Genomic DNA, 72,089 nt, shown 5'->3' on the forward strand with positions numbered 1-72,089 from the left:
TTCCCATAGAGTTTAATGGGAAATTATAAAATTAAACTATAACTCCTTCCAATTTTCCCCAAAATTCCCCAAATTTTCCCTGCCATTTAAACCCCGAATCCTCCATCTAACCATACTTTAAAATTTTAAAAATACCCCAATTTTCCTATCCGCCGCACACTATCCCCTCTAACACCCCTCCAAAACTACCCAAATTTGTAAAACCCATCTCAAAAATTAATATACCCCTTCCTTAATCTACCCTGTCGAATTTAAGAATTTAACCCTTTATTAACCCCTTCAAACTAGCACCCCTCCAAAAAAACCCCTAAAAATATTTAAATTCAAAAAACTAATCTGATAGAAAAATCAAGAAAAATCCCCTGATCATGAATCTAAAAACCAAGGTAAAATTATGTATCATACCTGATAATTTTCTTTCCATTAATCATAGCTGATCAATCCATAGACTGGTGGGTTGTGTCCATCTACCAGCAGGTGGAGATAGAGAGCAATCCTTTTGCCTCCCTATATGTGGTCATGTGCTGCCGGAAACTCCTCAGTATGTTGATATCCAAGCTCCATCCGCAGGACTCAGCACTTAGAGAATTACACCCACAAAGGGACACTCTGCCCAGCTCACCACCGCCGAAACGGGGGAGGGGAATCCGTCCAGCTCATCCCCGCGGAGCGGGGGAGGGACACCACACCCGCCGATGCGGGGGGATCTGGCTTATCCTGCAACCGCAACCGCGGGAGGAGCTGACTGACCCTAACACCGCTGAAGCGGGAGGGGTACAAAGCTGCCCTACTGCCGCACGAAGCGGGAGGGAGCGCCGGCAGAATTTAAGTCTCAATCCAGCCCCGTAAAACGGAGGGGAGAGGAATGCAGCAGCTCACTGTAACACAAATTCGTCTCAACTCTTGAAGAATACATTGAAAAACTTGAACACGAAGTCCTCCTGAACAGGAACTGAAGACTAAACTTGAACCTGAAATGCAACCAGAATATAAACAATACAGATATCTGGGAGGGGCTATGGATTGATCAGCTATGATTAATGGAAAGAAAATTATCAGGTATGATACATAATTTTACCTTCCATATCATCATGCTGATCAATCCATAGACTGGTGGGATGTACCGAAGCAGTACTCTCCCAGGGCGGGACATAGAAATCCCTGACCGCAACACTGAAGCTCCAAACCGGGCCTCCGCCCGAGCAGCCACAGTCAAGCGGTAATGCCTGGAGAAGGTATGGGCCGATGCCCAAGTTGCCGCCTTGCAAATCTCCTCCAAGGAGACGGACCCGGCCTCTGCCATCGAGGCCGCCTGAGCTCTAGTGGAGTGAGCCTTCAGCTGGATAGGCGGCACCTTCCCCGCGGCCACATAAGCCGCTGCAATGGCTTCCTTGACCCATCTTGCCACTGTAGGCTTAGCAGCCTGCAGACCCTTACGAGGACCTGCAAACAGGACAAACAGATGATCCGACTTGCGGAAATCATTGGTCACTTCCAAGTATCTGATGATGACTCGTCTCACATCCAGATATTTGAGAGCAGAGTATTCCTCTGGGTAGTCCTCCCTACGAAAGGAAGGGAGACAGAGCTGCTGATTCACATGGAAGCGAGAAACAACCTTGGGCAGGAAGGAAGGCACTGTGCGAATAGACACTCCTGCCTCAGTGAACTGCAGAAAGGGCTCTCGACATGAGAGTGCCTGGAGCTTGGAAACTCTTCTGGCTGAAGTGATAGCCACCAAAAAGACTGCTTTCAACGTCAGGTCTTTCAGAGATGCCCTTGACAAGGGTTCAAAAGGCGGCTTCTGCAAGGCTCTTAGCACCAGGTTGAGATTCCACGCAGGCACCACTGAGTGCAGAGGAGGGCGCAGGTGATTAACTCCCTTGAGAAAGCGCACCACATCTGGCTGCGAAGCCAGGGAAGCACCCTTCAGGCGGCCCCTGAAGCAAGCCAGAGCCGCTACCTGGACTTTAAGGGAACTGAGCGACAGGCCTTTCTCCAGACCTTCTTGCAGGAACGCCAACACTGAAGAAATTGGAGCAGTGAAGGGAGAAAGTGAGCCTGCTTCACACCATGCTGCAAAGGTACGCCAAACCCTGGCGTAAGCAGTAGAAGTAGAGCGCTTCCTCGCTCTTAGCATAGTGGCGATGAACTTGTCTGAGAAGCCCTTCTTTCTCAGACGCTGCCGCTCAATAGCCAGGCCGTCAGACCAAAGGGGGAGGGATCCTCCATCACCACGGGACCCTGATGCAACAGGCCCTGCTCCACTGGCAGCCGCAGAGGATTGTCCACTGAGAGCCTGATCAAGTCTGCATACCAGGGACGTCTGGGCCAGTCCGGACCCACCAGGATTATCCAGCCCGGATGCTTTGCCACCCGGTCTAGCACCCTGCCCAACATGGGCCAGGGCGGGAACACATAGAGAAGCTCCTGTGTCGGCCACTGTTGGAGAAGAGCATCTACTCCCAGGGATCGTGGGTCCCGTCCTCTGCTGAAAAAGCGCGGCACTTGGCAATTGGCCGATGACGCCATCAGATCTAGGTTCGGCTGGCCCCAGCGCTTCGTGATGTCCAAGAACGCCTGAGCAGATAGCTGCCACTCTCCGGGATCCAAGGTATGGCGACTGAGAAAGTCCGCCTTGACATTCATGACTCCGGCAATGTGGGCCGCTGACAGCTGTTCCAGGTTCGCTTCCGCCCACTGGCATAGATTCATGGCCTCCTTGGCTAGAGGGGCGCTCTTGGTACCTCCCTGGCGGTTGACATAGGCCACAGCCGTGGCATTGTCCGACAGGACCCGTACTGGCTTCAACGCCAGTACCGGGAGGAACTCCAAAAGCGCCAACCGAATGGCTCTGAGTTCCAGGAGGTTGATAGACCACTTTGCCTCTGCAGGAGACCAGAGCCCCTGCGCTGTCCTTCCCAAGCAGTGGGCTCCCCAGCCCGTCAAAGAGGCGTCCGTCGTGACGACAATCCACTCCGGGGTCACAAGAGGCATCCCTGCAGACAACTTGTCTGTCTGCAGCCACCAGCTCAGCGCCTTGCGCACTGCTGGGTCCAAGGGAAGGCGCACAACATAATCCTCCGACACCGGAGTCCAGCGCTGCAGCAGAGAGTGTTGTAGTGGTCTCATATGAGCCCTGGCCCAGGGCACTACTTCCATCGTGGCCGTCAAAGAGCCCAACAGCTGCACATAGTCCCAAGCCCGGAGCGGAGAGGCTACTAGGAACTGGTCCACCTGAGCCTGAAGTTTGACAATCCGATTGTCCGGCAGGAACACTCTGCCTAATTGGGTGTCGAATCGAACTCCCAGATACTCCAGGGACTGAGTCGGGCGCAGCTGGCTTTTCTCCCAGTTGATGATCCACCCCAGGGAGCTCAAAAGAGCAATCACCCGGTCCACAGCTTTGCCGCACTCTGCATAAGAGGGGGCTCGGATCAACCAGTCGTCCAGATAAGGATGGACTTGTACTCCTTCCTTTCTCAGGAAGGCCGCGATGACCACCATTACTTTGGAGAAGGTCCGCGAAGCAGTAGCCAACCCGAACGGGAGGGCTCTGAACTGGAAGTGTCGGCCCAGGACTGCAAAACGCAGAAAGCGTTGATGAGGAGGCCAGATGGGAATATGCAAGTACGCTTCCTTGATGTCCAAGGATGCCAGGAACTCCCCTGCCTTCACTGCCGCTATAACAGAGCGGAGGGTCTCCATGCGAAAGTGCCGAACTTTCAAGGCCCGATTGACCCCTTTGAGGTCGAGGATAGGCCGTACAGAACCTCCTTTCTTTGGTACCACAAAGTAAATGGAGTAACGTCCCTTGCCAAGCTGATTTTCTGGCACCGGAACGACCGCACCCAGGCGGATCAGATTGTCCAAGGTCTGCTGCACTGCCACAGCTTTGACCGGAGACTTGCAGGGAGAGAGTACAAACCCGTCTCTTAAGGGTCGGCAGAACTCTAGCTTGTAGCTGTCTCTGATGACTTCCAGCACCCAAGCGTCTGAAGTTACCCTGGTCCACTCGCCCAGAAACGAGGACAGGCGTCCTCCAATTTGCAGTGGGCCATGGACCAGGACCCCGTCATTGGGTACAAGACCCTGGGGGAGGATCGGAGGGCGCACCTCCGGGACGGCGGTCTCTGCGAAAGGAATGCTGCTTGGGGGAGAAGTTCCTCTTGAAGGAAGAGGGGGCAGAGGAGCCCGACTTGCCCGGGCGGTACCGACGGGCTTCCTGAAACCGTCCTCTGGAGATACCGGGGCGAGCACTGGCCCGAGCCCTGGCCCGAGCCCTGACCTCTGGTAACCTCTTGCCCTTAGACGTGCCGAGATCGGTCACAATTTTGTCCAGCTCGACCCCAAAGAGCAGCTTGCCTTTAAAAAGCAACTTAGCCAGGCAGGACTTAGAGGCGTGGTCCGCAGACCAATGTTTCAGCCAAAGCCACCGCCGCGCAGAGACTGTCTGAGCCATACCTTTAGCTGAGGCTCTCAAGACATCATACAGCAAGTCTGCCAAATAAGCCAAGCCCGATTCCAGGGCCGGCCAATCAGCCCTCAAGGAAGGATCCGAGGGGGAAGCCCGCTGCACAATCGTCAGGCACGCCCTGGCCACGTAGGAGCCACAAACTGAGGCCTGCAAACTTAAGGCAGCCGCCTCGAAGGTCGACCTTAAGGCCGCCTCCAATCTTCTGTCTTGGGCGTCCTTTAGGGCCGTGCCACCTTCCACCGGCAACGCCGTTTTCTTAGTCACCGCAGTGATTAAAGAATCCACGGTAGGCCAAAGAAAGGCCTCACGTTCACTTTCAGGCAAAGGATAGAGGCGGGACATAGCCCTAGCCACTTTGAGGCTCGCTTCCGGGACATCCCATTGAGCCGAAATTAAGGTGTGCATGGCATCATGCACGTGGAAGGTTCTAGGCGGGCGCTTCGTCCCCAGCATAATGGCGGAGCCAACAGGGGCTGAGGGAGAGACGTCCTCCGGAGAGGAAATCTTTAAAATGCTCATGGCCTGCATTAACAGGTTGGGCAAATCCTCTGAGCGAAAGATCCGTGCTGCAGAGGGGTCATCCGCTCCATCCGAGCGGGGATCCGTCTCCTCCAAGGAATCCCCAAAGGACCGTTGGGAGAACTCAGATACGCTGCCCTCATCTACATCAGAGGAAACAGCGTCCTCTAAGGCCTGGGAATCCACCCGAGGGCGTTTACTTCCGGGGGCCTCAACCCCTTTATCGGACAAGGGAGAAGGGGCAGCGTTCTGCATAAGGAAGGCCTGATGCAGCAGCAAAATAAACTCAGGGGAGAAACCCCCCAGACTGTGCACTTCAGCAGCCTGGGCCACAGCCCTAGACGCACCCTCAACCGGCGCTCGTAAGAGCGGGGGAGAAACATGCTGCGCATCCAAGATGGCGTCCGGCACGACACTCCGCGAAGGAGCCGCGCGGGAAGAACGGCGCTTAACTTTAGCCGCTTTTTTGCCGTCGCCCAAATCAAGGACGGCCATGGCATGAACGTCTCCCAGCTCAAGGGCGGTCCAAGAAGAAGCCGTCCGAGCAGAGTGGCCGGCCAAGATGGCGGAGGCGAGCAGCGGGGGATGGGCATTTATGGCGGGAAAAACCGCCGCACCGGAGGAAGACCCGGGACACTGACCGGCCTCCGAACTGATACCCAACAAGGGCGAATCAGACTTTAATACCCCCGCATCCCCGCTAGGAGCGCACACGCGGTCCGGGGAGCGATTCTTCGCGCCCTCGCCCTCCGACGCCATAGACCACGTGGAGATCAATCGGGGAACCCCCTGCCCGCTATAATAAAGGTAAAAATTACCTGCTTCTCGCTCCGAGCTGTAACGACCTGGTGTCCCAGTGAGTAGCTGCAATAAACGTTTAAATAAACGTCGAAATAAACGCCTTTAAGGACGTCCAAATTTTTTTTTATTTTTTTTTTAACGGAGCCAGCGGGAGGGGGGAGAAAAGGAGGGACCTGGCGCCACCAGGTTTGCACTTGCTCAAGAAGAGCCCTCAACCCCAGGCACTCAACAAAACCTAAAAATTAGGCTTGGAGGCCTAGCCAGAGCTGCTGCTGTGTGTGACCACCACCTGCTGAGATAGAGAACATACTGAGGAGTTTCCGGCAGCACATGACCACATATAGGGAGGCAAAAGGATTGCTCTCTATCTCCACCTGCTGGTAGATGGACACAACCCACCAGTCTATGGATTGATCAGCATGATGATATGGAAATTTAAATTAAAGCAATCCCTGATTTTAAAAAATAAAAACCCGAATTTACACAATTTAAAAATAAATAAATAGAAATTTTAGGTTAAAAAACCCCTTACCTTATTGTAGAATTTCTCCTCACTCGATGCCTGACCTCGGTTCCGGTCCCGCACGTCCTGGCCCGAAAACGGATTCCAAAATAAAAAAGCACCGAAGCCGGCCCCAAAATTTAGGCCCCGGCTTCGGCCTAGACGCGAAGACGCACGTCCGCGATATGTGCAAGAGGCGCGCCGTTTTTCCCGTCGGCCATCTTCTTTAGCGCGATCCAGGCCCTCTCCCCCATCGCTGCCCTCTGCAGCGCTCTTCCGGCCATTTCAGCTGGCCCAACAACTACCGCCGACTCTCCTCTTCACCCCTGGGGAACAGACAAGAAGAAGTAGGCAAGTAGACATCTTGTAGTCCGAGACAGCACGCTGCAGTTCCCCTTGAGAAAGCCAGAAGGGCGAAACAGGCTCCTGTTGGGGTGTGCTTGTCTGACGGCATTTATATATACAAGATAAGTGTCTGTTCATATACTTAATGTGGTAGTAGCTAGCAATAAGTAAAAATGAAAAAAAGAAAAAATTGTTAATTGATAAAAAGTGGTTAGCTACTAGAGAAGACCAGCGGAAGGATGGTGGGTTCAAGTCTATGATTATAAAACCACAGCAGTAACATGAAAAGTAGCTGCGATGTCGAAATGAGACTGAGCCCTTAAACCTCCGATACACTGGTACTCCCAGTAGTTCTCTACTATGTTTGTGAGTGTTGACATTAGTACAAGTAGAGTACAGCTGCATTTGTTGGCAGTACTCTATAAATAAGCAGTGGATTTTCCCCAACTCCATTTTAATAATGGTCTATGGACTTTTCCTTTAAGAAGCCATCCAAACCTTTTTAAAGCCCGCTAAGCTAACAGGCATTAAACCGACCTCTGTCACTCTCACTGTATTGCTGAGACCTCTCCTCACATTCATAGACTCTGATCCCACCTCTCACTCTCACTGTGCCACTGAAACACCCCTGTCATATTCACAGGTGTTAACCTACCTCTGTCACTCTCACTGTGTCAGAGAACCCTCCTCATATTCAACGGCTTTAAACTGACCTCTATAAGTCTTACGTTCTCACTGAGCCAAGTCCTACCGTTCACAAACTCTCATTGTCACTTACACCCTCCCTCACATTCACTGGCTCTAATCCCACCTTTCCAGCTGCTAATGAAATGTCATTCATTTTTTTGAGTATTCTAAAATTATTTTATTGTCATTATGAATTTTTTCCCCACTTATTGTTTCAACAGTACATTTTCTTTACAAGGTTAGTCTAAGTTTGGAAAATCAGATCACAGATTGTATATAGTGAACCTGAACAGCACAGCTCACAAGTAACACTCTCTGATTCTCCTTATCCAGATCTGAAAAATCAACTCCCAGATTATATATCAGACCCCTGAGTCCATCTCACTCATTCCCAGTCTGGCACTGGGCGGATTCTCAGAGCCCCCGCATTTGTACCTGCTTTATTGAGACCAGGACTGAAGAAAGGCCGGAGTTTCTCAGTGAAGGTGTTGGTGAAGGTGAAGAGATGAGATTTATTATATGCATTGTAAAATGAGACCTTTCCTGCCTCATAGTCCAGGAAAATCCCCACTGCCTGGGGTCTCACACTCAGGGAGAGCAGGGTGCCAGGGGTGGTGCAGGCCCAGTATTTATCTCCCTCCATCAGTGTCACTGTCCAGTATCCATTACTAGGTGTAGATATGATAGCCCCCTTCCTGTTCACAGAATCTTTACAAACCCCCAATGTCCAAGCAGTCTTGTCTCCCACCTCCACCTCCCAGTAATGTCTCCACGAGGTGAAGCTCTCACACCCCAGGACATTGACAACAAAATCAAATCTCTGGGGATTGTCCGGCAGCTTCTGTCTCGTGTCTCCGTGTCTGACACTTTTCAAATCCTCAGTCAGGATGAGATTGAGATGAGCAGTTTCAGGATCCAGAGTCACATTCACTGCAGGGAAGGGAGGAGAAACATTAATAAACATGTGCAGATATTTCTCATTGGCTCTTCACATACCCACCTCTGCTCTCATTGGTAGGTTCACGTATTCAATGAGAGACACTCTGTTATTGGTTATCATTCACTGACAAACTTACAGAAAAACAATGTTATTGGTTAGCATCTGTAATTTTACCCCATGGAGCTCCTCTACTGAGCAAATGAATGAAATAAAGATTCTAATTGGCTGACTCACTGACAGGCTGCATAAAACAAGTCTCCTTATTGGTCCCTCACGTTCCCATAGCACAGTGCGGTAGTTCAGTTCAAGCTCACTCAAGACTCAACTCTCACTGATCCCTATAGGCTGCAGACAGGTTGCCAATTGGGCAGTTTTCCGCGACCCGCTGCGGGAAATTTTTGCCCGCTGCGGGTCGCGGTTTTTTGGGCTGGTTTTTGTTTTTTTTTGTGTGGTTTTTGTGCGGTTTTTCGGGCCGTTTTGGGCGGGGCTACTGATGTTTTGGGCAGGGCCAATGACGGAGGAGGCGGGGTCGATGACGGCGGATGCGGAGTTGATGACAGCGGGGGCGGGGTTGATGACGGCGGGGGTGGGGTGTGAACTTTTTGGGCGGGTTTCAGGGCCAAGTACCTGGCAACACTGGCTGCAGTTCTGGTCTTAGAGCTCCTATAACTGATGAATAATTAGTATAGAATCTACTGTGGGATTTATTAGCTGGGTTTGCTCCCCAGTTTTTTCCGTTTTAACTATTTCCCCATGTCAGATATGTTTTGAACAGTTATTTGTATTCCTGAAGCCCCTCAAAGATTAAAAAAAAAAAGAATCACATTATTACATGATAAATTATTCCACACTCAGGATGTGTCTTTTTGGAGCAATGATGCCAATCAATTATGAAAGTTTAAGATTTTCCAAAGTAAGGATTATACAAACTATTATAAAAACACATTCTTGGTTTTATCGGCCATGTTTCTGTGCAGTAGCTTTCTACAGAAAAAGAAATTAACCCAATTTTACATGTAAATTACAACACAAATATATGCGCCTGAGCTGAAACTGCTGATCCTGTAAAATTTCTTCTGTCATTTATTTTCAAAGGGGGCGTAGTCATGGGCGGGCCTGGACGGGCCCAGGCCCAGCCAGTTTCCCTCCAGGCCCGCCCAGCCAACGTCCGTCCCGTCCCGGGTGTCAGCAGGTGGGGAGGGGGGTGCTCTGCTGGCACTGCAGTCCCCACCTGCCTACCAGCTCCATGATCGACAAGCAGACGACCCTCGTCTTCCATCCGGCACCGAGCCTTAAAAAAAAAAAGGGAGAAACGCCTCGCATCTGCTGTGCGCTGCTGTAAAGCAAGCAGCAAATTGCTTCGTCACATTGGCACTTCCTCCACTGTGTCCCACCCTCTGATGTAACTTCCTATTTCGGCGAGGGCGGGACACAGTGAAGGAAGGGCCGACGTGACGAGGCGATTTGCTGCTTGCTTTACAGCAGCGCACAGCAGACGCAAGGTGTTTCTCCGGGTTTTTTTAAAGGCTCGGTGCCGGGTGGAAGACGAGGGTCGTCTGCTCGTCGATCATGGAGCTGGTAGGCAGGTGGGGACTGGGTCGTGCAGGGGGGCTCAGATGGGATGTCGGGGTCGGGTGGGGTTCAGATTTATAGTATTTAACTTTTAAAGTTCATGATGGTGGTGGAGAAGGAAAGAGGAAATGCATGCCCACCCAACCTACCCACTGACCCACCCAAAAATTACATTCTGGCTACGCCACTGGCGCACACTAATTCCATAAGAGCAAACTAAATGTGCACTAAGCTTTAATGAAAAGACCTCAGTCTGGTGGAGTCCTCAACAAACTCATTAGTGTTTAGACTTAACTTTCAAGGACGTGCATGTGACAAATTGGACTCCGATCCTTCAAAGACCATGGCTTATGTTTAAATCATTTTTATTAGACAGCAGAAATAGACTCATACATTTATACAGTTATTTAGTGACTAGTAAAAGAGGCCCATTTCAGAGCAAATGAAACGGGCGCTAGCAAGGTTTTCGTCACCAACACCCCCCCCCCTCCCTCCCTGGCCAACCCCTTCGTTGTTCTGCCATTGCTCCGCCCCCAATGTCATGACGTTTGACGCGAGGGCGGGGCCCGGAGCGATTCCCCCCCCCCGCCTCCCTCCCTGCCAACCCCTTTGTTGTTCTGCCATTGCTCCGCCCTCGAGGGCGGGGCCTGGAGCGATTTTGGTGGCTTCACCACCACGAACCTTAAAACCTTTTTGAAGGAAGTCAGGGCTTGGCTTCGCTGACGTCAGTGTCCTCAGAACGTTGAGGGTGAGTTTTATTATAGTAGATAACAACCAAGTCATATATCAGATGGAGTCTAATCGAAAACCAGATATAACATGAGGAACTTTCTCTTAACACCCCTACCCCCAACCCTCCCCTTCCCCACCCTGGCACAATTAAAAGTTCAAAATATAACCTCTCCCTCTGGAAGGCAAGGAGAGCCATAGTGGCTCCCACATGTCTCGGAATCGAGAACCCGGTACACTGTCTAGTTTCACCACCCCACACTTATGCAACTAAGGTCTTGTGACCAGCAGGAGGCCAAGTGTGTATAATCTAATTCTGAAGTTGTGTCTTTCAACTGCTGGTGATGACATTTTAATGACACCGATTGTTGTGCACCTAAAGAATATGCTTCCGAAGTCACATCTTCGGTCAGATCTGTCCATTTCAGGGATGATAAGATGTAGTGTTGCAACTGCAAATATGCAAATTGGTGTCCCAATGGAATACCATATTTGAGCTGTAGGTAGTCGTAAGGTCTAATATGTCCCTCCTCATCAACAACCTGAGCTAAATAAATAATCCCTTTTCCCATTGACTAAATATACTACTCCCTTATCCCGGGGGAAACTCTGGATTATTACATATAGAAAGCAAAGGTGTGATCTTGGCAGAGAGGTGATGTCTCCTACACAGCCAGCGCCAGGTAGCCTGAGAGAGTGTAATAATGGGTGCTGCTGAAAAGCATGCGCCGGCAATCTACCCCAGTGTGCAAAAGTTGGCTGAAATGAATGTCTAGAAATAAAATGGTCTCTAACGTTGTTAGTGAAAATTCCGTGGTCCCCAGGAACCAGTCATTTATGTGTCTCACTGCGCATGCATTTGTTAGATATTGTAGGGGGTTACTGAGAGGACGGTCACAAGGAAAGCGAGAGCAACCCAAGAAAGCGCGGAGGAGGCAAGCACATGTCCCGTATGAGCAGGGAACTCGCCCCCTGGTGGGTAAAAGAGTGGGGGAAGGAAGGGATAAGGCTAGGAACTAATGGCCCCATAATGCATCTGACCCAAAACAGTACGGGCAAGCAGTGGGGGAGGAGGAGCAGGATTGGGAGATGAGTTCCAATCAGGGTGATGATGAACAGCTGGGGGAGCCTGAGTGGGAGGAGGCGGTGATGGAATGGGATAAAGTGGAAGGGGAGAGGGAGGAGGAAGGAATGGAGATGTCTGCTTGGGCTCAGTCTAGAGGAGCCAAGGTGAGAAGATTGCTGGCCACTGTCTTTCCTAAACTAAGTGGTATTGGAAGAGATGAATTGAGGCAGCTGGGGAAGAGGCTGTGGCAGGAGTGGAGGAGTGGCCTAGTGGTTAGAGTAGTGGACTTTGGTCCTGGGGAACTGGGTTCGATTCCCACTCTGGGCAAGTCACTTAACCCTCCATTGCCCCAGGTACAAATAAGTACCTGTATATCATATGTAAGCTACACTGAACCTGCTATGAGTGGGAAAGCACGGTGTACAAATGTAACAAAAAAAAAACAACCCAGAGATTGAGGCAGAAGAGAGAGTGAAACTGCTGGCTGAGTGGAGAAAGTAAGATAATACTGAATTGCTGTGAGTTATTTGCAGTAGGCTAGGAGGGGAACCCGCCTGGCTCACTGGGAACATTAAGAAAGGGTTAATGATTGAAATGTGAACTTTATGCTGCAATTCAGAGAAGGAATCCTTGTGTAACCCTGTGAATATTAACAAGGGTTAATGTTGAAGGAGGAAATAGCATCATGTATTGCAAGAAAGATGAACTGTGTTGTGTGAAAATAAAAGAGGAATTCTTTTAAGATATGACTGAAGTCTTTGGTCATCCTTCGGGAAAATACTATTCATAAAACCACCGTGAGGGATGCCTTAATGAAAGGAGGATACGGAGGTGCACGTCAGAACAGAGAGTTGCCCGAGGCAGACGGTGCAGGAGTCAGTGTTGGAACAACCTGGCTAAACAGGGTCAGCCATGGCCCAGGAGTGGAAGGGTGACCTGCTGACAATATCTGCATGCCCCCATATTCCCTGGGGTTGAAATCATCACCAACAGCAGCCTAGGCCTCTACCCCTGCAGAAGTATTCCCAATGCCCTCTCCTCCCTCTTTTTTAGGAATAAAGGAAGCTGCTGGAATAAATATCATATTGAATAATGCAATCCGTCCCCATAGTGAAAGAGGTAGGGCCTGCCATAGAGCCAGTTTCCACTTGGTTACCTCAAGAAATGGATTAACATTAATTACATACAAGGAGGCAAGGTCTCTCGGGATCATTATCCCCAGATATTTCAGGGCTGCGTCCTCCCATCTAAGTGGAAACTTCCCCTTCCAGGACTATCGCAACCCTTCATCCAGCGCCAACGCACAAGATTTATGCAAGTTAAGGGAAAACCCTGACAGGGCACCATACTGTCGCAAGATTCTGAGCGCGTGAGGAAGGGAAACCTGTGGGTCGGACGAGTAATACATCATCCGCATAGGCCAGAGTCTTGACTTCCTGAGTCTATCTACTTCTCTATCTACTTATTTCTATAGCGCTACAAGGCATACGCAGCGCTGTACACCATACACAGAAGACAATCCCTGCTCAAAAAGCTTACAATCTAGATAAGACAGAACAATTAAGGGTAAGGGAATAAAGAGGTGAGGATAAAGGAAAGGGTAAGCGAGTTAGGAGTCAAAAGCAGTGGGTTTTGAGTTTGGACTTGAAAACAGCTAAAGACGGGGCTAGACTTACAGGCTCAGGAAGTCTATTCCAGGCATGAGGTGCAGCAAGATAAAAGGAACAGAGTCTTGAATTAGCGGTAGAGGAGAAAGGTACGGATAAGAGAGATTTATCTACAGAACGGAGTACTCGAGGGGGAACGTAGGGGGAGACAAGAGTGGAGAGGTGCTGGGGAGCGGCAGAGTGAATGCACTTATAGTCAATAGGAGAAGTTTGAACTGAATACAGAAACGGATAGGGAGCCAGTGAAGTGATTTAAGGAGAGGGCTAATGTGGGCATAGCGACTTTGGCTGAAAATGAGTCGCGCAGCAGAATTTTGGATTGATTGAAGAGGAGAGAGGTGGCTAAGAGGGAGGCCAGTGAGTAGTAGCTTACAATAATCGAGACAAGAGGAGATAAGAGTGTGGATAAGGGTTTTGGTAGAGTGCTCAGAGATGAAGGGACGGATTTTGTTGATGTTATAGAGAAAGAAACGACAGGTTTTGGCAATCTGCTGAATGTGAGCAGAGAAGGAGAGAGAGGAGTCAAAGATGACCCCAAGGTTATGAGCTAATGAGACAGGAAGAATGAGAGTGCCATCCACCAAAATAGAGAAAGGGGGGAGAGGAGAGGTAGGTTTAGGGGAAAAGATGAGGAGCTCGGCTTTGGCCATGTTAAGTTTCAGATGTCATTGAGACATCCAGGCAGTGATGTCAGATAGGCAGGCTGAGACATTGGTCTGGATGCTGGTTGAGATTTCAGGGGTGGAGAGGTAGATTTGGGAGTCATCAGCATAGATATGGTATTGAAAGCCATGGGATGATATCAGAAAGCAAAGGGAAGAAGTATAGATGGAGAACAGGAGAGGACCGAGAACAGAACCCTGAGGTACACCGATAGGTAGAGGGATAGAAGTGGAAGAAGATCCACTAGCGTGTACACTAAAGGTGCGAAGCGAGAGGTAGGAGGAGAACCAGGAAAGAACAGAGCCCTGGAAGCGGCGGATAGATCAAGAAGGATGAGGATAGAATAGAGACCTTTGGATTTGGCCAGGAACAGGTTATTGGAAACTTTACTAAGTGCAGTTTCAGTTGAATAAAGAGGGCGAAAGCCAGATTGGAGTGGGTCAAGAACAGCATGAGATGAGAGAAAGTCAAGACAGCGGCGGTGAACAGCGCATTCAAGTAACTTGGAAAGGAAGGGGAGGAGGGAGATGGGTCGATAGTTGGAAGGACAGGTAGGGTCAAGTGAAGGCTTCTTCAGGAGCAGTGTGACCACAGCATGTTTAAAGGCATCAGGAACGGTCGCAGTGGAAAGAGAGAGATTGAGGATATGAGAGATAAAAGGGGTGAGAGTAGGAGAGATGGTGTTAAGAAGGTGGGTAGGAATGGGATCAGAGGAACAGGTAGTTCGTTTTGAGGAGGAGAGAAGATGTGATATTTCTTCATCAGTGACCTCAGGAAAGGAGGAAAAGGACGGAGGGGTTGAGGAAATAGGGGAACGGACAAGGGGAGGGACAAGGGGAGGGAGAGGTGGGGGGTTTGGTAAGAGAATTCTAGGTTAATCTTCTGAACCTTATCGTGGAAGAACTCAGCTAGGGTTTGGGGAGATAGTGAGGGGGGAGTTGGGGGTGGAGGCACCTTGAGTTTAGTGTGGCGAAGAGAAGTCGAGGGTTTGAGCCGAGAGAATTAGTCAGCTAGATGTAGTAGTCCTGTTTGGCAAGCAAGAGAGCAGATTGGAAGGAGGTCAACATGAATTTGAAGTGTGAGAAGTCAGCAAGGGCAAGAAATTTAAGCAAGAGGCATTCGGCAGAACGGGTACAGGAAAGTAGGTAGCGGATTTTAAGGGTTAGCCAGGGCTGGGGTTTGGAACGTCTTATAGGACGGGGCATGAGAGGTGCAAGAGTGTCTAAGGCAGAGGATAGAATGGTATTGTAGGAAGAGATGGCATCATTGACAGATTTGGATGGTGTAGTGGTACAGAAGAGGTTTGAGACATTGGAGGATAGGGTAGTAGGGTCAATGGCCTGGAGATTCCTAGATAAATTGGTTAAGATTGGACGGGATTGGGTGGGAGGAAGTTTAAGTGTGAAGGTTATTAGATGATGGTCACAAAGGGGAAGATTTGAGGTAGAGGAATTGGAGGGAGAGCAGTTATAGGAAAATATAAGATCAAGACAGTGACCATTTTGGTGGGTAGGGGAAGTGGAGCATAGTTGAAGATTGAAGGAAGATGTTAAGGTGAGGAACTGAGAGACGTAAGAGTTGGAGGGATCATTAACATGAATGTTAAAGTCGCCAAGGATGAGGGAGGGAGAGGAAGAATCATGAAAGAAGGAAAGCCAAGCATCAAAATCACTGAGGAAGGATGAAAGGGATTTATCAGGGGGACGATAAATAACTGCTATCCGAAGAGGCAAAGGAGTAAATAGGCAGACGGAATGGACTTCAAAGGAAGAAAAACAGAGAGACTGAGGTGGCAGAAGAGATTGAAATTTGGAAGAGGACGAGAGTAATAGACCAACACCACCACCACAGCCAATAGGGCGAGGAGTATGGGAGAAGAGATAACCACCATGGCAGAGGGCTGCAACTGAAGCGGAGTCATCAGGGGAGAGCCAAGTTTCAGTTATCGCGAGCAGATGGAGGCTACGAGCAATAAAAAGGTCATGGATATAAGGAAGTTTGTTGCAGATGGAGCGGGCATTCCATAGGGCGCATGAGAAGGGCAGAGAAGAGGGGGGGAGGAGAGAAATAGAGATGAGATTGGAGAGGTTACGGTGCGACCTGTACAAATAAGATGAGGGTTGGTTGGGGGGACCAGAATTAGGATTGATGTCTCCGGCAGATAGAAGAAGAAGGAGTAAGAGAGTACGGAGGAGGGTAGGAGAAGAGTGGCAAAGAAGGCGATGAAGGCGAGATGAGTTCAAACAGAATGGAGAAGGTAAAATGGAGGGAATGAAGTGTTGAAGGCAGAAAGCAAGGAGGGAGGAAGAGGACAAGAGAGATGGTGAGGTAGTATAATGAACGAAAGGGCAATGTATAATTGTAGTGCATAGAGGTTTTGGGTGGAGGAGTAGATTGGGAAGGGACAGTACTAGGAGGAGAATGTGAAAAGGAGCCATGTGAATAGACTCAGGCAGTCCTAGGTGTCAGCTAACAGTCACAAACAAGGTGAGGCAGTTGAGGCTGAAGGCTGGAACAAAGGAGTCAAGGAGTCCCCAAGCTCACATCTCGAACCTCCGCAGTTTTGTTCAAAAGGCGAATTAGAGACTCTAGGGAGATATCAAATAAAAGGGGAGACAGAGGGCAACCCTGCCGTGTTCTATGTTGCACCACAAAGCTTGTCAACCTACCTCCATTAGCCACTATTTGCGCTTCTAGGCCAGCATAAAGTGCTTTCAGTGCCTACAGAAACCATTCGGGTAGGCCTACCCATCCAAGCACCTGGAATAAATATCCCCAACCTACATGATCAAATACCTTAGCAGCATCCAGGCTAACCTGCATAGCAGGGGTATTATTTTGTGTACAATGTGTGATGGATAAAAGTATTCTCCGAACGTTTAATAAAGACTGGTGATAATCAAGTAAAGGTCCCACTAGGGAAAGTTGTAAGATTTTATAGAATTCCCCACAGAACCCATCTGCCCCGGGCGCTGAAAAGGGTTTCAGTCCCTTGATTGCTCGTTGAACCTCTTTGGCTTGTAAGGGGGCCTCCAGCGTCTTCACCGCCTCCTCCATCAACTTAGGCATCCCTGCCATAGACAAAAAGCCACTCACATCACTCCTCTCCAGTGGAGGAGTGGCCTAGTGGTTAGGGTAGTGGACTTTGGTCCTGAGGAACTGAGTTTGATTCCCACTTCAGGCACAGGCAGCTCCTTGTGACTCTGGGCAAGTCACTTAACCCTCCACTGCCCCATGTAAGCCACATTGAGCCTGCCATGAGTGGGAAAGCACAGGGTACAAATGTAACAAAAAATAAATGTCTCTCTCTTATATTTTCGAACCTATGGAAGCGATATTTCTGATATTTATTTATTTATTTATTGCACTTGTATCCCACATTTTTCCACCTATTTGCAGGCTCAATGTGGCTTACAAAGACCTGTTATGGCATCGCCATTCCAGGATAAACAGATACAGTTGGTGTTTCAAAGATATTAAGAATGACAAGAAAGCTAATCAAACAGTTAAAGAAAGAAGACATTCAGAATAAGGGTGGAGTGGTGAAATGTTATAGTTAGTTATGGGTTCTCATGGTGGGCCATGTTGAAGAGATAGGTTTTCAAAGATTTGTGAAAGTTAGTAATTTTGTTAATTGTTTTCAAGTGAGTTGGTAGTGCATTCCACAGCCGCGTGCTCATGTAGGAAAAACTAGTCGCATGTATTAGCCTGTACTTTAATCCTTTACAGCTGGGGAAGTGTAGATTAAGAAAAATGCGGGCAGATCTTTTGGCATTTCTGGGTGGCAGGTCCACAAGGTCTAGCATGTAGGTCGGGGCATCTCCGTAAATGATTTTATGAACAATCGTGCAGATCTTGAACGCGGTGCGTTCTTTGAGTGGGAGCCAGTGTAATTTCTCTCTTAGGGGTTTTGCACTTTCATATTTTGTTTTTCCAAATATGAGTCTGGCTGTGGTATTCTGGGCTGTTTGAAGTTTCTTGATGGTCTGTTCTTTGCAGCCAGCGTAAAGTGCATTGCAATAGTCCAGGTGACTTAGCACCATTGACTGTACCAGGTTACGAAAAATGGCCCTTGGGAAGAAAGGTTTTACTCTTTTGAGTTTCCACATAGATTGGAACATATTAGTTGTATTCATCACGTGGTTTTCAAGTGTGAGATTTCGATCAATGGTAACTCCAAGAATATTCAGGGTGTTTGAGACGGGAAGGGAAAAGTTTGGGGTGGTTATGGTGGTGAATTTACTTGTGTTATGTTGTGAGGTGAGTATAAGACATTGTGTTTTTTCTGCATTAAGTTTTAGCTGAAATGCATCTGCCCAGGATGCATGATTTGGAAGCTTTGGTTGATATTGTTGGTGATTTCCTTTAGATCATGTTTGAACGGGATGTAGATCGTAACATCATCTGCATATATGTATGGATTGAGGTTTTGATTGTCTAGTAGCTTGGCTAGGGGTGTTGAAGAGGGTTGGTAAGAGGGGGAATCCTTGGGGGACTCCGCATTCAGGTGTCCATGGGGCTGATGTCGCCGTGTTAGTTGTTACTTGGTATGATCTTGTTGTCAGGAATCCTCTAAACCAGTTGAGAACGTTACCTCCAACTCCAAAGTATTCCAGGATGTGTAGTAGTAATCCATGGTTGACCATGTCGAAGGCACTGGACATGTCAAATTGTAAGAAAAGTATGTTGTTGCCAGTTGCTATTGTTTGTTTAAATTTATTCATTAAAGTTACTAGTACTGTTTCAGTGCTGTAGTTCGATCGAAATCCTGATTGGGATTCGTGCAGAATTGAGTATTTATTTAGGTGGTTAGTGAGCTGTTTTATCACTGCGCCTTCCATGAGTTTGGTTATCAGCGGGATAGATGCTACTGGGCGATAGTTGGTTAGGTCACTTGTACTTTTCTTTGCATCTTTAGGTAACGGAGTAAGTAAAATATTTCCTTTATCCTTTGGGAAGAGACTATTTTGTAGCATGTAGTTCAGGTGCCTCGTGAGGTCTGTTTTGAATTGTTGGGGGGCAGATCTTATAAGATTACTAGGGCAGATGTCTAATTTGCATTGCGACTTGGCGTATCTTTTGAGCGTGTGTCAAAGTTGGTCCATGATCGGTCTGCTGGATATTCCCCAGGTATTGGGTCTAAACACTCAAGGAGGTTCACATAATCAATTGTGTTGATGGGTATCATGAGTCATAGCTTTATAATTTTCTCTTTGAAGTAGTTCACAAGATTGTTTGCTGATGGGGTGTCTATGTTGTTAGATGTAACCGGTGTGGTATTTAGTAGTTTGTTTACGAGTTGGAAGAGTTTATGTGTATCCTTGTAGCCTGGTCCAATTTTAGTTTTATAATATGATCTTTTAGTTTGTCTGATGGTGTATTTGTATTTTCTTTGTAGTCGTTTCCAATCGTTGAATGTAGTCGTCTTTTTTCTTATTCCATGTTCGTTCTAATCTTCTGAGTTGTGTTTTTAGTTATTTCAATTCTTCATTAAACCATGGTATTGAGTTTTTTCTATGTGAGCTTCTGGTTTGAAGTGGTGCTATGTTATCTAATATGATTCTGCATCTGTTATCCCAATCATGAAGATATTGGGTTGAGTCTGTAGGTGCTGTTCATTCGTTGTAGAATTGTTGCCAAAATATTAGTGGGTCTATTTTGCCTCTCGTGGTGTAGGTTAGTTGTTCTTGTTTATGTTGTGAATCTTTTGTTCATCAGTGAAGGGAGAGGTTTGCTTTGTAGTGGTCGGACCATGGTATGGCTGTCCATTTTGTATCGTTTAGTGTGAGATTTAGTTCTGGTGAGAATTTGTATGTAATGATGTCTAGTGTGTGTCCTTTCATATGGGTGGGTTGCATGTTTGGCCAGTGAAGCTCCCACAGTTGGAGGAAGTCCTTGCATTCACACACGTTTGTTAGGTTAGTATCCTCAAGGTGAAGATTAATATCTCCTACTATAAGAAGGTTTTGGGTAGAAACACATGTGTTCGATATGAGATCCATAAAATGTGTTTGGCAGTCTTGCCAATTGCCTGGTGACCTATAGAACAGGATAAGGTTTAGGTGGTCCTGTAGGGTTGGGTGGCTGATTCTGAATGAAGCAATTTCAAGTTGGGGAAGTATGGATTCGGCTGTTGTGACGGTGAATTGGGATCTATAGATTATAGCTATGCCTCCTCCTCTTTTTCCATTCCTTGTCCAGTGGGAGATTTTGTACCCTGGAGGACATAGCTCTAAAATTATGGGATCTTTGAGGTCATGGATCCAGGTTTCACTTATAAATAGAAAATCGAGATTGTTTGTTGTGATCCAGTCGGTTATTGTCGTAGTTTTGTTAACTGTAGATCTGGCATTTATATAATTCATTTGTATTAGTTGGTGGGGTTCATTTGGGGTCGAGGATGTGATGATTTTTATTAGTTGTCTATCCTCTTGGTGTTTAAGTTTGTTGTGTCCCTTCTTTCCTTTCTGTTGGTTGTTTCCATAGGTGGTAGGTTTTCCATTCCATTTATTAATCTTTTGGGTAGGTGTGTTGTTTTTGGGTTGTGTGTATGGTTTATGCAATGTGGGTAAATTATTGTCTGTAAGAGGGGTTGTCAGTGCATGGTGGATTAGGGAGAGACAGTAGATGATTAGGAGTAATTTATTAGTGTTCATGTTGGCATTAGTGTAAGTTAGTATTCAGCCATGCAGAACAGTGGTGATTGATTAAAATTTACAGTCAATCTTGTAGTTCAGTATGCATACTTACAATCCGTAATGCTATTCAATGTACTGCAGAATGGAGCTGAGGAAGTGGTTAGGGTCAGTTTTGGCAGTTTACAGACTTACAGTTCATTATAATGCTATGAGGTGTATAAGGCATTTAAAAGCATTTAGAGGTTTAAAGTCGTCAAACCATTCAGTAATACAGTAGTACAGGATTGCAGTACGTACGGCGTCTGAGTTCACAGTATAGTCCTACTACAGTTCAGTATAATGCTATAAGATGTCTTGAAAGCGTAGAGTCGGCGAACAGGACAACAGGTCCTACTACAGTTAAGTATAATGCTATAAGATGCATAGTAAGCATAAAGTCAGCAAAACAGGACAATAGGTTCTACTACAATTCGGTATACTGCTATGAGCTGCATAGAAGGCATAGAGTTATCATACAAGACAGTAAATCCTACTACAGTTCAGCATAGTGCTGTAATATGCATAGAAAGCGTAGAGTTAGCAGCTAAGACAGTAATTCCTACTACAGATCAGTAACGTTCTATGAGATGCAAAGAGAGCATAGAGTCAGCAAGCAAGGCATTGGTCCCACTACAGATGTAGATAAGGCAAACTGATGCTTTCATTGTAATGCTGTAAGAAGTATGGAAAGCGACCACTTTCCCATTTTGAGTCGCTTTGGTCCTATGCTTTGGCGATACAGGCGCCACCAGGTGGGCAGGACGCGATCTCGTGGGTTGTTGGGCTTGAGGAGTTTAGGCCGGAACGGGCCTTTCATTCCCTGTGGCTGGCTTACTTGCTATGTTCTTTAACTCTGTTGGTCTCCGGCAGTCTGGGCGCTTGGACAATGCTTTGCGGGCTTCGCATGGACTCCGCGTGGGAGATGCCCAGATGTTTTCCCTTTACTGAAGGCCACGGCTTCCTGGTTTGGCGGCTCCGCCCGACCTCCGCGCTGACCTGGTCGGCGGGTAGCTGCCTCCACCGAGGGCCACTCCAATTCAAGATCCGGATGCGAGTTACTCAATACTGGCTTGTCGCCTCCATCCGACCACACTCTGATCGGGTCGGTAGGCAGCCGCCTCCACCGAGGGCCACTCCAGTCTCGTGGTCCACAGAGGCTGGCTCGGTCCCTGGCAGCAACTCGTGCGGCAGGGCAGTGCCGCAGCTCTGGGTGGGAAGGAAGTCTTATTGGCGTTCGGTGGCAGCGGTGGGAGCTTGGCCAGCAATCAGCCGCATGAGTGATCGGGTTCGCGTGATCGTCGATCAGTCAGCGGCTGACTAATGTGGCTGGAGCTGCGATCGATCCCTATGTCCGGGCCGTTTGGATCGGCACCTCACGGTGTGCTCTGAGGGAAGGGTTTGGAGGTATTTGGGCTAAGCTAGGGCCGATACTGGGAGACCTGTATGGTCTGTGTCTCATAAATGGCAATCTAGTTTTGGATGGGCTAGAAAGGGTTTACACAGCAACTTTTGTGGCTGGAACATGAGGACAGTTCTGGACAGACTTTTACGGTCTGTGTCCCGCAAATGAGATGAATAAATAGGCTGGAGTGGGCTTTGAGGGCAACTCCAGCAGTTGGAACATAAGGATAGGGCCAGGTGGACTTCTATGGTCTATGTCCCAGAAACACCACAGAAAGACCATAATCAAGTATAGTAATATCACATTCATTGTTGATTTAATCATGAATTGATAATGATTGTGACTATTGGGCACACTGGATGGACCGATCCAGTTTTTATCTGCTGTCATTTACTATTAATCCTCTCTGCTTCCAGGCTGATGCGCACACCTCATAAGACATAAGCAAGAGCATCAGATGTCACCTGACCTACTAGCGCGTGCATGTGGTGATCTCTTAGCACACAGTGCCAGTGAATCAGAGAAGTCTTATATGTGCGCACCAGAGTGTTCCAGCTTCCGTTCCTTCCTTGCCTGCAGTGCTGCGGCTCAAACCCAGAGACTGAGAGAGCTGAAAGGAATTTTTTTTAATGTACCATTAAATTCTTGTCAGTGAGGACAGGTTAAATTCTTGCGGGGACGGGCAGGGACGGGTAAGATTCCCCATGGGGACGGGCAGTGATGGGATAGATTCCCCACGGGGATGGGCGGGGACGGGTTAGATTCCCCATGGGGACGGGTTGGATTCCAGTGGGGACGGGTGGGGACGGGTTGGATTTCTGTCCCTGTGCAACTCTCTACTCCAAATCGAGGATTAGGGTAGCGTTGTGGCGCGGAAAACGGAGCGGGGACCCCGGAGCAGTGCTAAAACGCAGCTACCGCTCTCAGCGCATCACGTGACCCTTTAGACCATGGCTTAATAAATTGATTACACTGGTCTACAAAAAAAACCTTTTATTCTGTAACAAGAACAAAACATACATTTTCTGGAAGATAATTCTTCCCTGAATCCAGATCTCATTTCAGAATCTCTGTATCAGCCTCAGTTTTCATGTGATAATGGTTTTTGTACATGCTTGTGTCGGCGTATGTAGCTATTATATGTATCTGGCAAAATGACACGCTTCTGCTACAAGAGTTCCAAAAAAACTGTGTCAGTTCACAAAGAAATCAAAGATATAAGCAACATAAGAGTAAAAGACCAGTAAAAGATCATTACAAAAGACCATGTCACCTTCCTTGGAGAAATATTCAGAAAAAATAGCATGTCAGTCACGAAAAACACTCACTTTCGTATCGCAAGAAAGAAGATTCCATCCTTTTAATTTCGAACCTAAAAGCTCAGCCTGTTGCTTCAACAAATTTAAATCACGAACAAGATCGTTGAGATCCCCTTGTGTCAAAAAGTGGGGCACATTTGATTCACAGAGGTCCTAAAATGATGGGTCAGTATGCATATCCCCTTCTCTGTCTTCTGCATGTTCGTCACTGTATTCATCTTCACTCACTATCAAATTCTCAGGAGGCACTGGTACTGGCAATTCTTCACTGTGACATACAGGTCTTATAGCAGATGGTAAGTTAGGATATTGCACAGTTTTCCTTCTTTTCGAGGTGATTCCTGCTATTTTTGTCAGACAGAAATAACATTCTGTTGTGTGATCCGTTGGTTCCCTCCAAATCATGGGAACAGCAAAGGGCATGCGACGTCTTCCTTTTAACCAGCCTGTCAGGAGTGTAACACACATCAAACAGCAAATGTGGGGAGCCCATTTGTGGTCCTGTTCACCAACCTTACACCCGAAATATAGTTCGTACCACTTTTTTACAAGAGGATTAAGTTTTCTTTTTTGCGATTTCAGAGTAAACTCTCCACAGATATAACAAAAAGAATTTGGGCTATTTGCACAGGTACGAGGCATTTCTTCTGAAATGACACAAAACACAAACCTTCACAAACGTAGAACTACAATCAGTCACTTCCAACAGCAATTGTTGACTGAACTCTCAATGCTGAGATACAGGTGGCAACTGACGCAACAGAACGTGTTTGAACATGTTCGAGCATGACTCATGGGCAATGTTGCCAAACCTCCCTTATTTCCTGGTGGTGGCTTTCTAAACTAAGGGTTTTGTATTGTAATTCCTAGTATATTTCAATTGTTTTTCCAACAATTACAACTGCTGAATTAAATTAATCCACAGCAGCAGGGCCGCCGAGAAACTTGGCCGGGCCCGGGACAAGGCCGCCTCACCCCCGCTGCAGCCCCACCCCCGAGGTTGCCGCTCCCCTCCCCCCTCCCAGGTCGCCGCTGCTGCTGCTGCTCCCCCGAGGGCGGGATACAGGGAGGGAAGGAGACCCAAAGGGAGGAGTTCCGCCTCACAGGGAGGTGAGAGGGAGAGTCGCACCGCACGGTGATTTAAATACAGGGGGCCGGCCCGGTGGCAGACGATCAGAGGGCGGGTGGGACTGGGCCCTGGGGATTTTGTCCCCCCAGCCCCCCCTCTCGGCGGCCCTGCACAGCAGGGTACCAAAATACAGCGTTTTCAAGGATTTTTATAAAAAGGGTAGCGTGTCACAAGAAAACTGAGCCCGATAGGCAAAAACTGATTTCATTTTCGAATTCAGCACCCATGACTTAGCAAAGAACACCATTCACATTCTTTGTAACAAAAATGCCTTAATTCTTTAAGGTGCCACCTGTGTATCATTTCTGTCACATGACACAGTTCTTGTCCTCTGACTGTGTCATGTCTCACTGTGCTGTGACTGCCAGCTCTGATCACCTCACCTCAATTATTAAATCTAATTTTTATCACTCAGTAATTTTGCAGTGACTGCAGCAGGGGTGAACTGACCATTTGGGCAACCGGGCAATGCCCGAGGGCCCAGAGGCTCTGCCCGGATGCCCGCTGCATACTACAGCCCTCCCCGGTCCTACCTCTAAAGGCACACTGCTGGTGATCTAGTGGTCTCTGCGAGGGGGACGATGACACGTGTTCTTTCCTGCCAGTTGCACTGCCGCTATTCCCCCTGCCTAGCACCTACTTATTTTATAAATGGCAGCCGAGACTCCCTGCGTAAGTCTCGCAAGACTACAGCGGGAAGTCTCGGCCGCCATTTTGAAAACACGGCAATGCTGGCAGGCGGGGGAATAGCGGCAGCACAGTGGGTAGGAAAAAACATCCCCCCCCCCCAGAGACCACTAGTCCACCAGGGCTCTTCATGTAGGACCGGAGCAGCGGGGGTGCCAACTGCAGCAGTGGGGGGGGGGGGGGGGGGGGGGTAGCAGCACGGCATAAGAGGGGTCTGGTTACAGTAAATGTCATCTGCCATTTGGATGCCCAGTCCCCCAGTCTCGTAATGTCCTCTTGAAATTTTTCACTATCCTCTTGCAATTTAAGAATTTTGTATAACTTTGTGTTGTCAGCAAATGTAATTACCTCACTAGTTATTCCCATCTCTAGATCATTTATAAATATGTTAAAACCCAACGGTCCCAGCACAGACTCCTGCGGAATCTCCCTATCAACACTATCAATCCTCCCTGTTTTCTATCTTTTAACTAGTTTTTAATCCACAGTAAAACAGGCGTGAACTTGTCAAAAATGCACATTGTTAGCCCGGTAAGTTTTGTGCATCGGGCCCCTCGCAACATGCATTGGTGAATATCGGAGAAGGATACATGCAAGTTTATTAGAACTTGAAGCAACTGGCATATAAGTGCCTAATTGAATCATTGAACCTACACCATTTTGGGGAACATTTTTCAGCAAATATGGACATGAATGAACAATAAGAAGTGGCAATTGTTATGGAAACTTTCCTCTTACCAAACAAGCTCGCAGAACTCTGGGTTCAAATCATATAAAGATCTTTATTTATGAATCAATCCTACATGTAGGGAGACCAATGGACATAAGGAAAACTCAGTCCACAGTCTGACAATAATGATTAAAATGAAACCTTAAATAGCCAAGAATACTGTTATCACACAGTCACCATGTGCTTATAGTTCTGGTTAACAAATAAGAAGAATGAAAATATAATGATTCATTTTCTTGCCCTTCCAGCTACTTCTTAGATAAGGCACATAAACCTCCTTCATTCCCTCAGTTAATTAAAATATTCCAAACTCCTGAGGTGATTTAGGCCTACTTCTTTGCTAACAAACTAGTTAGTTATAAGCATGACATATATTTGACCTTTCTTCTCAGTGATTATATTCTACAGTAAGGTCTGATACAATTCTATTATTGTAAAGAATGTAAACTTTATAACAAATTAAGCATAATCAATATATAAACAGTGAACTCCATTTAAGTGCACGTCGGATAAGCGTATGCTGTTTAACTGCATGCCGTACTTTGGTCCCATTTTTGGCACCATCAATTTCTATGGGGACAAACTTCGGTTTAGCGCACCACTGATAAGTGCAAGATTCACTTATATGCATGGTTCAAGACCGCTCCTCTGCAGGAAAGACTCCGCATAAGCGCTCGCATGGAATATGAAAGCCGATTGGTGTGTGACAACCAACAAGATTTCAAATTTACTGTCTCTTTAAGTGCCACAGGCAGAATAAGTGAAAGAATGTTGTTAGAGTGTACACCGGGGTCGTTGTCGTCGTCGCGGCGGAACTGTAAGACTAACACTGGCTGAACGAATAGAAGTTCTTTAAAAATCAGAAAACAAACAAAGTCAAGCATCTATTGCTAAATAATATGGTGTCAATCCCAGTCAAATTTCACGTGTCTTGAAGCAGAAAGACCAGCTTCTGGAAGACTGGCAAAACAATACAAATCCACAACGGAAACAAAAACAGGCGGCAAAACCTGAGGAGGTAGAAGATGCTCTTCTTTGGTAGTTCTCTCGAGTCAGGAGCAGACAGTTTCCTGTCAGTGGTCCACTGCTTATGGAAAAAGCTAACCAGCTAGCTGAAAGTCTTGGACTAACTGAATTCAAAGCCACTGTTGGATGGTTGGAAAGATGGAACGAGAGGAACAGCATAAAATTCAAGAAACAGCATGGTGAAAAACAAGACGCTGATGACTTTGGTGCTGAAAATTGAGTTGTTTCAGTTCTTCCTACCATCTTGAACGAGTTTGCACCTCATGATATTTTCAATGCTGACGAAAATGGTCTCTACTGGCGAGCGATTCCTGATGGAACACTTGCATTCAAACATGCCGAAACTACTGGAGGTAAAACATCGAAGGACCAACTGACGATCCTCCTTTGCTGCAATATGGATGGGAGTGAGAAGTTGGAACCCTTCGTCATTGGAAAGAGCAAACAGGCCCATTGCTTCAAGAAAGTTAAGGGACTTCCTGTGTCATACGAGGCTAACGCAAATTCATGGATGACTGGGGAAATTTGGAAGCAGTGGGTAAAGATGTTAGACACTAGAATGCAGGCACAAAAGCGTCAGATTTTGCTGCTTTGTGATAATTGTGCTGCACACAGGGATGATGTCAGGCTGTCTAACATCAAGGTGGTCTTCCTGCCACCAAACATTACCTCTCTGATCCAACCTATGGATCAGGGCATAATAGCCCATTTCAAACATCATTATCGGGCTCTTGTGCTACGTCATCTGATGAGCGTTATGGATGACCAGACTGGCAAGGATATATGTGCTGTTGAACTGGCTCGTAATCTATCACTGTTGGATTCCCTACATGTGCAGAAGGAAGCCTGGAATCATGTTACACAGGCACGCAACCATTGTGAACTGCTACAAGCGGGAAGCTTTGTTAAGGATGTGGAGAGGGACAAAACAGATGCAGCTGTTGCAAATGCGTCAGATGAAGAGGTTATTGACATCCCAGCCGGTGTTACTGAAGAGGAGTTTCATCGCTACGCAGCTGTTGATTACGATCTACAAACAGCTGAAGACAGCACTGATGTCGAGATATGCGCCTATATGCAGGTAACAACGGCTGATGATGGAACAGATGAAGAAATGAGCAGCGAGGCACATGCTGATGAAATTCAACAACCTCCTCCTGTCACTTTTGCAAGAGTGCTGGAGAGTCTCATCACCGTGCGGGCCTATCTGGAGGCCACTGGATGTCAATGCTATGACAGTTTTTACCGTCTAGCAGATGTAGTCTATGGAACTCACAGACCCAAGAGTGTACAGAGGACTATAACTGATTACTTCAAGTAAAGCCTAATGTCAGTTAACTGAGAATGTATACTGTACGCATAATAATAAACAGTACTATACATATGTTTATCAGATGTCAAGCTTCTTTGGGTCACAACGGTTAAGTGCACGCTCTGGTTAACTGCATGCATTTCTTGGGTCCCAGACCCTTGCACTTAAGCGGATTGCACTGTATATATAGAATGATCTTGATTTTCATTACAGCAATGTTATAAGAAGAGAAGTGAATAGTAGTAGTTATGTATCAATTTAATGTTCGGTGGGGTTTAGAATTATAAGAGTGTATTGATTCAATATTTTTCACAGCGTATTGCAGTAACCTGGTATGATTTCAGTGTTGAATAGATGAGTAAGAATGTGAGCTGAGTGAGTATAAGATGTGTTGAATAGATGGGTAAGAATGTGTGCTGAGTGAGTATAAGACATGTGATTTAATGAATGGTTTGAAGGTATGTGATATTTTAGATTTATATGATATTAAAGTTGATGAATAAACAAATTTGCATTTATACATAGTTGTGTTAGTAAAATATGTTGCAATATAATTTGCAGCTATATTGGAATTGTTTCAACCCAAGCTTTTGAATATTGTACAGGACCACCATAAAAAGAGGAGAAGAGGCAGCCTGCATCCTCTGACCTCAGGATGCTCTATCACAATCCATCTCCCATTTCCAGTTCATTCCCTGGTTCTCTCAATTCCTAACAGGAGTGGTAGTACAGCACATCCCTTCTTAAACACCCTAATCCACCATACCACGTTTCATCACCCACAGATATCTCACTCCTCTCATGGGATGCGCTAACACTATGTGGTTCATCCTGCAGGTCAGCACAATTAAGAAGCACCACACTCCTCTCAGCACCAGGGTGTCAAGTTGGCTGGGAGAGGAAGACGTGACCAGAGACTGAGCAAGCAATAGGGGAAAAGGAGGTATAGAACCTGAACTGGTACAGTGAGGAAGGATGGAATGGATGTTGAGTTGACCTCATGGACAGAGCCAAGCAGAGGATGACTGAGTGGGAAATAAAGTAAAATGGATCGAAACAGAAGGATTTGGAAAGTACTGAGAGGAGGGAGGTCATAGACACATTTCCAGAATATAAAGCACCCCGCGGGTAAAAGCTATTGTAAATGCTTTCTTTGTCTGTGTCTGTGAGGGCTCCATGCCTGTCCATCAGACACACTTCCAAACACTCACAGCACTGAAACATACAAAATACAATTATCTGTGGTATATTTGTAACCACCCCAGGGTAGAGAATCATTTTATAAAGGATTTTTAAATGTGAAAAAATATAACAGATAATACCTTACCCAATTCAGCAGAAAGTTTTCCTGAAAGAAAATAGAACAAAATTAAATTAATGACTAAAAATAAAACAAAAAAAGTCATTTCTTTATTAGCAAAGATAAATTATATATCGGTATTGTATTTATTTCTTTGCTAATGAATTACAGTCCTATGAATAACTCATTACCTTGGTGTCTTCTGAGCATTTTCTTCACAATAAAATACTGCCGAGGGTACATCAGATGGAAATAAAGTTTCATTTCAATACAAACAGCCTCTGGTCTTGGAAATTCCACTGTCTGACACCTGAGAGTAAGAGAGTGATTGGGGTTATTCAAGACATTCACCCCCAGATCTCAGAGTCCCCAGGGATAGAGATGAGACAGGGACAGGAGTAAAGAAGGAGAGACACTGCTGTTACCTCACAGGACTTACCCAGAGAAAAAGAGAGCAAATTCTTAAACCATTATGAATTAATTTAGTGCGAGTAATAATTTAGATTCTTTTATGTCTATATCCTACAAGTGTTTATATTTCTAATATTATGCAGTGTGAGGATAACAGGGTGAAATGAATAGGAGAGAGTGTGATTCCCCCAGCACAAAGAGTGTGGGATTGTGTTACTCACATCTCTGTCCCATCACCCATTCGTCACTGGAAAGGGGAAAGTCCCACAGTGACATTACAGAGCTATTTCTTATACAATGAGAGAAACTAGAACAGAGCCATACCTGCTCAAGGTGGACTTCGCATCCTAGAAGAAGAAAGAGAATCCAGGTATTTCATGAATACGAGATGCAATTATGTCACTTGATAACTATTTGTTTTTTCTTCTCATCCAAAGTAGATACTTGACAGATATCAGCTGGTTATCTAAGATCATGACAGAGTTTTTTGTTTAATGATTATTCTACACACTCTCCTGTCTCATTAAACCACATTACAGCTTTTTTTGGTTTTGTACTCAATATGCACCACATTTGCAAGAGATCTCAGGGTCCAAATGGGGTCAGACACAAGAGTTTTTTCCTGGACCCTCTTAGGCTCATGCAGGGAAGTGCAGGCACTTTCTGGATACTTCTGCAGAAACCTATTAATATCTTTTTATAATGCACCACAATTCCCAATTCCAGAAATTAGAGTTAAGTTTGTTTGTATTTATTGTTCATGTACGGGATTTATAACCCGCCTTCCTGCTGAACAAAATCAAGGCAAAGGACAATGAACACATGATGACTGGGTGGCTTTTTTGCATAAATTATAATTTACTTAATATGCAAAAAAAACTTTTTTTCTCAGATTTCCTTTAATTCTTAAGCCTTTGGGTAATAAAGTAATTCTCTATCTCTGTTGCTCATACCTTACGCATTTTTAATTTATATCTTATTCCATCCACTCTCAATGGCCAGTCTCGCATCAGTCTCTCCAGTTTCTAATGGTGCTCTTTTGATCCTGTCACCACCTTCATCTCTTCTTTCCAAATTCCCTTCCAGTCTCTTTTTCAGTCTTTCTTCTTCTCACCTCTTCCACATTCTCTCTTGTTTTCATGTTTGTTCTCTACTACATCTCAGTAGGTTTTGCCTCTTCTATTGAGGTACTTCTTCCATCCTTCACCCTCACTCGAGGTTTTTCCTCTCCACTTCTTACTCCACCATCACCAGAATTCTATATATAGTGCTCAAAACTGTGCACACAATTTAATTGCTTAACGAGCCACTTAGCACTGCTAACAAGCTAATTGACAATAATTGGAATTTACGAGCAAAAAGAGGGTGTGGCTATGGGAGGGGGCATGGGTGAGTCAGGGCATTCCTAGGATTTGCACAGAGTGTTATAAAATTTGGAGGAATCGTGCCTAATTCAGGCATAGAGATTTACACCAGGGTTCAGTTGACATAAATCTTCACGCCCAAAATTGTGGATCTCGGCGCTAAGCGTTATTCTACGAACGGCAACCAAATTTGAGCATCTTTTATGAAATAGCGCTTAACATGCATTTTTTTGGGATACCCACATTTGGGTGAAATTTACAGAACTGAGTCCCATGTGCCTCCTTCTCTCCTTACACCTCTCCTCCTCTGCTCTTCTCACCATGTTTCTTTCACCTCTCACCTCCCTTCCCTCCACTGCTTCGACACAAATTTAGGGCTCCCTTTACTAAGGTACACTAATGGATTAAGCATGTGCAAAATGCTAAGAAGCCCATTTTATCCCTACAGGCTTCTTAGCATTCAGCTCACAATAGTCATTAGCACACCTTAGTAAAAGAAGCCCTCAGGGGACAGGAAAATCCATACAACCTGAATGTAACTCACAATGAAAAGGTGGGAGCTAATCCCAAATAAATAAATAAATAAATTGAAGACTGAGTCTTTCACCTGCTGTTTCAGCTGCAGACAGTCATTCCCTACTGATGTTACAGTGTCTTTTTCTATCAACCAGTTCTTGATACAGCAGCAGTGGGAAAAAGTAGCTGACCGTGTGTCAGTCAGAAGGGAGAATGTGGACCATAAGAGTAAGAAAGATGGAGAAGTGATTGTACTGGGACAGACACAGAAAGGAGCTGGAGTCTATGGTAGAAGGAGATGAGAGATTGCTGAAAGAGGGAGCAGGGCTTGACAGTAAGGGAGACTGAGAGGGGAAACAACAGGAGCTGGTACATTCATTTGTTAATGGTGTGAGAAATATGTAAATATATTGCTTTTTCATTTAACATAATTGCAAAAATAACTTATGCCCTGGTAGAAAGGAGTTCTTTAGGGATGGACTATACTTCTGTAGGCCCTTTCTAACAGAAATCACCATATTATAGCTTTCCAAAATCATTAACAAAAGAAACTATGTTAGCTTAAAGTAATGTGTGCAAAGTGATAAAAATGCTGAGACAGGGAAAGAGAGAGAGAGGAAAGGGAGGAGTAAGAAGCCCAAAGAGCTGAAACAACAATGTATCTAAGCATGAGACCATGAAGCTGTAAGACCATGGAAGGTGGAATATGCCATGTGCTGAACTATGCAAAGTTCTCACATAAAGGTTTAAAGATACAAAAAAAATGCAGACCAAGCAGAACTAACAATGGGCTCAGCTGCTAGGGTGATGGAAAATTTTTAGAGGACTGTCATATGATAATTAACAGTGATGTATTAGGGGTTGGTAAATGTGATCAATATCCAGTGAGAAACTTAGGGGCAGATATTTATTGCATACTTAATGTAACTAAAAAGAAAGGGTATAAAACCTGTAAACATTAAGAAGGGGTGTGCCAATTGCTTCTAGAGGCACCCATCTTTGCAAATTAAGATCTGTTTCACCAAATCTGGTTTTATAAGTTCGTTTTGTATAAGTTCTCAGGTTATCTGGGGGCTGTTTATAACAATGGCAAAGACTCTGTTCCAGGTATTAAATATCAGGTGAACTGGGGGCCCAGCTCCATACTGGAATCTCACCTTCAGTAACTCAGTCGCTGACTGCTGACACTTCTCCTCTATCTCTGAGATCAGTTTCTTGAGGAAAGAGCTTTGATCTTCCAGGTGGGTCACATTGTCACTGATTTTCTTCAGAATCTCCTTCTCTTCCTCTTCCATCCTTGAGAGAAGGATCTGCTGCTCCTCATTCAGAAACTTGTGCAGCTCCTCAAACTCAGAAATGATTTTCTCTCTCTTCAATTCTGTTTTACGCTGCATTCAAGAGATCAAAAGCACAAAGAAGAAATATCATTGTCCTTATAGTGTACGGTTCAAGATTAAAACAAGGCAAACAAATTTAGAAATCACAAGATCAAAGATAACCAGGGAAGAGGAACAGAATAACAAGGATGGGTGCAGAGTTTCCGGAGCACATGAGACAGGCAGCACAGCAGAGCAAGCAATGTACAGCAGACAACCAGACAATAAACCAGCAGGGGGCACAGCCAGACACTAGGAAGAAATACTTCAACCAATCTGGGTTGCCCCCCTCCTCAGCCAATCAAAACACAGAGGAACATTATACATAACACACAGACAGCAGTAATGTGATTGGACAGTGATCTACAGGTCATGGAATAGCATTCAGTGTTTCCAGCTCCCAATGTACAGGTTTAATTCTGGAGGAACACCGCAGAAGTGGAGGACCTTGTACCACTACAGAGAAGAGTACCGGAGTAGAGAGCAGTGTGGTCAGCAGGGCTCTTCCACAAGAAAACCAGTGTCCTGAAGAATAAAGTTTGTTTTCCACTATATCCCTTGTCTCACTGGTTTTATTGTGGAAAAACCCTGCTGACCACACTACTCCCTACTCAGGTTTAATTCTGGACTAAGCCTTACACATGGGAACCTACATGAGTGCACTGCAGATTGTTATCCCCTGACCATCATTGAATTTATTTATTTATTTACTATAATCTCTCTAATAATCACCCTCCCCCCACACACAAACAGACACACACACGCACACACTTCAGGGCTGGAAAACCCTTTGAGTCTAACACCCACATTTTTATTCCCCCAATAATCGCCCATCCCCAGCCATAACCTTCAGAAGAGATAAGAAATGTCCGGTCATTGTCGGTGGAAGGAGGGTAGAGAAATGCTTCGATGGCCCTTCAGTCTTTTTTGTTTGCAGCTGTGTCATATAACTCTCCTCACAGCACCCCAGGTTTGTTTGTTTTTTTCCTCTGATGTCTGTTTCTTCTTCAGTCCCTCTCTCCTCCCCTCAATACTAAGCACAATAGATTGCAGGAAAGTTTAAAACAAATATTACTGCCACTTAGCAAGCCACAATCTTTCCTTTAGTGATTGGGGAGGGGGGATGATATGGAACACAAGGCCCACAGAATCGAGACAGTTGCTCCATCTCCACCACCTCCTCTGATTCTGCTTGACATCTGCCTGGCACAACCACAAGGTAGCAGTGATTCAATGAGCCAACACCGTGCAGGTAAACAGAAAGGAGAAAAGAAGAACTGTTCTTCAAAGCTTGCTCAGCCAGCTCTAAGTAAACAAATCCACAGTGACCCTGCTGTTAGTACTGCTACTGTGAAGTCAGCCTCTAAGGCTTCCTGAAACCCAAAACTCCCACTCATCTTTAAGGAAGCAATCCCCCTCCCACATGGCAGAAATCCAGTCAGGATAACAATATAAACATGCCATTCCTTAGCCTAGCAGGACAATTTATGTCTGTTATTACTTCTGAAAATAATATAAATTTAGCATTAATGCAACTCCTCCAGTGCTTTGTCCAAGACAGCCCAGCAACTTTACAAGCTTCACAGACTGCTCCATCTCCACGGTAACGGTCTATTCTCATACAGCAAACCCAATACAAATGAATCTGTCTGGTCTCAGCTGCAATCCCTTCTTCCTCCAGTTATTTAGCTTAAATAATGAAAAGGCATGGTTAGAATATAATAATAATGTATTGTTTCACTCATTTATTGCAATAATTAAAAATTGTTGAATACTTCAGCTGTCTGCTGGCTGTCTTTGTCTTGTGTCACCAATTTTTCAGGTTTCCTAAAGAAGACCCCCAATAATAGCCCACCCTAGACGTCAGAAAACTCCGTTTTTCTAATAATAGCCTGGGTGAATATTAGAGAGAATACAGTACTTATTTCCAATCTGCCTATCTATAGCATCAACTTCTACCAGTGTCTAGGGAAAGGAATCCTAAGTCTATCGCTCACTATTTCTCTTCTCTTCAAAGACACTTTGAACCCAAGACAGAAGAACCTTAGTGTACCACAAAACCAACATTCTTACTCCTGCTGCATTATTCTTGTTTTAGACATGCATAAATTGGCATTTAGAAGTCTATATTGTATAAAAATAAACGTGTATTTCGCATTTCAGAACGGGAATGTACATCTGTTGTCACGACCGTGGCCGTCCCCCGCATCCAGACTCACCTTTTTTTTCCAGTGGTCGGGCTCTGCGGCTTCTCTGGACTGCCTTGTCCCTGTATTGATGCATCTGCAGCCTGTTTCCCTGTTATCCAAGCCTCACTCTGCTGTTCCTGCATCCAAGCCTCACTTCTGAGTCTATCCAAGCTTCACTCTGGTGTTCCTGCGTCCAAGCCTCATTTCAGGGCACCAGTGTGGACCTTTATAAGGAACTTTGGGACTTTCATGCCTTGTCTTCGTGTTTCCTCCTTAGTTCCTTTTCCTGTCTTGTTCCTGCTCTAGCCTTGCCTTGACAAGTTCCTGCCTTGTTTCCAGCCTAGCCTTGTTTCTGTGAGTCTTGTCTCTGAAGCCTTGTTCTTGTGTACCTTGTTTCTGAAACCTTGCTCCTGCCTAGCCATGCTCTTGTGAGCCTTGTTCCTGCCTAGCCTTGTTCTTCTGAGCCTTGTTCCTGCCTAGTCTTGTTCCTGTCTAGCTTTGTTCTTGTGTGCCTTTCTCCTGTGTATCTTGCTACAGTCAAGCCTTGCTCTTGGCTCCTGCTACAGCCAAACCCTGTTCCTGCTACAGCCAAGTTCTGTTCCTGCTACAGCTAAGTTCTGTTCCTGCTACAGCCCAGCCCTGTTCCTAGTTCCTGCTACAGCTAAGTTCTGTTCCTGGTTCCTGCTACAGCCAAGCCCTGTTCCTGGTTCCTGCTACAGCTCTGGTACTGACTTGTCTCTAGACTTGCTTCTGTTTGTTCCTGTTGCCTCCAGCCTTGTCTCTGTTTATTCCTGTTGTCCTGCCTTGTTTCTGCCTAGCTCCAGCCCTGCCCTGGTTCTGCCTAGCTTTGTCTGCCGTGCCTTGTCTTGTTTTGCTCTATGTTGTGACTGGATCCGTTTCTGCATCTGCCTAGCCTTACCTTGACTGAACCCAGTTTTAGCCTTGTTTCCTTGTCTTGCCTTGTTCCTGTCTGGATTCAGTTCTAGTCCTGTTACCTTGCTCTCTTTGCTTCATCTGGATCCAGCTCCAGTCTTGCCTGTCTGCTTTGTCCAGTTGTGCCTAGCCTTGCCTTGTCCAGTTCTGACTGGATCCAGTTCTTGCCTTGCCCTTGTCTTGCCTTTTCTGGACCCAGTTTTAACCTACTTCAGTGTCTTGCCTTGTTCTGCCTGAGTTCCAGTTCTTGGCCTTGCTTTCCTTGCCTCATCTGTATCCGGTCCTTCTCTTGTTTGTTGTACCTTGTTACTTCTGCCCTGCCTAGTTTAGCCTTGCCTAGCCCAGCCTTGTCTAGTCTTGCCTGATGTATTCTAGCCCTGTCCTGTCTAGTCCTGTCTTGCCTTACTCAGTACTATCTTGGTTCTTGTACTAACTTTAGCCCTTTGCCAGCCCAGGGGATGTCTTGGTTGCAAGGACGGTGAGCCCTTAGGTCCCGTAAGGCCCCGAGGGACCTCAAAGAACAGCCGTGCAACCCCAAGTCTTCACCCGCGGCGACCGCCATTCACCAAGGGTTGAGCCCCCAGCTGCAGGCGGTCAACGGGACTTCAGGAACCGCGGGGTGCCGAGCTGACCCGGACAGAGACCAGGAGAGCAGAGGGCAGATGGAGAACGAGGCAAAGTTCAGGGCAGGCAGCAGACAACAAAGTCAAGATCCGGCAAGAAGTCGAGGCAGGCAGCTAGCAGGGAAAACCAGGAACAGTCCAAAGGTCAATACCAGAAGAACAAGGAACACAGAGGAGCACAGGAACAAATGGAAACGGGCCTCGGGAAAAGAACCTGAAGCAATGTTCTAACTCAGTTCCCTTCCTTTAATACTGTTCGGCATCAGCCGCCCCGCCCCCGCAGGTATAGCCGACCAACCCGAACCTGGTTATTGACAGAGCCCTTCTGATTGCCTCTGTCTGCCCAATCCAGCACCTCAGAGGCGGAGCTCCGGACCCCCGCGCCCAGGAGAGACGAGGACGCCGGCCATCGCGCCTCAGCACCGCCTCCTCCCGCAGTGCAAACACCGCCCCCACAGCCGGCGACCGAGAGACCGGCGGCCGCAATCGTCGGCCTCTGGCCTCGACCCCTGATTGGGCGGCCATCACCGCGGCGGGCCCCGGCTCCCCGCCGTGGCCTCCGGATCGCCGATCCTCGCCGAGGTGGACGCCAGCTCCCGCCCCCCGCGGTGGAGAAGCCGGAGGGAGCAACGGACGCGACAGTATCCCCCCCCCCCCGGATGCCCCCCTCCTCCTGGGGCCAGGTTTATGATGATATCGATCATGGAAGGCCCTTACCAACTCCGGGGCATGTACATTGGTAGCCGGCTCCCAGGAATTGTCTTCGGGACCAAAATGCTTCCATAATAACAGGTAGAGCAGCTTTCCCCGACGCCTCTTGGAATCAATGATTTCTTCAACCTCGTATTTGGGATCGGGGTCAGCCTCCGGAACAACTGACTCTTTATTCTGTTGATGCCATTTGGACCTCCGGAAGCTCTTCAGCAGAGAAATATGGAAGGCATTATGGATCCGTAGAGTACTAGGTAGCCGGAGGCGGTATGTCACAGCTCCGATCCGAGACTGGATAGCAAACGGCCCGATGTACCGTGGCCCGAACCTCCGAGATGGTACCCGGAGCCTTAGGTATTTAGTGCTTAGCCATACCTTTTGCCCCGGTTGCAACACTGGGGCGGGACGCCGGTGTCGGTCAGCAAACGACTTGTACTTGGCGGCCACTCTCTGTAGTTGCTCTCGGGCCATATTCCAGACTTCCTGCAGGTCCGCCAGGGTTCGAGTAACCATGGGCGTAGAGGAATCAGAGGGAATGGGTGATGGAAGCCGCGGGTGTTGTCCATATACCATGAAGAACGGAGATTGCCCAGAGGCCGAATGTTCACTGTGGTTATAGGCGAACTCGGCCCACGGAAGAAGGGATGCCCAGTTGTCTTGCCGCTTGTTGACAAAGGCCCGCAAGAACCCCTTCAACGTTTGGTTAATCCGTTCAACCATTCCGTTGGTCTGTGGATGGTAGGCAGAGGACAAATGAGTAGCAACCCCCAGAGCAGAACACAGGGCTCTCCAGAATCGTGAAGTGAACTGGGCTCCACGGTCACTGATGATCTTGGTTGGTAGCCCATGGAGCCGGAAAATATGTTGGATGAACTGTTGGGTAACAGTGCTGCCGACGGACGCCCTGGAAGGGGAACGAAATGTGCCATACGGGAGAACCGGTCTACCACAACCCAGATCACGGTGTGCCCCTGGGAGCGGGGAAGGTCCGTTATGAAATCCATAGACAATTCCTCCCAGGGGGCTGCAGGGACGGGCAAAGGCTGCAGCTCTCCCCAGGGGCGCCCCACCACAGATTTGGTCTGGGCACAGGTAGGGCAGGTCGTGACAAACTGAAGGATATCTTGCCTCATTTGAGGCCACTGGTACTGTCGAGAAATCAGACGGAGGGTCTTTTGGAACCCAAAGTGTTCGGCCCATATAGAAGAATGTCCCCAACGCATTACTTTCCCCGGTCCTGTGGAGGCACAAGTTTCCGCAACGGGGTGACCCCCCCCCCCCCCCACCCCCGGGCCGCACTGAGACAGACTGGATCCAACATAGGATGAGGCTCTTCAATGTCCTCTGAAGCTTCAAAAGCTCAAGAGAGGGAGTCCGCAGGGGTATTCAGAGCAGCTGACCGGAATACAAGTTGAAACCGGAACCTGGCGAAGAACAGCGACCAGCGGGCTTGCTGCGGATTCAGCCTTTGGGCCTCCTGCAAATACAAGAGATTCTTATGGTCCGTAATTACCATAAACCGGTGCTCTGCCCCCTCCAGCAAATGTCTCCACTCTTGCAGAGCTAACTTTAAGGCTAGCAGTTCTCTGTCTCCCACAGTGTAATTGCGTTCCGCTGGGGAGAACTTTCGGGAGAAGAAGAAGCAAGGTTGACGCCGGCCCTTGGCGTTAACTTGAGAGAGAACTGCCCCGGCACCCAAAGCGGAAGCGTCCACCTCTACCACAAAGGGCTTGTCAGGATCCAGAGCCTGAAGGATGGGAGCAGATTCAAAGGCTTTCTTCAATAGGCCAAATGCTGCTTGCGCCTCGGCTGGCCAGTTCGGACATCCGCATGCTTCTTAGTGAGTGCTGTCAGTGGAGCTGTCAATTGCGAATAGTGAGGAATAAATTGACGGTAGTAATTCGCAAACCCCAGGAACCGTTGCAGCACCTTCAGGCCCTGGGGTTGAGGCCACTCCCGGATAGCGCGGAGTTTATCTGGATCCATTTGCAGACCTCCCGGTAACAGAATATGTCCTAGAAAAGGCAGAGACTGCTGATGAAAGGAGCATTTGCTGAGCTTGGCAAACAGGCGAAATTGTCGTAGGCACTGAAGAACAGTTCGAACGTGGGTCACGTGCTCCAGGGTATCTTTGGAAAAGATCAGGATGTCATCCAGGTAAACAATTACCGTAGCGTAAAGCAGGTCCTCTAGAGCTAAGTTTATGAACCTCTGGAACACCGCGGGAGCATTGCACAGACCGAAGGGCATCACCCGGTACTCGAAGTGTCCTTCATGTGTGTTAAATGCAGTCTTCCATTCGTCCCCCTGCCGGATACGGACCAAGTTGTAGGCCCCACAGAGATCCAACTTAGTGAAGATCTGGGCCCCCTGCAGCCGATCAATCAACTCTGGAATAAGGGGCAGAGGGTATCGGTCTTTCACGGTGATGGCATTTAGGCCCTGGTAGTCAATAAAGGGCCTCAAGGAGCCATCTTTCTTTGTCACGAAAAAAAATCCTGCCCCGGCAGGGGACGTGGAGGGACGGATGAACCCTTTCTGGAGATTCTCCCGGATATAAGCTTGCATGACCTTCGATTCCTCCCGGGACAGTGTATAGAGACGGCCCCGTGGTGGCATCTTGTCAGCCATCAAATTAATAGCACAATCAAAAGACCAATGAGGCGGTAGTACATCCGCTTCCACGGGACTAAACACATCAGCGAACTCCCGGTACTCCTCTGGCAGAGCAGCTTGACAGGCTGACACAGTTCTAGGGGTGGCTACTACCGCGGGACAGCTGGATTCCCGGGCCTTCAAATAGGCCTCAGTGCAGGTCCTACCCCAGGCCTGTATTTTCCCTAAAGTCCAGTCTATTACAGGGGTGTGGCGCCGTAACCAGGGCAGGCCCAGTACCACAGGATGAATGGTGCGGGGTAAGATCAGAAATTGAGCCTCCTCACGGTGATCCTCCCCCACTTGAAGCCCCAAAAATGGAGTCACCTCCGTGATAGGCTGGGGTAACGCTGTACCCTGGATGGATGTCACTTGCAGAGCAGGTCGGTAGGGCAGTGTGGGCCATCTCATCTGCCGCAAGAGTTCCTGACAAATGAAGTTCCCCCCGGCCCCGGAATCCAAGAGGGCACGGGTGTGAACCATCGTCTCCTGCCACTGCAGAGTCACCGGGAGAGTTATCAGATGGGCAGGTAGGGGAGTAGAGTGCCCCAAGACCCCTCCCCTCAGGGCGCCTTGGGAGTGGCATTTCCCGGTCATGCGGGGCACATGCGAATGAAATGACCAGCCTCGCCGCAATACAGGCAAAGGCCGCCCCGAAGGCATTGAGTCCTTTCAGACGGAGTCAGTCGTTGGCGGCCAATAACCATAGGTTCTTCAGAGGTCTCCCTGGGTTCTCTGGAGCCACATCGGGGGGACGGTCCCCGACTAGACCGGGACCCACCCCCGGGTCCCTTCCGCCGGTCCGCTCGGGCTCTAGCCCTCTCCTGAAAACAGGTATCCACCCGGACACAGAGTGAGATCAAGGCATCCAATTGCCCCGGGACCTCCCGGCCAGCCAGCTCGTCCTTGATTCGATCCTGAAGTCCCTCCAGGAAGATTGCAGATAGGGACTCCTGATTCCAGCGCAACTCAGTTGCCAAAGTCCGAAACCGAATAGCATAGTCTGCCACGGTCCCTTCGCCCTGTTGAATCCGCAGCAGCTCGGACGCAGGGGAAGACGGCCTTCCTGGAAGATCAAACACCATGCGAAAGCGACGTTGGAACTCTGCATAGTTGTCCAAGAGCGGATCCTGCTGTTCACATAACGGGGACGCCCAGGCTAGGGCCCGTCCCGTAAGCAAGGAAATAACATAGGCCACTTTTATCTGGTCTGATGCAAAAGCCTCTGGTTGCATCTTGAAGTATAAGTTGCACTGGTTGAGGAAACCCCGGCAGCTTCTGGGGACACCATCAAACCGTGTAGGCTCAGGGAACCGAGGTCCCGGGAAGGACCCTCCCGAACGGGGAGCCACTGCGGCGACCTGGTAGACCGCAGCGGCCTGGTTCTGTACCTGGACCGAGGTTAACTGGGAGCATACGTTCTGTAGGGCCCCCAACAGGGCGTTCAACTGCTCCTGCTGCTGCTGGAGAACTTTAGCCAGGTCCCGTAGATCGGGTTGCGTAGGCGAGCTAATGGCTTCAGGTTCCTGTCTTGGTTGCAAGGACGGTGAGCCCTTAGGTCCCGTAAGGCCCCGAGGGACCTCAAAGAACAGCCGTGCAACCCCAAGTCTTCACCCGCGGCGACCGCCGTTCACCAAGGGTTGAGCCCCCAGCTGCAGGCGGTCAACAGGACTTCAGGAACCGCGGGGTGCCGAGCTGACCCGGACAGGGACCAGGAGAGCAGAGGGCAGATGGAGAACGAGAACATCCAATAACAGGCAAAGTTCAGGGCAGGCAGCAGACAACGAAGTCAAGATCCGGCAAGAAGTCGAGGCAGGCAGCTAGCAGGGAAAACCAGGAACAGTCCAAAGGTCAATACCAGAAGAACAAGGAACACAGAGGAGCACAGGAACAAATGGAAACGGGCCTCGGGAACAGAACCTGAAGCAATGTTCTAACTCAGTTCCCTTCCTTTAATACTGTTCGGCATCAGCCGCCCCGCCCCCGCAGGTATAGCCGACCAACCCGAACCTGGTTATTGACAGAGCCCTTCTGATTGGCTCTGTCTGCCCAATCCAGCACCTCAGAGGCGGAGCTCCGGACCCCCGCGCCCGGGAGAGACGAGGACGCCGGCCATCGCGCCTCAGCACCGCCTCCTCCCGCAGCGCAAACACCGCCCCCACAGCCGGCGACCGAGAGACCGGCGGCCGCAATCGTGGCCTCCGGATCGCCGACCCTCGCCGAGGTGGACGCCGGCTCCCGCCCCCCGAGACGGAGAAGCCGGAGGGAGCAACGGACACGACAGGGGACTTGTCTGCCGCAGCTTTGGCTGTGGTCCAAGGGCTCACCGTTCCTGAGGTTCTGACATCTGTGTCTAAAATTACTGACATTGGGATTCCCATCTGCTACCTGGGATGCCTAAGTTTTCAGACCATTGCTCGTACTGAGTAGCACTCCGCTGGAAAGATTATGGAAGGTCTACTGAGTCCCCCCCCCCCCCCCCCCAACCAAATGGCAACTGACAAAGGATATTGGACTCTGGGACAGCTTAGGAAAACATTTGTGTTCTACCACATAAACCTGTATGTTTGATATTTTAGAACATACACATTTATATATCAGCACATGAACATTTATGGAACTTTGTTAGTCTAAGTGCTTTGAAAATGAGCCTCATAGTCACCTACCATCAGCTCCTCAGTTTTCTGCTCTTCACTAGTTTTAAGTTTCAGAATCTCTTTCAGTTTCTTCTTCAAAGGCTCCAGGTGAATTTCATATTTCTCCTGTGAACAATAACCATATCTGTTTTAGATCCTGTATCATACATAGGGCACCAGCAATACTTCACCAAATACCTCCTATTATGCTGGAGACACACACAGGATATGAGAATTCTTCAAAATACTACTACTACTACTACTACTATTTAGCATTTCTATAGCTCTACAAGGCATATGCAGCGCTGCACAAACATAGAAGAAAGACAGTCCCTGCTCAAAGAGCTTACAATCTAATAGACAAAAAATAAATAAAGTAAGCAAATCAAATCAATTAATGTGAACGGGAAGGAAGAGAGGAGGGTAGGTGGAGGCGAGTGGTTACAGGTGGTTACGAGTCAAAAGCAATGTTAAAGAGGTGGGCTTTCAGTCTAGATTTAAAGGTGGCCAAGGATGGGGCAAGACATAGGGGCTCAGGAAGTTTATTCCAGGCGTAGGGTGCAGCGAGACAGAAGGCGCGAAGTCTGGAGTTGGCAGTAGTGAAGAAGGGAACAGATAAGAAGGATTTATCCATGGAGCGGAGTGCACGGGAAGGGGTGTAGGGAAGGACGAGTGTGGAGAGATACTGGGGAGCAGCAGAGTGAGTACATTTATAGGTTAATAGAAGAAGTTTGAACAGGATGCGAAAACGGATAGGGAGCCAGTGAAGGGTCTTGATAGAAGTGATGTATTCTAACTAGAAAAAAGGACAACCTCAGTAGCTGTTTCCACCCTCATTCACATTAACAGCCATACGGATTTCCTGCACTTCTCTTCACTTCATACTTTACTTAACGCATTTTTTATATCCCAGTTTGATTATTGCAATATAATATATGCTGGCCTACCGCAGCCTCAACTTCATTGCCTCCAGACTCTACAAAACTCTTCTGTCCATCTACTATTTATGGCTCAGTGGTTTGACCCAGTTACTCCTGTGTTACCAAAAGTGCACTGGCTCCCTCTCATAAAGCTTTCAATTTAAAGTCCTTCTTCTTGTCTATAAATCTCTGCTCCTCAATAACCTCCCTTATTTTGCATCACTCATTATCCCGTACACCCCTTCCCATGCACTATGATCTCTAGATGCTGTTTTGTTTTTATCATATACCGCTTTGACCCTAATAAACACAAATATAAACACAGTGGTACGGTGTAAAACTTTTAATCAATGCTCAAAAAAGAGAGAGAAGCTTTTATGTTGCTCTGCAGACATATATAAGGTGGTAAGAAAAGCAGAAATAACAGGCCAAATTCAATAAATGACGCTTAAAGTTAAACACCAGGATGTTCCATGACAAGCGCAAATTCTATAAACATGCATGGAACGGCCTTTATACATTACTAGCTCAGTGCGCACGTCTGTGGCTAACTTTAGGTGCCAACAGTCGGGGTAAATGCTCACACCCAACTAATGGCAGGTATTCTATAACACCGCATCAAAATTCTGAGAATGCCCCTCCCACAGCTACGCCCACTTTGGAGTTGCACATGAGATAAGTTAGGTATGTAGGTTACACAATAGGGTGTTGGGCAGATCCACACAGAAGCTGAAAATAGTGACAATTAGGTGTTGTGAAGGCCAATTATTGAATATCACCAAAAGAGACAATTATACAGAATTTGGAGGAAATCAGACTATTCAAAAATTTTGATAAAGTTTTTTGAGTAGATTATCTAGATAAGAACATAAGAATTACAATACTGGGTAAGACCGAAAGTCCATCTAGCCCAATATCCTGCTTCCAACAGTTGCCAGAAGAGCAATTTCTTAGAGCCACGAACACCCAAAAGTGGAATTAAGCAACCAGAATGGGGGTGGGGGGGGGGGGGGGACTCTTTTGAAAGAGGAAGATTGGGCTATATAACTCCCAACGCTATGCAAGTTTCAAGTTTAAGTTTCATCTTTATTTGATATTGCGGTAGGCAGAAAAGATCTAAGCAGCTTACAACATAAACTAGGAAATCGACAAGGAAGACAAACAAGAAACATCCACAAGAGGAGGCTTGATTTACAAAATGAAGCTCAAATATTTAAGCCAGCACATCAAAATAAAATTAATAACAATCTGTAAGCCATCATAAGTCTATCTAATGAGATAGATATGTGAACCATTGTTGGAAATATCAGGTTCAAGCTGTTGCACCACAGACAAGCTGCAAATTCGACTGGAGGAAAGGCCTGCTGGAAGTAATATGTTTTAAGCACCCTTTTAAATTTGGGGAAGGATATTGCAAAACATACTTCCAAAGGTAAATTGTGCAATAAAACAGAAATATCTGGGAAAATTTGATTTCTGTGAGCAGAGGAACAACAAATAAATTGTAACAGAAGAAACTACGAACTCAGAATGGCTTCTTAAGATGTATTTCAAGAAAAGAGATAAGCTTTTTAACTGTAAAGTGAGACTTTTTCTGGAGATGTCTAAGACAACACAGAAGAGACACAAGAAGTTTTTACTGCTTAGGTTTTGCAGACGGGAGCCTCCTTTTTGTGAAAGTTCCCATGTAAATGTACAGGCAAGCTGAAGATGATAAAGTGTGTCTTTATCGAGCATTCTCATCTTTCCAATTTCATTTCTTCTAAACAGGCTCTCAGACTTTGGTTACTCTACATAATTAATATCCAATGGGGTCTTTCAACTGACTGCAATGCTGACCTCTGGATTGCAGGACCAGTGCTCTAACCACTAGGCCACTCAGCTCCACTCCCTTGAAATTTGGCCGTCCCTTTGGGGGGGGGGCAGTTGAGGATGTCCAAAATGTTTGAAAGAAGGACGTCCTTCATTATGCCTCCGCTGACACACACATACCTCCCCCACCAGGGACCTGCATACTGCCCCCCCCCCCCCAACAGGGACAGCCAAATTTCAAGGGAGTGGACTGGCCTGGCCTGGTGGAGTGGCCTAGTTTCCAGAGCACTGGTCTTGCAATCCAGAGGTGGCTGGTTCAAATCCCACTGCTGCAACTTGTGATCCAAAATCCAAATAAATAAAGGGGGTGTCAGAGGCAGAGCAAAGGCATGGACGTCCTTCTCACAGAAACATCCAAATTTTGGACATCCTCCACTGCCGTCGCAGGGACGGAGGCATAGGAAGGACATCCTCAACTGCTGTCACAGGGACGGAGGCATAGCAAAGGACATCCTTCACCCATACTGACGGGTGGCACTGCAACTCGGACAGCGTTTCCGTACACAAATATTGCTTTCACAATTGGATATAATAATCAGCATACGGTGAAAAGACTCCTGACGCAGGCCAGTATGGCCGAAACACATCTGTGTCGAGTCCATTTCTCCCTGCTATTGTTTGGCTAATATAGTTGACTTCTTAATTTTTACATCCAAAATGTCGTCTTCTTTATGTAATTTTTAATCTTTATGTATTTATATTTTTAAATACATATTTTATGATTATTATTAAAATTTTGATGTTTTTTTATATAATTACGTTTTTTAGTTTTTAATTTTGGTTTTGTTTTTGTTAGTCATCTTTGCTGTTTTGTTTCCTGTTGATTTTCTTGCGAAGACTGGTTTCTTCTGTTTTTTGTACTAGAGGCAGAGCAAAGGCATGGACGTCCTTCTCACAGAAACATCCAAATTTGGACATCCTCTACTGCCGTCGCAGGGACGGAGGCATAGGAAGGACGTCCTCAACTGCTGTCACAGGGACGGAGGCATAGCAAAGGACATCCTTCACCCATACTGACGGGTGGCACCGCAACTCGGACAGCATTTCCGTACACAAATATTGCTTTCACAATTGGATATAATAATCAGCATTCGGTGAAAAGACTCCTGACGCAGGCCAGTATGGCCGAAACACAGCTGTGTCGAGTCCATTTCTCCCTGCTATCGTTTGGCTAATATAGTTGACTTCTTAATTTTTACATCCAACATGTCATCTTCTTTATGTAATTTTTAATCTTTATGTATTTATATTTTTAATACATATTTTATGATTATTTTTAAAATTTTGATGTTTTTTATATAATTACGTTTTTTTAGTTTTTAGTTTTTAATTTTGGTTTTGTTTTTGTTAGTCATCTTCGCTGTTTTGTTTCCTGTTGATTTTCTTGCGAAGACTGGTTTCTTCTGTTTTTTGTACTAGAGGCAGACCAAAGACATGGACGTCCTTCTCACAGAAACATCCAAATTTTGGACATCCTCAACTGCCGTCGCAGGGACGGAGGCATAGGAAGGACGTCCTCAACTGCCATCGCAGGGACGGAGGCATAGCAAAGGACATCCTTCACCCATACTCTAGAAAAAAAAAGACAAAAAGTTTTTGAAGTTGTTTTTTTCAGAGTGGGAGGTGGTTAGTGACCACTGGGAAAATCAGGGGAAGTCATCCCCGATTCCCTCCGGTGGTCATCTGGTCAGTTCGGGCACCATTTTGATGCTTGGTTGTGAAAAAATGGACCAAGCAAAGTCACCCAAGTGTTCGTCATGGACGCCCTTCTTTTTTCCATTATCGGCCGAGGACACCCATCTCCTATGAACGCCCCAGTCCCGCCTTCGCTACACTGCCAACACGCCCCCGTGAACCTTGGTCGTCCCCGTGATGGAAAGCAGTTGAGGGCGCCCCTACCTCCAAGCTCCCGGGCTGTTCCCTCCGAGCTCCAAGGCCCCCAGCTCCAGGGCTTCCCCCCCTCCCTCCCGGTCATTTTTTAACACCCCCCTCCAAAATCCAGTACTAGGTATGCTGAGAATACAAAACACTCAGGACCTATAGAGCAATTCTACCATACCATAAGCAGTCATTTCTACGAATCACACAAAGAAAAGGAAAACATCTTAAAACACTACAGTGAGCACTAGAACATCAATTCACCTATTGTAAAATGAAACCAGACAGAATAGTACAGATCGTCGATCCTGCACAGTCAATGCCAACTGAAAGCCATGTCTTTTTCACAAACACAGATACACCCTAATCCACTATAGAATAAGTAGTAATATTTAAACTTTCTGTTTAGACAAAAATTAAACTGAATCCCCAAGATGCCAGACTCTGCATACAATGCAACACCACAGAAACAGAAAATGTCCCCTAGTACTGTGCAAAATATAAAGACAGCAGATGAAAATTTGAAAAAAAACTAACAAATACCAATCACCACTTTACAAATTAACAAATAGAAATAAAACAAATATAGAACATAAAATAATACCATTTTATTGGACTAATAGATTTAGCTTTCAGAGGCCAAAACATCCTTCCTCAGGTCAATATAGTATAGTACTGTTACAGTATCCTATCCTGACCTGAGGAAGGGGGTTTTGTTCTCCAAAAGTTAGCCAAAATGTATTAAAATTAGTCCAATAAAAAGATTACCTTGTTTACATGTTCTATTATAAACATTTGTTAACACATCTACAATACTACTTTATCCTAGAGCAAAAAAATAAAAATATATATTTTATTTACAGTTTGTTGTCTCTGGTTTCTGCTTTCCTCATCTTCTTTTCACTGTCTTCCTTCCATCCAGCATCTGTCTTCGGTCTCTCTATGCCATCCAGTGTCTGCCCTCTCTGTTGTTCCCTCCATCCAATGTCTGCCCTCTCTCCCTGCTCCTTCCATCCACATCTGCCCTCTATCTCTGCCCCTTCCATGATCCATCCACCATCTGCCCCTGTCTGCCCCCTCTCTCTCTCCCCCATCCATTCACTGTCGGCCCTTTCTATCCCTTCCATCCACTGTCTGCCCTTTCTCTCTGCCCCTTCAATCCACAATTTGCCCTCCCTCTCCCATCCATCCAGGGTTTGCCCTCCCTCTCGCTCCCCCATTCAGGATCTGCCCCCTCTCTCCGCCCCTTTTTTCAGCCCCCAGTTCCAGCCCCACTATCCCACCAGTCCCCCATTTCAGCCCCAGCCCTTTTCTCCCACCAGTCCCGAGCTTCAGCCCCCCAGCCACTTCTCCCTGTCCCCTTTTCAGCTCCCAGTCCCAAGTTTCAGCCCCTGCCCCTTTTCAGCCTCCAGTCCCAGTACTAGCCCCCTTATTCCACCTACCCTCCTTTTCAGCCCCCAGTTCCAGCCCCCTTTATCCACATGCCTTGTATTAGGGCCCCCCTTTTCAGAACCATTCTCCCACCTGATCCACGCATGCCCCATTTTCCCACCAGCCCCAGGCATGACCCCCATTTTCCCATATGGCCCCTTCTCAGACCCCAGTGCCAGTCCCCTTCTCCCATCCGAGAACCCCATCCCCAGTCCCCTTCTCCAATCCAAGAACCCCAGTCCCCTCCCCACCCGTCCCCTTCAACCATCCAAGAACCCCCTCCCCACCCCCTTCTCCCATCCGTGAACCCCCTCCCCACCTCAGTCCCCTTCTCCCATCCAAGAACCCCAGTCCCCTCCCCACCCGTCCCCTTATCCGATCCGAGAACTCCCTCCCCAGTCCCCTTCTCCCATCCAAGAACCCCAGTCCCCTCCCCACCCGTACCCTTCAACCATCCAAGAACCCCCTCCCCACCCCCTTGAACCCCCTCCCCACCTCAGCTTTAGAAATGTTAAGTAGTAGTAGTCTCCTTCCCATTTGAGAACCCCCTCCCCACCCTTCCCCACCTGAGAACCCCCACCCCACACACCCTTCTCCCATCTGAGTCCCCCCCCCGACCCACCTACCAGCTCCATTCTCCTGCCACCCACCACCCTCACTGCCTTTAAAAAAAGAATTTGGAAGCGCCAGAGGGACAGGCCACGCCTCGCGTCTGCCCTGTACTAAAAATCTCTTTGACGTCATTGGGCCTTCTCACATTGAGTCCCGCCCGCCCTCGCGGTAATTGGAAGTTACCTTAGAGGAGGGCGGGACTCAATGTGAGAAGGCCCAATGACGTCGAAGAGATTTTTAGTACAGGGCATATGCGAGGCGCTGCCTGTCCCTCCGGCGCTTCCAAGTTCTTTTTTTAAAGGTAGGACAGGGTGGGAGCAGCGGGAGCGGGGCACCCCCCACCCGCTGACATCCGGGGCGGACCGCCCCACCATGCTGCCGTCGCTCGCCGTCCGAGGGAGGGAGGACTGGAGCTCGGGTGGTCGGGGCCCCCCTGAGCGCGAGGCCCTATGCGGCCGCCTCGGTCGCCTCGCCTTAAGACCGGCCCTGCCTCCAGTTACCACCCACTTTTAATCCTCTTAAATTTAAGTGAAATATTGAGTAGTTTGTGCATTCAGCTCTTGTAAATGTTCAAAGAGGCCAGTTTATGAGCATAACTCTCAAAGTAAGGAGTATAAATTTTTGAATATAAGGCCCTATCCTCAGGATATTATATATCACGCCTTAATTTCCGCGTGGAAATCGAAGTTTATTCTATAACAATGCCCATAACTTCATTGGTTAAGTAGCTAATCAGCGCTGTTAATTGGATGTTAAAAAACAATTATCACCATCAATTGGCATTAAGATTTACGCACACAATTCGCTAAGTGTATTCTGTAACGTGGTGCATAGAAATTCTAAGTTGCATAGTTAAAAAGGGGGGTGTCATGGGCGGGGTGGGCGTGGGCGTTTCTAAAATCTATATGCATTATTGAAGAATACACACGCTCTGCGCCTAATTTAGGCATCAGAATTTATACCAAGTAAAACATGGCCTAAATGGACATAACCAAATTTTGTTGCATGGACAGGCGCTCGGCATACTCTGTACACTGCACAGAAATTTAAGCCTATTCTATAAAATTTAGGTGTACTTTAGAGAATAAACCTAGGCGTATTTTTTGTCTGCGCAGATTTTCAGGCACAATATATACAATCTAGTCCTATATCTCTAAATTTAAGTGCCCAGCCCTACTCAATTTTCAAAGGGGTTAACTTAAGCACCCAGTTTTCAGAATTAAGCAGCTAATCAATTTGAAAGTGTATACTTGTGCTATTATATTTATCATCTGAGCAGGCAACACAGTCGAATACTAGTCCCTATTTGCACACCTTCCAAACCTGCACAGCTTCCATTATAGCATTAGACACACACCTTGTATTCCTGCACAGCCTCCTCTATGGGTATCACACTGTGAGATCTGTGGTCCTTGCCTTCTTTGCAGATAACACAGATTGCTTTCTCTTCCTCTGTGCAGAACAATTTTAATTTCTCTTCATGCTTTTCACACAGATTTTCTGCTTGATTTCTTTCTGAAAATGTTTTTAGCACTGCTGTGATATTTGCCAGCTGCCTGTTAGGCCTGAGGTTTCTCTGCAGAGATGTTTCCCTGCACTGCGGACAGGGGAAGTTTGTTTCTATCCTCTCCCAGCTCTCAGTGATACAGGAGCGACAGAAGTTGTGTCCACACTCTGTGATCACTGGATCTGTAAAATAATCCAGACAGATGGGACAAGACGTTTCTTCCCGCAGACTCTCAGCAGTGCTTGAAGCAGCCATGATTCTCAGAGAAGGATAAAAACTTTAGTTTCAGTTTCATATCCTGTAAATGAACGTCAGAGAAAGGGTGTGTCTTGTACTCATAGACAAAGCAATGTGGTTGCTGTGTTAGTCCAATTTAAGGCTAATAAATAGAAGTAAAACTAAGCAATAAGAATTATTTTTAATTGCATTTGACAAAAAATGTAACAAACATTACACTTGAAAGAAAAAGACAAATATTAGATATAAACAAGAAAAAAGAAGAAACTTACATCTCTTCTTATATAAACACTAGTAAAAGAAAATGAAACGGGCGCTAGCAAGGTTCCATACCCCCCTCCCTACCTCCCTCTGTCTCCTCCGAGTTCCTGCCTCCCTCCCCTCCGAGTTCCATGTCCCCCTCCCTCTGTCTCCTCCGAGATCCAGGCACCCCTTCGAGTTGCAGGACCCCTCCCCTTCGAGTTGCAGGACCCCCCTCCCCTCCGAGGAGGAGAGGGGAGCATTGAACTCGGAGGGAGAAAGGGGGGGAGGGAGGGGGCGATTCTCTACTCACCTCCGCTAGCTGGTGCTGGATTCCCTTCCCTCTCACTTCCCATTGGTCCGCCCTCTGACATCATCTCCAGGGCGGACCAATGGGAAGTGTGTTACGAACCCAGGCATCCAAACTGAGGTGCAAATTATTATATAGGATCAAAAGAAAAAAATAGTGCTCATCAGTCCACAAAAGAGGAAGAGAAAGGGATCCAGATACGAAGAAATAAATCCCTGAAGCCAGGGTTCAATAAGAAGAAATTAAACCAACAATGCAAGCAGAAACTAAGCTCAGCTAGTACAAAGATACCTCACAAGCTACTGAGCTTCTACTTATGAAGCTGGGAGAGGCTGTAGCCTCTTTGAATCTACAAATAATTTTAACTGCTCTGGGTTAAAAAAGACATTTTTTGAGGAATAGTTTACGTAGCATTTACATGGAAAACATAATATAAATTTGGCCCCTTACAAAAGAACCTGTGGCTGCATTTGAAGAAACTTGTTCCTACACTCCTGTGTAGCCTTTGTTAAATCAGGAAATATCCCATAATGAGCTTCTGTCTATAGCAAAAATTAAAATTTTTATAATATGGTCTTTATCTTGCAAAAAAACAAAAGTTACAAGGAGAGTTATACGAGTCACAGTTTCTGTATCTGATTTTTCCAAAAACGCTGTCAGGTAAAGACTATCCTGAGATATATCTTGCACCTCAAGAACCCGGGCGGATACATGACCAACACTCATATCTACTGGCCTAATATTTGATGGAATTGTAACCCCCAGGGGGTTAAAAACTTACCGGGATCCGTTTTGGGAGCGGGGTGGCGGTGAGTATTAACGTCTCCCAGCTCGAGGGCGGCCCAAGAAGAAGCCGTCCAAGCAGAGTGGCCGGCCAACATGGAGTGGGCGAGCAGCGGGGGATGGGCGCTTATGGTGGGAAAAACCGCCGCACCGGAGGAGGAACCGGGACACTGACCGGACTCCAAACTGATGCCTAACAAAGGCGATTCAGGTTTTGAAATCCCCGCATCCCCGCTAGACGCACCCACGCGGTCCGGGGAGCGAATCATCGCGCCCTCGCCCTCTGACACCATAAGCCACGTGGAGACCGAACGGGGAACCCCCTGCCCGCTATAAAAAGGTAAAATTACCTGCTTCTCGCTCCGAGCTGTAACGAACTGGTGTCCCAGTGAGCAGCTGCAATAAACGTTGAAATAAACGCCCTTAAGGACGTCAAAAAAAATTTTTTTTTTTTTTTAACGGAGCCAGCGGGAGGGGGGAGAAAAGGAGGGACCTGGCACCACCAGGTTTGCACTTGCTCAAGAAGAGCCCTCAACCCCAGGTACTCAACAAAACCTAAAAATTAGGCTTGGAGACCTAGCCAGAGCTGCTGCTGTGTGTGACCACCACCTGCTGAGATAGAGAACATACTGAGGAGTTTCCGGCAGCACATGACCACATATAGGGAGGCAAAAGGATTGCTCTCTATCTCCACCTGCTGGTAGATGGACACAACCCACCAGTCTATGGATTGATCAGCATGATGATATGGAATGTCTTTGTATTGTTCCATGGTGCGACCGCACCTTGTAAACTGTGTGCAGTTCTGGTCCCTGCATCTCAAAAAAGATATAGTGGAATTAGAAAAGGTACAGAAAAGGGTGACGAAAATGATAAAGGGGCTGGGATGACTTCTCTATGAAGAAAGGCTAAAGTGGCTAGGCTCTTCAGCTTGAAGAGAAGACAGCTGAAGGGAGATATGATAGAAGTATATAAAATAATGAGTGGAGTGAAATGGGTAGACGTGGATTGCTTGTTTACTCTTTCTAAAAATACTAGGACTAGGGGGCATGCACTGAAGCTACTAAGTAGTAAATTTAAAACAAAGGGAAAGCTGAGCGCTACTGATGGAGAACGAAAAAGCTAGCTTTGTATCACTGAGAAACTTGTGGAGCAAAGGATAACTTAGAATCAAGTATAATTCCAAGACATTTAAATGATTCAACTGGCTCTACAGGATTAACGAACAATGAAAGAGTGTTTGTTGGAGAAGACAAGTGGCCTGTGATCCAGAATGCAACAGTTTTATCTTTATTAAGTACTAATCTGTGATCGAATAACCAAGCTACACAATTTAAACAGTCCTGAAGTGGGTCTAAATTCAGGGTAAAGTAAGAGGATATCATCAACATAAAAGGAGGCAGATATACCTTTAGATGGGATGAAAATGGCCAACGGACTAAGAAAAAGATTAAAAAGAAGAGGTGAAAGTATAGAACCCTGGATGATCCCACAGTGTAAAGGCTGGACATACCCTTCCCCCACTCCTTGAGAGATCATACACTGACCATCAGCTGTAGCAATGCATTCATCATTAGTCTTCTTATAGTAAGTGAAGATATTGTTATAATTTTTCATATCACTTGCAGCACCTGAATCAATACGTCATGCCTTTAATGAAACAGCATTTGCACCAGTGCTTAAAGCAAACTCAATCTTAGAATTGTTTTCAGGCTTCCTCACAGCCTTTTTATCTTTCTGCTTAGAACTCTGTTTTTTTCTAGCTTTCCACACTTTGCAGTCTGCATTTAGATGACCAGACTTTCTGCAAAAAAAGCACTCTCTGGTTTCATAGTTCCCTGTAGGGCCCTTATATTTACAGGCCTGCGTGCGTAAAGGTGTTTCAGCAGTGGATTTATTCAGTGGCGTAGCAGTGGATTTATTCAGTGGCGTACCAAGGGGGGGCGGTGGGGGCGGTCCGCCCCGGATGCACACCGCTGGGGGGGTGCCGCACGCCGGTCAGCGTCGTTTGTTCTCCCTGGACAGATTTCTCTTGCAGCCACACAAGTGAAGTTACTCCCCCATGACGTAACGGACCCGGACATATAGCAAAGCTTAAAGCTTTAATTGAAACGCAGTTTACTACGCCTGCGTGCAGCTTCCCGCCATATCTCCCCCCCATAACCCCTCAGAAGTCACCGCCCCTTTCCAGTTTTATTCTTCCCGCTCTGGCGGTCAGACCCGTTGATAAATCGTTAGTGCAGCTCTCGCGTTTATTTTTTTCTTTTGTTATTTTTCTAATCTCTCTTTCTCTCAAAAATTATCAAACAATTTAATTTAGCAGCCCTCCTCTTCCCAACCATGTCGGCGAAGAAACATGGATTTAAAAGCTGCTCACGCTGTACCAATAAAATGTCCCTCACAGACCCGCATGACCTGTGCGTCCACTGCCTAGGCACGACGCACTTAGACTCCAGCTGTGAGAAATGTGCAGCCATGCTCCCTCGGACGAGGCAGATAAGACATTTGAAACTGAAAGCAGTACAGGACTTACCTCAGCAGTCGGGTAAGAAAGCCAAGAGTAAAAAACGGCACTGTGAGGAACCCCCGGAGAGTGCCTTGCCTAGCAAAAGGCAACAGTCTCTGCCACCACAACTCCAACTAGTTGTCGGTGCTCAGACTCAACCCCAGCAAACACCATCCGCTGACAAAAACCAGCATGGTCGTTCTGGGCACCGAAGCACCTCCTCTCCACTGCCTCCTCGGCACCGGGACAGTGCCTCCGATCAGTTTCGGCACCGGGAGAGCCTTTCCCCTGGCCATAGGCACCGAGAACACCTCTCTCCTGCACCTCGGCACCGAAGCAGCTCCTCCTCTGCTCGTCGGCACCGTCAGGACTCCTCCCACTCGCATCACAAAGCTGGCTCCTCCCACTCATCGCATCACACGGCTGGCTCCGCCCACCTGGTGCATCACAGCCACAGCTCCTCCCCTGCTTCACTCCATCAGGGTTACTCCTCCCCTCCTGAGTTGCAGACTGCTACAAAGCACTTCTCTGACACCTCTCCTCCTGCTCTGGCTCAGGCAATGCCTCTCTCTCCACAGGACAAACAGGCGATACTCTCTCCTCACCACCATTCAGGAATTCAGACAGCAGTCTCTCCTGCGGATTTCTCCTCTATGCCACTGTCCCAATCAAACCAGGATATTCTCCATCTGCTGCGTGCTTTTTTGGCTAATCACAATCTCTCAGCTCAACAGCACCCCACGACCAGCCAGCAGCCACCACGTCCGGCGGCGGCAGGGTTTTCGCCCCCGGATCGACCAGCCCCTCGGCAGCGCTCACGCTCCGAGTCCTTTTCAGACTCTCTGGCTGCAGACAATTTTTCAGACTCTGGCTCTTCCCCACCCCCATCTCAGAGATGCTCCAGATCATCCTCTCCTGACGCCCACTCCGATCTCCTCGCGGGCTCTCCGGGTCTACCTTCTGACCCCTCTCCCCCGCTACCATCTAAATCATCTCAACCAGAGGATACTTCCTATCCAAAATTTCTCATGAAATTGGCATCAGCCTTGGATATTTCCTCCTCTTCTCAACCGGATCCCCGATCCAAAAAATTACAGGCTCTGCGCTATAAGGAGGCACCGAAAGACATTATCGCGTTGCCTTTGCACGAAGTGTTGGCGGACCAGCACAAGCTAGTGTGGTCTACCCCATTAACATCTCTCCCCACCAAGAAGAGTTTGGATACAAAATACAAAGTCCAAGATACTTGGGGCTTCGGTAAACCACAACTATCTCACCACTCCATAGTGGTCCAGTCCGCCATGCGTAAACACAAAAGCTCACGAGACCATTCAAATTTTCCACCAACGAAAGACATGAAGCTCATGGATCTCATGGGTAAGAAGATGTATCAAAGCTCCATGCTCAATGCCCGCATAGGGCTTCACATCTTCCATTACACCGACTACCAATTCACCATACTAGACAACTTCTCACGAGCACTGGATTCCCTCCCTGCGACACTACAACCTCAATTCCGGCCACTGCTTCAAAATCTGGAAGAATCCGCCACCAATCTAATTAGAGCCGCCCACGACTCATATGACACGTCGGTTCGAGGGGCCGCGGTAGGCCTTTCCACACGCCGGTTAGCGTGGCTAAAAGCATCCGGCCTAAGGGAGGACGTTCATAACAGAGTGGCTGATGCTCCCTGCACAGGGGATAACCTGTTTGGTGACGGAGTTAAGGATATCATCGACAACATCAAACAAGATTGCACCACTCTGGACACCTTGGAAGAGGACAACATCAATCAGCCCAGGTCCTCCTTTCATCGCTCGTCCTATGGCACGCCTAAGAGGAGGTATCAACCTCGGCGACAGTACCCCTTCAATAAATACAACACAAACTACAGGTTTAACAACAAGCAACATAGACCTCAGCAGTCTAAGAAAGCATATCGTGAGCGAAGGACATCCAAACCAGCGCCCTCAACGGCGCCCAAACCCTTATCCTCTTTTTGACAAGCAGATGGCTATGCAGCTACCGGTGGGAGGTCGTCTTCAGTTTTTTGCCCCTCATTGGCCCCCTATAACATCAGACAAGTGGGTCCTCTCCATTGTCAACCAGGGGTACCTACTTCACTTTACGACCCCCCCACCTCTCCCCCGCATAGTCACTTCACAGGTTCCTTCGTCTCACGTCCACCTACTTCACGACGAGATTTCCCGCCTCCTGCGCATCAGGGCAATCGAACCGGTACCAGAATGTTCCCAGAACACAGGATTTTATTCCAGGTTCTTTCTTATTCAGAAGAAGAACGGCGGTTTGCGTTCTATTCTGGACTTACGCTCCCTGAACAAATTTCTCAAAAAAGAAAAGTTCCGCATGACGACTCTCCAAATGATTCTGCCACTGCTCGATCAGAACGCATGGCTCGTGTCCCTGGACCTGCAGGATGCATATCTCCACATCCCAATCCACCCAGCGTCCAGAAGTTACCTGCGTTTTCAAGTCCACTCTCACCACTATCAATTCCGAGTCCTTCCCTTCGGCCTCTCCTCAGCACCACGAGTGTTCACAAAATGTGTCATCACCATCATCGCTCACCTTCGCCAGCAAAGGGTCACGATCTTCCCTTACCTCGACGACTGGCTCATCGCGTCGCCAACTGCTCAGGAGGCCCTCCACTCTCTAGACAAGGTCACCTCACTTCTCCAGACTCTGGGATTCCTCATCAACTTGGACAAATCTCACCTCATTCCCACGCAACATCTCGAGTTCATAGGAGCGGTCCTCCAGACCCCGCAGATGTTAGCGTTTTTGCCTCTCAACAGGGCCACACGGATTTCCATCCTCATCGCCCACCTAACCCAGGTCTCAGTCACCTCTGCCCGAACGTTACTCGTGCTTCTGGGCCACATGGCAGCTACCATTCCAGTACTTCCGCTAGCCAGGCTCCATATGAGACCCCTACAGTGGCACCTCCGGGACAAGTGGATCCAAGCTCTTCAACCGCTATCTGCAAAGATACCGCTCTCTCCCAGTCTAAAGACCTCGCTGCAATGGTGGGCCCACGCCCCCCATCTCCTCCAGGGTATGCCCTTCCGGCCTCCCCTGCCGTCCGTTTATCTAACAACCGACGCCTCCAAGCAAGGGTGGGGAGCGCATCTGGGCTCCTACATGACTCAAGGACTTTGGACGCCCAAAGAAATGACATACAGTATCAACCTGCTAGAGTTGCGAGCCATCAGATTAGCGCTTCAAGCTTTTCAGCCACACCTCTCGCAACAGCGGATTCATGTGCAGACAGACAATCAGGTGGCCATGTACTATGTCAACAAGCAAGGCGGCACCGGCTCCCGACAGCTGTGCCGGGAAGCTCTACATCTCTGGCAGGTGGTCCTGAAGCTTCGGTCCACCATCTCAGCCTCCTACCTGCCCGGAGTGCAGAATACCTTGGCAGACTCACTCAGCAGGAAACTACAACCGCACGAGTGGTCACTCAAGACCACTGTTACGCAAGATCTGTTCGACAAGTGGGGTCACCCTCTCGTCGATCTCTTCGCATCCCCACTCAACGCCAAGTGTCGCAGATTCTGCTCCAAGTTTCCCAGTCAGCGCAGACTGGCAGAAGATGCCTTTCACATTCCGTGGACAGAAGGCCTCCTCTATGCATTTCCTCCAATCCCTCTCATCTCCAAGACAATCCAAAAGGCCAAGTCAGACGGAGCATCTCTGTTGTTAATAGCTCCATACTGGCCGAGACAAGCCTGGTTCACGGCTCTCCTGAACCTCACGACATGCCCTCCACTTCCGTTGCCGCTGGAACCGGACCTTCTCACACAGCAGCAGGGCAGTCTTCTGCACCCAAACCTCACATCCCTCCGCCTCATGGCCTGGCGGATCAGCCCCACTCCAGCCTGATGTTCTCACACGGAGTGCTGAGGGTCCTCCTCGCGTCCAGGAAGGACTCTACTCTCAAGTCTTACAATGCAAAATGGCAGCGTTTCTCTAGCTGGTGTTCCGGCCGTCACCTCCACCCTGCCAACGCTTCTCTCTCCCGCGTCTTGGATTACCTGCTCCATCTTTCAGAGTCACAGCTGTCTTACTCCTCCATCCGGCTCCATCTCTCAGCTCTCTCGGTGTTCCATGACCCGGTGGATGACTTATCCCTCATGCAGCACCCTGTGGTGAAACGTTTTCTCAAAGGACTCATGCATCTCTATCCTCCCATTCGCCCTCCAACTCAGGCATGGGACCTTAACCTAGTACTCAATGCACTCACAGCCTCTCCATTTGAGCCACTTCAGTCTACCGACCTCAAATATCTCACTTGGAAAACACTGTTCTTGATCACGTTGACTTCGGCACGGCGCATCGGCGAAATCCAGGCTCTCGTCCACTATCCACCCTATACTCAACTATTACACGATAAGGCTGTGCTCCGTACTCATCCGAAGTTTCTACCGAAGGTGGTCTCACCTTCCCATCTCAATCAAATCATCATGCTGCCTACCTTCTTTCCTCCTCCACATGTTTCCGAGGACCATAAGAGATTTCATACGCTGGATTGCCTGAGAGCCCTTACCATCTACTTGAATAGAACTAAAGGCACCAATAGGCCTTCTCAATTATTCCTTTCACTCCGCTCCCCTCACTGCTCAAGGCCGGTAACCAAGGGGACTCTATCCCAGTGGATTGCGAACTGTATCACCTTATGCTACCAGCTCGCCGCAGCCACTCCCTCACAGATTCCGCATGTTACAGCTCATAATCTGAGGGCCATGGCGGCCACGAAAGCTCATCTGCAACGAACTTCCCTGCAGGATATTTGCAGAGCAGCTACGTGGTCCACTGTGCACACTTTTGTGAAACATTACTGCCTGGATACCGCTTCAGCTACTGATGCGGCGTTCGGCCAGGCGGTCCTGTCTTCTGTGTCCTGAGGCGTCAACTACCACCTCCTCCTCTCACAGGTACCAGTTTTACCTTTTTTCTTCTGTTCCTTTTACAGTACCATGTATGCCCGCAGGGGCGTCTTGTTCACCTGTTACCTGTGGAGCTGGGGAATCTTCACTTGTGTGGCTGCAAGAGAAATCTGTCCAGGGAGAAATAGAAGTTGCTTACCTGTAACGGTAGTTCTCCTTGGACAGATGATCTTGCAGCCACACAATCCCTCCCAACCCTCCCTTAAGTTGCCGCTAGCTTTTTTACCAAACTGGAAAGGGGCGGTGACTTCTGAGGGGTTATGGGGGGGAGATATGGCGGGAAGCTGCACGCAGGCGTAGTAAACTGCATTTCAATTAAAGCTTTAAGCTTTGCTATATGTCCGGGTCCGTTACGTCATGGGGGAGTAACTTCACTTGTGTGGCTGTAAGATCATCTGTCCAAGGAGAACTACCGTTACAGGTAAGCAACTTCTATTTTCCATGCTCTCCCTCTACCCCGGAACAGGTTACTTCCTGTTCCGGGGCAGAGGTAGCATGGAAACAAACGACGCTGACCGGCGCGCGGCATCCCGCCCCCCCCCCCCAGCGGCGTGCACCTGGGGGGAGGGGGTTCTTTCACCAGGGTGGGGGGGGTGTCCTTTCGCCGGGGGTGGGGTCACGCTGAACGGGGGGGGGGGCGCTGCACCCGGGGGGCGGGGCGCATCGGCGATCCGCCCCGGGTGTCAGTGCCCCTAGGAATGCCACTGGATTTATTGCCAGCACTTGCTCTTTCAGCCCTGAGATTATATGCATACAGAAGCTTGCCTTTAACATACTCGAAAGTAAGTTCATGATCTGGTCTTGCATCTAAAGCAGTCTCTAGTACATCATAGCAGTTTAGCAATCCACTGAGCAATAAAGCTGCAATATGAAAATCTTTAATGTCTTCACCAATACCTCTGAGTCTCTTCCCCATGTCTAAAACACGGTCTATATAATCTTGCATGCATTGCTCTTCCTCTAGCTTAGTCTGATACAGTTGTCTGATTAAGTAAAGTTTATTACATAAATTTTGTCCCTCATGCACTTTCTGTAGTTCCAGCCACGTATGCCTGGCAGTCTCACATTTGCAGATATGAACGATCTGATGATCTCTAACACTTTGAGCCTTGAGGTCTCTCTCCGGCCAAACTTGAGTAACAGGATCAGGCTTAGGCTTCTCTGCACATGTCCACATACCTTGTCTTTTTTCACTCTGAATTTCCATATCTGATAATTCTGGTATGTGCGCTGTGGTACTTTGAACTGCTCTGAAGCATTGCCCATGGCTGCCGTGCATTGTTCTGGAGAGCCTTTTACTTTATAATACCTTTCTGCTGAAATCTTCATTTCTCTGCTTCAGGTCTGGACCCATAACCTGTTAACTGAGTCACTTCTGCAGCGTTATTGACAAAACAGAGAGCTGATTTCAAGAACAAACATTTAATGCAAAACAAGTGGTCATAACAAAATGGAGAGTTCAGAGCACACATTTTCTTTCCAGGCTGCTCTGCTCTCTAACAGACTCACTTATAAGAAGGGAGGGGGCACTTCCTATATCTTCATGCTATCCAAAGACAGGAAGTACACCCTGTGAACTGTGACTGGCATTACACTGACACACACAGACAGGGTTGCCAGATGGGCGGTTTTCCGCAACCCGCCGCGGGAAACTTTTGCCCGCGGCGGGTTGCGGTTTTTTGGGCTTGTTTTTTTTTCTGTGCGGGTTTTGGGCGGTTTTTCGGCCGGTGGGGGGTGGGGCTAATGGCAACAGAGGCGGGGTTTGGTGACGTATTGGGCGGGGCGAGGTGACGTATTGGGCGGGGCGATAAGGGTGGGGCGGGGCTGATGACGGCGGGGGCGGGGTGATGACGGAAGGGGTGGGGCTGATGACGGCGGGGCGGGGGTGATGACGGAAGGGGCGGGGCTGATGACGGCGGGGGTGGGGGTGATGACGGAAGGGGCGGGGTGATGACATCGGGGGTGGGGTGTGTGCGGTTTTTGGGCGGGTTTCGAGCGGTTTTGTGTGGGAATTTTTTTTTTATATATGGCAACCCTGCACACAGATTCTATACAGCACTGAGAACTGTTGTTACTAACACAGACTGCATTAACAATACATCTCTAACAGAAACAGACTCAAATCTGTAATGGCAGAACTCTTATTACAGTGCATCTCAATGTAACTGTATGTTTTTCCTTATTTTTGTGATCAACTGCATTAAAGAGAATCATTTGGATTAAGAGTCAGGTCTCTCTGGCAATGAAATAAACAGATTAGCTAACTGAATGTATAGTGAAAGAGACTTACTATAGAGTTTGGTATAGAAACCTTGCATCAAGTAGCTATCATTTGAGTTCCTCTTTCCTACCTGCATCACTTTACACTTGTTCTCTCTTGCAATTTTTCGCAATCCTCTTGCGATTTAACAACTTTGAATAACTTTGTGTCATTATGAAATTGAAAGGTCCTTTTACTAAGTGGTGGTGGGCACAAATGTGTGCTTAATGTCTGGGAAATACATCACAGTGGAGAGCGCTCAGGTGTTCTGCGGTCAGTGCTTTTTTTGTGCCGGTACACGCCGGTACTGCATACCAGCACCTTCTTTGTGAGGTCCAGCTGTCCAGTGGATTCTTTGGGGCAGGCAGGAAAGATCCCCAGTCTTGCCTGCCCGCTGCCGGCGCTGACCCTCCCCCGCTGTCAGATCCCTCTTTAAAAATGGCCACTGAGACTTCCAGCGGCGGCCTTGCGAGACTTCTGGTGAAGTCTTGGAGGCTGCCCTTGTAAGTCTCGGCAGCCATTTTGAAGAGCGATGCAGTAGCGCCGTGGGAGAGTCAGTGCTGGCAGCGGGCAGGAAAGACTGGAGATCTTTCCTGCCTGTCCCAAAGAATCCACTGAAGAGCCTGGGTGGCTGGAGGGGGGGGGCAGAGGAGAGAGGACAATCGCTGGGTATGGGTGGCTGAAGGGAGGGCAAGGGAGAGAGGACAATCACTGGGTATGGGTGGCTGGAGGGGGGCAGGGGAGAGAGGACAATCTCTGGGTATGGGTGGCTGGAGGGAGGGCAGGGGAAAGAGGACAATCACTGGGTATGGGTGGCTGGAAGGGGGGCAGGGGAGAGAGGACAGTCGCTGGGTATGGGTGGCTGGAGGGGGGCAGGGGATAGAGGACAATCGCTGGGTATGGGTGGCTGCAGGGGGGGCAGGGGGAGAGAAGAGGGTTGCTGACATGGGTGGATGGAGGGGAGGGCAGGGGGAAGAAAAACTGCATATGGAGAAAATAGGCAAAAGCTGGATCCACGTTATACCTCCTCCCGTCAATTCCACAGAGGAGGACTGAGCTTTTACTTATGGATGTAGGGCAAGAAATGAAGAAGAAAGGAGGAAAGTAAAGAAATAAATGGAAAGGAAGCCCTGGAAACGGAGTTAAGAGAACAGATAGAGAGCAGCAGAATCAGAGACTGGGACCAATATGGATAGAAAAACAAACTCACCAGACAACAAAGGTAGAAAAAAATCATTTTATTTTCATTTTAGTGTTTGGAATATGTCCAATTTGAGAATTTACATCTGCTGTCTTATTTTGCACTAGGTATACTGGAGCTGTAACAGCTTACAGAAATGATTTATAATGAAAAAAAATCATGTTATTTTTTTCTCCTATACTAGTTTCAATGATGTCTGTTTATATGCAGCATGGCTGGTGTAAGGGGTGTGGCTAATGTGGGTGTGGCTATCATAGGGGTGGAGCCATATGTGGTGACCCCGCCCATAATGAGTACTGGCACCTTTTTTTCTACAAAAAAAAGCACTGCCTGCGGTAGTGTTGGCATCTGCGCATGCTTCCAACATGCTAACAAATACTTTAGTGTCAGGGGCATGTTTTGGGCTGGAGAGTAGGTGAGCCCAGTGCTAATCAGAGCAGTTAATTTGCTGTACCCCTATCGATTAGCGTATGGTTAGCTCATCAGCTCTTTCCACCATCTAAATAGGTGTCAGTAAGGGCTCATGAAGTAATGACAACATGCAAATTGGGAAATTAGTGCATGGTCATTAATTGAAGAAGTAGAAAAGCTGTCATTTTACAGCTGTGCTAAAAGAGGACTCAACGTGTGGGAAACCCCACTAGTCATAGCGCAGTCCACCTTTTAGCACAGCTTAGTAAAAGGGCTCCTAAATGACCTCACTTATTATTCCCATCTCTAGATCATTTTTAAATATGTTAAAAAGCAGTGGTCTCAGCACAGACTCCTGGGAAATCCCACCATCTACCTTTCTACAATTTTTTTTTTCAAATTTGGGACTAGATCCTTAAGCCTAATGAGAAAATGTTATTTTGGCTCTCTAACTTTTATATAGCTACACCTATCCCAAAACGTTTGTTGCCATAGATCAAGTTATCTGGAAAATACAGAGGCAGACAATTACAAAACAACAAAAATATCCCTAAGAGCTGCAATTCATTAGGTGACCACATGGTGGCACCATTACTCCATGGTGACACTTCAACATTATAAACAATAGTCCATAAACTATATAGGGTCAACACAAATCTGCACTTAACTTAATTAATCAGGCGATACCAATCAATTATTGACATTGATTGGCATTAATTCGGATTTACTCGTGATCTGCCCTGCATCGTATTCTATAACATGTGCCTAAATTTCATAGCACACAACTCCAAAGGGGCATGACCATGGGAGGGGCATTCCCAGAAGTTAGGTACAATGTTAAAGAATGTGCGCCCAAGTGCCATAAATTAGGCACCAGGTTTTGGCAGGCATAAATGCTGACCCCCATAGTGAGACGCAAAATGCACACTAAGGGGTCCTTTTACTAATCCATGGCAAAAAAGTGGCCTGCGGTAGTGTGGGCATGTGTTTTTGGCGTGCACAAGGCCAGTTTTTATCACATCTTGGAAAAAGGGCCTATTTACAGCCTGACCCCTTAACACTACCCATTGATCTAGCGGTGAGGGCTCACCCGCTACATGTGCGGTGACCGGTCGGCGCACGCCAACTGCAGATTAACCCTGCAAACACCTCCTGTGGTCGGAAATAAAAAAATAATTTGTCCCGGCAGTATAGGCGTGCACCAAATCAGAAATTACCGCCAGGAGGGAGCGCTAGCCTGGCACTAGTCTCATTTTGGCACACATGTAGAGCCTACTGCACCTTTGTAAAAGGGCCCCTAAGACAGTATTCTAAAAAATCCAGCTTAGTGTGGATCCTAAGTTTGGGTGCCATTTACTGTATCGTGCGCAAAGTGTGTTCTTCCTGCTGAAGAAAAGGAAGAGAAGGAAATAGGGTGCAGGAAGTGCTGGGAAACAGAGGGGAGAGCAAGCTCTGCGTCTCATTCTCCTGTGGTGGAAGAACTGTGGGAAAAGGAGTAAAAATATTTGTAAATAGGATAAAAGGGCCATTTCTGAAACCAATGAAACGGGCGCTAGCAAAGTATTGCCTTTCTGCAATTAATGTTTTGAAAGGGATTATTAGGATAAATGTGTTCTCACCCTCCCTCCCTCCCTCCGAGTTCCAGGGCCGTTCCCTCCCTCCGTCCCTCCGAGTTCCAGGGCCGTCTCTCCCCTCCCTCCCTCCCTCCCTTCCTCCGAGTTCCAGGGTCGTCCCCTCCCTCCCAGTTCCATGGTCCCCCCTCCCTCCAAGTTCGAGGGTTCCCCTTCCCTCCAAGTTGCTGGGTCCCCCTCTCCAAGTTCCAGGGTCCCCCCTCCCTGCCTCCCTCCCAGTTCCAGGGTCCCCCCACCCTCCGAGTTCCAGGGTCCCCCCCTCCCTAGTTGTGTGTTGGAGGATGTTTGTTAGGGAGGCTGCAAGTTGATTTCTGGGTGTGTGTTTGCAGCGCCATTATGATGCAGTACTTTTGTGGGTGTGTGTAACTTGGAGGGAGGTTGGCTGAGGTGCCGGGAACGTTGGGACAGTGGGTAGTTTTGTCTGGGAGGGCGTTTTTTAGGGAGGCTGCAACTGTGTTTCTGGGTGTCTGTTTGCGCCGTCACATACCGAGAGCAGGAGCATGGGCATCCAAATAGTATTCTCCTTCCAGCGATGTTCCCCGTCTCCGTGCTGCAGAGAAAGTGATCGGTTGTGCTGCTCATTCTCCTCTCTTGTTCCCATGCAGTTGCTCGTGATTAGTCCGTCATGCGTCTGACGTCTCCTTCCGTTGCCTGGCAACATTTCTGTGATTCCTTCATTGTCAGATGCTGATACTCCTTCCTTTTTTCATGCAGGTCGTTGTCATAGGTCCGTGATGCGTCTGTCATCACGTTTCGTGGAGTAGCAACGGGTAAGCAATGCGATTCGGTGTCAGTGCTCCGCCCTCGACGTCATCACGTTGTGACGCAAGGGCGGGGCAGACACTCATGGGCAAACAGTGATCTACACAACTACAAACTTAGAACTTGGAGACTTCTGGCTTCATTAGAACGCTGGCGGTGCGTTTTATATAGAGAGATTTTTTATTGGCACATTTATATGCTGCCTAAAACCTAAGCAAATATGTAAAATACTCCAAAGGGGTTTTGGTAGACTCCTGGGGTCTCCTTTAACTTTTTCTTACACTGAAACAGAAACATTTTCCTTGATAAATCTGTCTTTTGAGAACTAAACCTCTCGTGGGCATTTAATGGCTCTCGTCATTCTTGTTTTAATATCTCTTCCATCCAGATGCTCTTCTATTTGGATGACATCTCCCGCCCTGGTTAATATTATTATTTCATATATCAGTCCTGCAGTGTGTGATTATCACAAGTCTTCACAACTGGGAAGCTTCTCAATCTGACTCTAGGTCACTTGGAGGCTCATTTTCAAAGCACTTAGCCTCCCAAAGTTCCATAGAAACCTATGGAACTTAGCCTCCCAAAGTGCTTTGAAAATATGCCCCTTGGTTTACTAATAAATTTCTGGGTTGGCAGCAAGTTCTAAACTGTATCAGTATAATATATTATGTGCTATATATTATACTAGTAAAAAAGGCCCATTTCTGACACAAATGAAACAGGCGCTAGCAAGGTTTTCCTCGGAGTGTGTGTGAGAGTGACTGTGTGAGAGGGTGAATGTGTGAGTGTGTGTTTGTGTGACAGAGAGTGAGTGTGGGTGCGAGTGTGTCTGTGAGAGAGTGTGTGAGAGAGAGAGAGTATGTGTGAGAGTGTGAGAGTATGTGTGCGATACACAGACTCTCTGTGAGACTGGGAAAGTGTATGAGATTGAGAGAGTGTTTGAGAGTGACTGTGTGACACATAGAGAGTGAATGTGATACAGTGTGAGACAAAGAGTGTGTGAGAGACAGTATGTGAGAGAGAAAGACACTGACTGTGAGAGAGAGTGTGTGTGTGTGTGACAGAGATACCTCCCCCTCCCTCTCTGGTCTCAGGACCCTCTCCCCCCTCCCTCCCTCTCAGGTCTCTGGACCCCCTCCACTCTGCTCTCAGGACCACCCCTCCCCTCTGGTCTCAGGACCCCCTCCCTCCCCCCTGTGGTCTCAAGACCCCCTTCCACACCCCCTCTCTGGTCTCAGGACCCCCTCAGGATCCTCTCCCCCTTTCTCTCCCCATCCTTCCATCGTGTCTCTCTCTCCATCCTTCCATCTGTTTTTCCTCTTTCTCTCCCCATCTCCCCAAGGTCGCCACCCAGGCCCAGCCACTTTCCCTCCAGGCCCGCCCACCCAACACAGACCTGCCAAGTCCAGCCGCTACAAAAACAGCTGTTTTTTAAAAGCAAGCGTGGGGATAATAGGAGACAAGTGAGTTTACTGGAAAATCAAGATGCTTGTATTGAACCATTGGATGATTTAAGTAAAGGCTGACTTAGGGGAGGGAGTTCTATGGGATAGAAGGCATATGGAAAGTCATGGGTATGTATAGGTTGATATAGAATGGGTGGGAGGGAAGGGAGGTGGGGATGGGGAGGGGTTAATATGTGGAATGGTCTGAAGAATCCTCACGGTATAACATGCGTATAGATGGCGTTGTGTATAAAAAAGCAATGTAAAGCATATTGATAGGGGTATTTTGATTTGGTGGGATTCATAGACACTGCATTTGTCGCTAGTTTGGTACAATTTTGAGGGGGGGGGGCAGGGTCATATTGATAAAAGGTCGATGAAGGTCTGTTTTACTTTGGCTTTACTGATTGTATGTTTAAATTTGAAATTCATCAATAAAAATGTTGAAAGTAAAAAGCAAGCGTGGCACCGCAGGCAGCCATCAGGCATTGGCTGTCGGCTCTGCAGCCGCTCCTCTCGCCTCTCACGTTGCAGTGCTCCTCCGGGTTCTACTCCAGGGGCAGTGACCTGAGAGGCGAGAGGAGCGGCTGCAGAGCCGACAGACAATGCCTGATGGGGGACAAGCAGTCTGGAAGAGAGCAGGTAGATCTCAGAACCACAAGGCAATTAAGCATCTGGAGCCAATTGGTAGTCTGCTGGTGAAGGGAAGAAACACCCAGTTTGCAGTGAGGCAGAAGAGCTCAGAAGGAATAAGCAGTAAAGCAAGTGTGATACCGAGGCCCTGAAGCAGCCATTCGAAATGCTGGTCAATGTCGGCTCGGCGCATGAAAGAAGGAGAGTGGAGTTCAGCATGGCAACACGGTTCAGAAGCACCAACATAAAGATAAGTGGCGCTGCTTACTATAAGCTTGTATATTGAAATATTTATTTACACAAAGGATTAGTGGATTACATATGAGCTACACCAGCAGGAGAGACAGTACATCATAGGGTTTTTGGCCAATGATGAAGGCAGGATCTTTTGATCCGATTTAGCTTCAACAGATAAATTCATATCTGTAAGCTCTTTGAGGCCTTTTCCCTGCTGTATATCAGACTGCACTACATGTAGTTAATTGGTCATTTTGAGGCAGCGGATGTTTTCTAAGTATAGCAGTTATTCTAGCCTATCTGCACCTGAAAAATATTTATTTTAGTTGATCCTATATATAGATGCGCAGAGAGTACCTGATAGGTGCCTAACCTACAAAAGAAAGTTGTTGCTTACTTTCTTTTAGAGAATACTAACATTACCCGGTATCTACATGCACTTAGGCTCAAGAATTTACACCAGCCAGACAGCTGGCATGTGTGCACATCTAAGTGCCAGAAAAATGCATATACCATATAGTCCTTCATAAATTACCAGTGGAGTAGTGACGGGTGAGTACAGGCTCACAGCAGCACCGCCAGCTGCAGACTCCTGGCATCTGTTCCTCCAGGAGATTGCAGAGGATCACTTAATTCCACTTCCCCAACCCCCCTGTCACCTTTAAATTCTTTACTTCTTCACTGGCAGCAACACATTCCCCCTGCTTGTGCCAGCCCAAGCCTTCTCTCTGATGCAACTTCCTGGTTCGCGGGACCAGAAGGCTATGTCAGAGGTCAGATATATAATCTCCTTTCAATTTAATGCCAGAAAAAGTCTAAGATCGTATTGTGCTCAATTCCTCAAGCATGCAAAAGTTAAGAAATAATACACACAAAGAACTAGTGTGACATATAACATTAGCTGAACAGAGTGTGTGTGGATGTAGGTGGAGCTTATGTGATCAAGGGCTGCATAAACAGGGCTACTGACAGGTTAATATTCAAAGACTGTGCAAGTGGCACCAAATTTATGTGTGAAGCCAAGACCACCACCATCTCTAAGGATAACGACAATATTCAGCCACTGACTATGTGGTTTAAATTAGCCTTTTTATTATCCTGTAATTAAAACTCATGGTTATTCAGACAGCAGCTGAGTATTTCTTACTATCGATAGAGTTAGGTGGACGCCTGTGCTCTGGCCTGACACTATCCGGACAGCACTGGGACAGTCTGTAAGAATTTAATTTCTCCTGTACCATTCAGACTGCGACTGAAAATTCACAGACAGAGCACTTATCTGTATAATGGCTGCTGTTCTAATGATAAGGGCTTTTGAAAATTGACCCCATGGTTATTGTGTATACACAATCTGCTCATTATCCCAGTAGATCAGAGGTATTCAACCAAGTCCTCAAGGCACACACCCAGCCAGTCACAGGTTTCAGGATATCCCCATTGAATTTAATGGGAAGATCCTGAAAACCCAACTGGCTGGGTGAGCCCTGAGGACTGGGTTGAAAACCCCTGATGGTCAGCAGCCTCTTTGCACATGAATTGTGGTTTTCTGTGACCTTCTAGAATATTTGTTCTGCTCCGAATGTTACCAGAAGACTCTGCACATTTTTGTTTACCAAGTACCTCAGTAAATTTCATTTTTGGAGCAAAACCCAGTGTTGAGAAGTGCTGCTTCTTACTATTTCTTTCTTTACTTGTACTTTGCTCACGTCTTTCCAATAGTTGTTCAAGATATTCAGGTACAGTAGATATTTCCCTGTCCTCAGAGGATGTGGAAACGGGAGTTCTGGGCACTGGGAGTGAGGTCTTCAGCTCCCTGATATCCAAGGCCATAAGACCATGTTTTTCTTGGGAGGCAAGAAGGCTCTGCTGTGGTCTGGGAAAATGAATTCTGTGAATCCAGGGCAGCAGGAGGAGGAATTAGGCTTTAGAGCTTCCAGATGCCTCATCAACTTATGGAATAGGAAAATGAACTTTACTTGTATTCAAGAGCACAGGGAAGGGGAATGGGAACCTCAGATCATACCATCAGTTGTTTTATCAGAGTAGAGAGTAAAATGAGAATTACAGAATGATGGATGAAGCCTAGTCAAGAACATATGCTTAATTACATTAGTATTCTTAGAAATATTGTCTAAACAAAGCATTGAAGCTGAAAGCGACCAAATTGAGGTTACTAACATCAAAGTGATAAAAGTGTATAAAAATGTAAGCTCTGCCTTATGTGGCAGAGAAAACATTTGGGAGAAATTCCTGAATGCTCTCACACAGCTGCATATTAAGGTCGGCTGCAGGCTTGGAATTTGTCTCTGCTACTTTGCTGGCACATGATTAACCCAGAATAATAAAGAACTCATCCTGATAAGAATTGTGATTTGAGACGAGATTCACTGCTGTGCTCCAGAAACTAGTTGGGAGAAAATTGTATTTCATGAATATCATCACTGTAGGGGTTTCTACATTCACAGACGCTGATCCCATCTCTGTGACTGTATCAATGAGACTCCTCCTCACAGTCTCAGGCTCTAATCCCACCTCTGTCACTATCACTGTGTCACCGAGACCCCTCCTCATATTCACAGGCTTTAAACCAACCGGTCACTCTCACATGGGCCCTGATCCCACCTCTCACTCACTGTGTTACTGAGACCCCTCCTCATATTCACTGGCTCTAGTCCCACCTCTATCACTCTCACTGTGTTACTGAGACCCCCTCCTCACATTCACAGGCATTAAATGATCTCTGTCACTCTCACTGTGTCACTTAGACCCCTCCTGACATTCACTGGCTCTAGTCCCACCTGTTATCACTCACTATTAATAAGACCCCTCCTCACATTCACAGGCTCTAATCCCACCTCTCACTCTCACTGTGCTAGAGACCCCTCCTCACATTCACAGGCTGATCCCACCTCTCACTGTTACTGAGACCCCTCCTCACATTCACAGGATAAACCAACCTCTGTCACTCTCACCTTCACTGAGACCCCGCTTCACATTCATAGGCTTTAAGCAGACCTCTGTAAGTCTTACATTCTCAATGAGCCACCTCCTGACATCCACAGACTTTAACTCTCATTGTGTCACTTAGACCCCTCCTCACATTCACTGACAATGATCCCATCTCTATCACTCTCACTGTGTTATTTCAACCCCTCCTCACATTCAGACTCTAATCCCACCTCTCACTCACTGTTACTGAGACCCCTCCTCACATTCACACTCTGATCCCACCTCTCACACTCAGTGTGTTACTGAGACCCCTCCTCACATTCACAGGCT

The 72,089-nt window shown here is 47.4% G+C and overlaps 1 protein-coding gene across 1 annotated transcript; it reads right to left on the reverse strand.

Moving 5' to 3' along the window:
- Window positions 1-7,517: 7,517 nt before the first annotated feature.
- On the reverse strand, window positions 7,518-51,439 carry LOC115464979 (E3 ubiquitin-protein ligase TRIM39-like). The gene is made up of 7 exons (XM_030195373.1): window positions 51,035-51,439; window positions 42,995-43,090; window positions 32,999-33,229; window positions 30,286-30,308; window positions 29,742-29,860; window positions 29,578-29,598; window positions 7,518-8,261 (listed from the first exon to the last, which is right to left on the reverse strand). Exons 1-7 carry the CDS (start codon window positions 51,437-51,439, stop codon window positions 7,717-7,719), a joined length of 1,440 nt encoding a protein of 479 aa, XP_030051233.1. The 3' UTR covers window positions 7,518-7,716.
- Between the last annotated feature and the right edge of the window lie 20,650 nt (window positions 51,440-72,089).

Source organism: Microcaecilia unicolor, chromosome 3 (assembly GCF_901765095.1).
Source record: "Microcaecilia unicolor chromosome 3, aMicUni1.1, whole genome shotgun sequence".
NCBI classification, from domain to species: Eukaryota; Metazoa; Chordata; class Amphibia; order Gymnophiona; family Siphonopidae; genus Microcaecilia; species Microcaecilia unicolor.

Excerpts from the sequence above, each read along its gene's own strand:
- LOC115464979 (XM_030195373.1), bottom strand. The coding sequence starts at position 51,439 with ATGGCTGCTTCAAGCACTGCTGAGAGTCTGCGGGAAGAAACGTCTTGT. Across the intron at positions 29,599-29,741 it reads AATGCTCAGAAGACACCAAG|GAAAACTTTCTGCTGAATTG; the intron begins GTAATGAGTTAT and ends ATTTTCTTTCAG. Across the intron at positions 8,262-29,577 it reads AAAACTTTCTGCTGAATTGG|TGAATGTGACTCTGGATCCT; the intron begins GTAAGGTATTAT and ends CCTTCCCTGCAG.